The 72089-nt window shown below is 29.7% G+C and overlaps 4 protein-coding genes across 9 annotated transcripts; 2 read left to right on the top strand and 2 right to left on the bottom strand.

Annotated features, from left to right (window-relative positions):
- The first annotated feature begins 213 nt into the window (after positions 1-213).
- LOC110668334 (histone-lysine N-methyltransferase CLF) lies at positions 214-10384 on the top strand. Of its 2 annotated transcripts, XM_058154478.1 has the most exons (17): positions 214-504; positions 1126-1227; positions 1325-1650; positions 2360-2521; positions 3107-3191; positions 3419-3568; positions 3656-3703; positions 3795-3866; positions 3969-4681; positions 5770-5926; positions 6038-6261; positions 6495-6626; positions 8156-8246; positions 9330-9377; positions 9466-9594; positions 9681-9758; positions 9898-10384. In XM_058154478.1, exons 1-17 carry the CDS (start codon positions 436-438, stop codon positions 10087-10089), a joined length of 2778 nt encoding a protein of 925 aa, XP_058010461.1. In that variant the 5' UTR covers positions 214-435; the 3' UTR covers positions 10090-10384. The 2 variants fall into 2 exon arrangements, with proteins under 2 accessions (XP_058010461.1, XP_058010462.1); XM_058154479.1 differs by lacking the exon at positions 214-504 and having other exon boundaries at positions 1129-1211.
- Positions 10385-13219: 2835 nt separating this feature from the next.
- Positions 13220-17108, top strand: LOC110668354 (PI-PLC X domain-containing protein At5g67130). Of its 5 annotated transcripts, none has more exons than XR_002497516.2 (9): positions 13223-13448; positions 13529-13651; positions 13739-13876; positions 14209-14307; positions 14403-14706; positions 14796-15019; positions 15100-15186; positions 15730-16199; positions 16968-17108. XR_002497516.2 is itself a non-coding variant. In XM_058154480.1 (8 exons), the coding sequence occupies exons 1-8, from the start codon at positions 13338-13340 to the stop codon at positions 15910-15912; spliced, it is 1263 nt and encodes a 420-aa protein (XP_058010463.1). In that variant the 5' UTR covers positions 13221-13337; the 3' UTR covers positions 15913-16685. The 5 variants fall into 5 exon arrangements, 3 of the variants coding, with proteins under 3 accessions (XP_021685241.2, XP_058010463.1, XP_021685240.2); XR_002497515.2 differs by lacking the exon at positions 16968-17108 and adding an exon at positions 16316-16685; XM_058154480.1 differs by lacking the exon at positions 16968-17108 and having other exon boundaries at positions 13221-13448; positions 14403-14700; positions 15730-16685.
- A 3873-nt stretch (positions 17109-20981) lies between these two features.
- LOC110668325 (caffeoyl-CoA O-methyltransferase 1) lies at positions 20982-22952 on the bottom strand. Its single transcript, XM_021829519.2, has 6 exons — positions 22646-22952; positions 22408-22518; positions 22193-22272; positions 21922-22066; positions 21623-21754; positions 20982-21518 (listed from the first exon to the last, which is right to left on the bottom strand). The coding sequence occupies exons 1-6, from the start codon at positions 22721-22723 to the stop codon at positions 21225-21227; spliced, it is 840 nt and encodes a 279-aa protein (XP_021685211.2). The 5' UTR covers positions 22724-22952; the 3' UTR covers positions 20982-21224.
- A 7415-nt stretch (positions 22953-30367) lies between these two features.
- LOC110646305 (mitochondrial import receptor subunit TOM7-1) lies at positions 30368-30974 on the bottom strand. The gene has a single exon (XM_021799705.2). The coding sequence runs from the start codon at positions 30880-30882 to the stop codon at positions 30658-30660; it is 225 nt and encodes a 74-aa protein (XP_021655397.2). The 5' UTR covers positions 30883-30974; the 3' UTR covers positions 30368-30657.
- Positions 30975-72089: the final 41115 nt, after the last annotated feature.

A 72089-nucleotide genomic window follows, 5' to 3' on the forward strand; every position in this document is an offset into this window, starting at 1 on the left:
CAATTTTCGAAAAAGCTCCTAAAGAGAAGCACAACACATGAGAGAGATGTGACTGTTTGTCCAAACAAGGAACAATCCACAGTATACAATTCAAAATAAAAGTCGACGTTTGCTTTCCCCCCAATTTTTATTGCTTCTCCCACCAAACTCTTTTATTTTTTTTTTCCTCTAAATAAAAATAATACAACAACAACCATAAAAAAAATTATAATAAAAAAGTTGAGAAAAAAAAAAGAAAAAGAAAAGTAACCTCCCCAATTTTTGAGATAGATAGATGTGACTTTAGGGTTTCAAGCCCACCCGCCAAATCGTCCTCTCATATTCTTCACCGTACTTTTCTTATTCTCGTCACCGCATTGTCTGTTCCTGCATGATCCGGATCCCCATCCGGATCCCCATTGGATATTCGGGTTCGAATCTGCCCTGCGACAGACAATGGCGTCGAAGGCTTCGCCGTCCGCTTCCGCTAGCAGATCGGACCCTCCCAAAGACTCGCCGGAACTGGTACTCGCTACTCTTATTAGTTACTATCTCTAAATGCATGTGAATTGTTGGATGAAGCTCATTCGCTGTTTATTTTTATGTTCCTTTTTTTTATCTGTTGACCGGGGTTTTGGTTTTGCGGAGAACCTGCGTGTAATTTGATATGTGGAGATCTGGTAGCTGCATTATATAGAGTAGCTAATGTATTAAAGTTTGTTGTCCTTTTCAAGGGTTTATTTATTTTATTTTGAGAATTTTAAGTGCTGTTGATTTCCTGAACAGCACGTATTTCGACTTGAAATTTCTGTGAAAATTTTCCTAAAAAAAGTTGTTTTGTAGTAGGCAGAACAGGAATTAAGTAACTGAGAATAAAAGCCTTATAATGATACGCTAGTTGTGCTCACAGGTACCTCAAATTAAGAATCTGTCGTTTTAGGTGCTGTGTGTGATACACTTGGCTTAAAGTTTGGTTAGCCCTTTTGTTTTTTCTGTTTTACTACTGGTTTCCTTAATTTTTTCAGCTATCCGCCCCATTCCCTTTTTGAGTTTTATGGTTATTTCACTAGGGAATTTTTAAAAAATTATTTTTGGGAATGTATAAATTATGGGTTGTAATTAAGATGGACTTAATATTTTCTACAGGTGGCAAAACCACAAGAAACATCTCCAAGCATGAAGGAGGTTTTATCAGTCATTGACTCTATAAAGAAACAAGTTGCAGCTACCCGGTGTGTTTCTATAAAGGTGCATTCTTATCATATCAGAGCATTTTTAGTCAATGGGATATGCTTTTGGGTTTGGTCCTCATAATTTAAGGGTTGGATTCTGTCATATTTTTCAGAAAAGAATGGAAGAGAATAAACAAAAGTTGATTGGTGTCACAAACCATCTTTATATGTTGTCGAAGGAAAGAAGAAACAGCTGGATTAACATTAGTGATAGTAGTGTGGATTTATTGACCAAGAGGCAAAGAGATGCATTGGGTATGCACAGTGGTATTGATGCGAGTAATGGAGACAAGGATAGCCACAGCTCTCAAGAAGATGGTCATGCTTCTACAGCAGTTCTTCTAGGATCCAGTATTCCGGTCAAGAATGCTGTTCGGCCTATTAAGCTCCCGGAAGTGAAGAGATTATCCCCATATACTACATGGATTTTTTTGGATAGGTGTGTTAAAATTACCATTTATCTTATTCTCTAAGGCCACTTGAGAAGTTCTTTATACCTATCTCTGAGCATATTTTGTATAATTCTTTATCTATTACCTTCATTTGCTTGAGTGAAAGATTATAAAATTTAACTATGGTGCATTGACTTTTTGTTGCTTTGGACAATTTATTTTTTTGGTCACTTTGAAATGCATGTTCAGATGTACTTGAACTTTCGCAAGGACCTTTAGTAACAGTTGTTACAAAAACCCTGGTTTCAGCCTCTTGTTGTCAATGGATAGGTTGCATTTATACAATCCTCCATAGAGTATCCAATGTGAGAATCCTCATGTGCTAAGATATGGCCTTTTTGGTATTACTGTCGAAACTATTGTTGAGAAATCACTTTTTTAAATATACTAGTCAGAGAGTATTAAAAAATAATTTAAAATTTAATTTGATAAGTTTTAGTCATAAGAACACTAAAACAACAAAATAACTTTTACAAACTACTTTTTAACAGTGTTTAAAATGGTGCTTTTATTCAGAAAAGCAGTTTTGGCCTCTCAAACTCAGTGCCAAACAGTGACAAACGTGGATGATGGGTTTCTGCTCTTTAGATTTGGAGTTTCGTGATCTCTCAACTCAAAACACATTTTTGTGAAACAATGCTTATTTCCAATAGCATTTATTAATTAACTTATCAGTTTATGATATACCTAGTGCAGAAATCAAAGAATGACAGAGGATCAATCTGTGGTTGGACGAAGGAGAATATATTATGATCAAAATGGTGGTGAAGCACTTATTTGCAGTGACAGTGAGGAGGAAATAATTGAAGAAGAGGAGGAAAAGAGAGATTTTGCAGATTCTGAAGATTTTATTCTTCGGTTGGTATAATCATGTTTTCTACTTTGACTATGGTTATTCTTTCCTCATTTCTGTCTCTTTTTATTTTCTCTTTCCTGTTTGTATATACTTGAGTGTGATATTGCCTGTTGACCTTTTTAGCTTCTTATCAAGTGCATTTTTATTGTAACTGGAATATTCATTATTTTTTCTCTTTTCTACTTCTAGTTTCTTAAATTTAATCTAATAGAATATTATGTTACAATTCTTTTTAACTATCGAATACAAAAGTTGCATTTTTCATCATGTTTTCTTATTATTTTATTACTTTGTCAGTGCTCCATCGTAATTTCCCATGAAGCATTATTGCTGTACTTTCCTCTCTTCTTGTTACTAAGTTTCAGCTTCAGCATTTTAAATTATATGCATATTTTGTGCACAATTTCTGTTTTCATTGGAAAATTATTACTTCCTGGATTCTTTCTAATAAATTAGTTGGTTTAGTTTGTTGGTTTAAATCTCTTGAATGTAAAAAGAATTTGTTAATCTGTTGGATATTTCCTAATCATAAAGAAATGTATTTTCTAAGTAAAACCGATTATTCATGTTGGATTCTGTTTTACCAGCATGACTATCAAGGAAGTTGGTTTATCTGATCCTGTATTGGAATCACTGGGACAATGTCTTTCCAGAAGCCCTTCTGAAATTAAGGTATGCATTTGTGAGGAGAATGCGGTATTTTCAGTTTCTTCTCTTTTTTTTTTTTCAATACAAATTGTTATTTGAAGGGGTAATTTAATTACATTTATTCTATCGATCTTCTTCTTTGTATTATCTGAGAAAAACTGGTCATTGTGTAAGCTTTGGTCCAGCTGTTTTCCCATTTGCTTTGTGCTGGCTTTACACAGATATGAAACACCGTCAAACATCTTATACAGGCAAGATATGAAGTTCTTACAAAAGAAGAGACAGCTATATGGGATCCAAAGAATGGAGATGGTGATGCACAAACAGTGAATTCTTTTCTCGATAAGGATCTTGAAGCTGCTTTGGATTCTTTTGACAATCTCTTTTGTCGTCGATGTCTTGTAACATTTTCATACTCCTTGAAAATTTATGCTGTTTTATGTCATCTTCTGGTAATTGAATTAGTTCCTCCTATTTTATATTGGCAGGTCTTCGATTGCAGATTGCATGGATGCTCACAGGATCTTGTGTTTCCGGTAAGTTAATTATTTAAGGCTAATTGGCAAGTTGTTGCATGAGTTGCTGGTGGACAATTTTACATGTTTTGTCCATACAACATATTGCTAGGCTGAGAAACAACATCAATGGACCCATCCAGATGAGGAAAATGTACCTTGTGGTCCACACTGCTACAAATCGGTATGTGTTTGGTGTTCATCAATCTGATTTATTTTATTGGGAGTTTCATATTTAGTCATTGGTGAAAAAATGTGTAAGCTGCTTCCACTTTACTCATGTCAGGTTTTAAAGTCGGAAAGAATTGCTACTGTGAATTCTCCTGAGTATGGTGATCTTGGAGAAAATTCTGTCCATCCATCTGATGGGATGGGGACTCAAATTTCCTCAAGGAAGAAATCTTCTGCTCAATCTGCCAGGAGGAGGGTGAAGTCCAGCCAAAGTGAAAGTGCTTCATCAAATGCAAAAAATGTTTCAGAGAGCAGTGACTCAGAGATTGGACCTCGGCACGATGCCGCTTCACCTTCCAAGGCTAAGCTTGCTGGAAAAGGTGGGAGTTGTCATAGAAACAGCAAGCGAGTGGCTGAACGTGTTCTAAGTTGCATGCGGAAAAGGCAGAAGAAAATAGTGGCTTCTGATTCTGATTCTATGGCTAGTGGAGGCCTTTTGGCAGGAGATATGAAACTTAGATCCACCTCACGCAAAGAAAATGAAGATGCTAGTTCTTCTTCTCATAAGAATGTTAAATCTCCAACTGTTGGAAGGTCTAGGAAGAAGGAATGCTTAATTCAGGACGGTAACAACTTAGTACAGGGTGAAGGTCATGATGGTCCTCCAAGTGAGATGATTACTGATGCACCTAGCAGTGATGACACACTAAGGAAAGAAGAGTGCATAGATGAAAGTGTATGTAAAAAAGAGTTGAGTGATAACAGATCCTGGAAAGCTTTTGAAAAAAGCCTATTTGAGAAAGGTGTGGAGATTTTTGGGAGGAACAGGTTAGTAGTTGCATTTTGTGCATGTTCTTTTGCTTTAATTTTTCCTTTTTTCGTTGAATTTATTTTTGATGTCTTAGGTGCGAGATGGTATTCAATATGCATGATGTCTGATATGATCATCTGTATTTTAAGTTGCTTAATTTGATTCACCACATTAAAATTGATTTTTATTTCTTTGTATTTGGATTGCTTTAAGTGAAACTGCCTGGTTCACCTCTTAAAAGAATTTCAATTACAAATTCATTGGTTAAAAGAAAAAAAATTTTCACATATTCTTGACCAATGTGTCAAAAAATGTTTTTTCACAAATTTTGAACTTTTGAAGTTTCAAGTGCATGTGATGAATAAACAATATTTGTTTGAAAAGAAAGATTGATTCTGCCGTGGAAACATAAAGTGTTATAAGCACCAAATCCCCTCCCAAATTGTCTTTGAATAAAATGTAGGCTCCTTTTATCTTCTTAGTTTTTAGACTAGCATTCCAGATTTGCAAGTAACTCTAACTAAAATATTTCAATCTTAGAATGTGACTTGCTTCTGCAAAATGAATTTTTCCTATTCACAAAGGAATAAATAAAATGGTTTGTTATTTGGTAAGTAGCTCATAGCTTTTTTTTAATATTTATTTTTTAAATTGAATTGTTCATTATACATCAAAATTGTTATCATTTGTAAATTCAACAGAACTAAGCCAATGAAAGATTAAGAAAAAAAAACTTTTGTAAATAAGAAATGCAAACTAGATGGTTTCATAATTTATTTAATGGATTTTAAGTTTAACAAAGTGAAACTGTTCTATTATACCGTACTACATTCTTCAAGTAGGATTTGGTAATTGAGTCATAGCTTTTCTAGTGATGTATGTTGTCAGGGAAAATGCATTTGCTCAAAGAAGACATGCTCTTTGGTGAAGGAGCAAACTAAACTTTCATAACTACAAAATAAACATGCTCTTTAAATAGAAAAAAAACTAAAAATCATCTAGCTGATAGCCTGATACGTTCTGCATACGTTTTGCATATTAATCCCAAGAACTTATGTTGTCATTTCATTAATTCTCTAACGTTGGTTTTTGTGTTTCATGACAGTTGTTTAATTTCTAGGAATCTTTTAAATGGTTTAAAAACTTGTTGGGAGGTTTTTCAATATATGACTTGTTCTGAGAATCGGCTGGCCTACCAAGATGGTGATGGTGCAAATTCTCTTGGTGAAGGATATTCCAAGTTTGACTTCAATGGAGCATTGGTTAGTGTTTATGTAACTTGTTTTCATCTAGTATATGACTGTTTTTCTCTAATGAGATTTACATCTAATCTTTTTCAACTGTGGTATGATTTTTTTTTTTGGGGACATCAGGGTAATAATGAAGTAAGAAGAAGATCTAGATTTTTACGCAGAAGAGGTAGAGTTCGCCGCTTGAAGTATTCTTGGAAGTCTACTGCTTACCATTCTATTAGGAAACGGATTACTGAGAGGAAAGATCAGCCATGCCGACAGTATAATCCATGTGGTTGCCAAACTGCTTGTGGAAAGCAATGTGCATGTCTGCTAAATGGCACATGCTGTGAGAAGTACTGTGGGTGAGCTTTTGCTTAACAACTCAAAATGATGCATAGAGATTTTCTTTTCTGCAACTGGAATTTCATTCAGATTTAAAATTGTGGAGTTCAATCATAGAACTGCATTCCTTACTGACTTGAACAATTTTTGGGGTTTATAGATTAGATGCCTGAGTGGCTGTGTACACTTGCATGTATACTCACAAATGGTACTGATGATAAGATTCTATGCTAATATTTACTTGTTCATCTAGTTGTCCTAAGAGTTGCAAGAACCGATTTAGGGGCTGCCATTGTGCTAAAAGTCAATGTCGAAGTCGTCAATGTCCATGCTTTGCTGCAGACAGGGAATGTGATCCAGATGTTTGTAGGAATTGTTGGGTCAGGTGAGTTGGTAATCCTTGCTCTTTACTTTTTATCCACAACTTCTTTTCATTCTCCTTTTTCTTCACCCATTCTCCTTTTTCTTCACCTTTTCCCTTATCTTCAGTAAAAAGGAAAAAAAATCCCTAATCTTGGGAAGGTGTTTGAATATTATATTATTTATTAGTTAGTACAATGGGTAAAATAAATATCTTGGAATGCTAATATTTGTTTTTCCAGACCTTTAATTTCCAAGCTAATAATTCATTTAGCTGTATGTATCACAAGTATTGTCAAATTTGCACTTCTGCTTGTTTATTTCATGTTAGAATTACCAAAAAAAGGGGGGGGGGGGGTGGTTTATGGTGATAGTGCAGAATAAAAAGTCAGACAATCTTATGCTTTCACATGTGAAAATCAATGAGATATTAATTATGATCAAGTTCTTGCCAATGTTTGGTCTCCCTTGTGCGATTAGAACCAAATGAAGGTTTGACGAATATTGACTTCCATATCAGGGTTTAATATTGATGTGGAATTTGTGTTTCCCGAAAGTTGACTACCTTTTTTGTGGTTCCTTTGGGAGGATTTAAAGTATTGCATTTGATGTGAGCTTTGGAATATTTAGAGTTGCAAGTTATGAATGTCCAATGTTTTTAGTTTAAGTCCATTGATCAAACTTCTATTTTCCAAAATTTGCTTGTCAAAACCTTGTAGACGGCACTATAAATGTTGCTATACTGTGTCACTGTACCACCAGTAGCATCTCTCATATAAGCATCACCAATTTTGCCCCTGCTTAACATGGCAGCATCACGACCATTTCTGCTTTGGCAACTAGCTCCATGTAATCAACACAGCTTTCATACTTACACTGTTATCATGTTATCACCATTGCTGTTACCATCAATTCTAGTTCTTTGTATCACCATTATTCATGGTGCCCCTGTTGTCAACCTATCACCACCACCAAGCCGTGAGATGCCACTGCTGTCAACCTGTCACCACCACCAAGCCATGAGATGCCACTTTTGATCTCATTGTTAGTTTTCTTGTATCACCATGTTACCTACGGTCATTTATACCACCAATTCCATATCCAGCTATTTCCAGTTTGTTACCTCTATCACCCTATCTCATGCTATCTCTGATATTGCTTCCACTATTGCATTTTGTTTACATCATTGCTGCTAATACTGATATGATAATGACTGAAGCTAGGGGAACAACATTAAAATTCCTCAGTCATAACTGTTTCTGTATAAATTGCAATGTGATTGGTAAACTTTTTTTTTCTTTTGTGCAAATTTCATGGCATTTAATAAGATTAATTTTGATTCATTCTTTGCTAATTGTTGGACTCTAAATGATAGGTTTTTAGCTTATATATCGTAAATTCATGGATAAGCATTATTAAAGAAACATAAAAATCATAGTTCTAATTTCTTTTTTCTACCTTTGGATCTTCTCCTTTCACCTCTTTCCTCAACCTGCTCTTTCTTTTCCTCACAACTTTCTACCTCTTGAGCTGATTAAATTCAACTCTATGCAGTTGTGGTGATGGTACTCTCGGGGTTCCTAACCAAAGAGGTGATAATTATGAATGCAGGAATATGAAGCTTCTTCTTAAACAACAACAAAGGGTAACTACATTTTTTTTATTATTTCTAATTCCTCTCATTGTTTACTATGCAAACAAAGTTGCATGGGGCTGAATTTCCTCATCTTATAAGGTCTTTCAATTGTCTGGTTTTGAAGTAATATTTTAGTGGGGGTGAAATTCTCCCATCTGGAAATGAGCATTTTTATCTACCAAGCCATACATAGTGTGCCATGTGATTGTAAAGATTTTATTAGGCTGAATGGTAATCTTTCCATGTGGTTGTAAAGTTTTTGTAAGATTGAACACTAAATTCCATAACATGACTTAAAAACATTACACATTTCTGAGGATTTAACTCAAAATCGTTTAGAGTGGAGAAAGCGAATCCATATAGCCGGCCCCAAATTTTTGGGATAAAAGTTTAGTTGAGTTGAGTTAAGTTGAACACTAAATTCCATAAAATTGTAATATGATATTTGTGTTTTCTTGACAATGAGTGCAGAGCAATGGAGAATAGTATGTTTCCTAACATGAGCATTAGACAAGAAAAGGGGATGGGTCAACCAAAAATGACCGGAGTGGTAAAAAATGATTAAATATCACAGAAATTTATGTAAAGCAGTGTTAATGGAGGAAAATTGTCATGTAATCTATCCTAACTAGTTCTTGAGTTTCAACTAAGACTTAGTTGAGTATATCCAAGTGATAAACAGTAAATTCTGCTATTAGCATATTCTAGGAATACAAAAAGGTATTGGAATGCTTGTCGTGGGGAAAATCACTATTGAACTATTCAGCTCTTCTTGGATTTTCAGTTGTGATATTCACTGATGCTTCATCCTTGTAGAACTGATCATAGCCCCAGCATGGAGAAGTGACAAATGACAATCATGCATTATTGTTATTTTCTTTTGTTCAGTTGCTATTCATTAAAATGTCAAATGGGTGCCAGCCCATGCTCCACACAAAAATGGAAAAAGAGGGTGAGAGGGAGAAAGAGGAAGCCAAATAAAAAATATAACTTGGGGCCTTCATTGAAACAAAAAAATATTTGATGGTGATGTCTTTTTCAGCTACTGACCTTTTCCTCTATCCTAGTAATCTTGGGCTTGATTCTGTTCAGGTTTTACTTGGAAGATCTGATGTATCTGGTTGGGGAGCTTTCTTGAAGGTAACATTGAGATATGATCTTGTTTTTTGTTTGGCTTTCATGTTTCATCTTGCTGATGAATATGAATAATACTTGGTCACAACTCCAGAATAGTGTTGGCAAGCACGAGTATCTAGGTGAATACACTGGAGAGCTGATTTCACACAGGGAAGCAGATAAGCGGGGGAAGATATATGACCGTGAAAATTCGTCATTTCTCTTCAATCTGAACGATCAGGCATGACTTTTTGAATCACATAGGATTTGGCATAAAGATTCAAATCTTTTCTTTGCTCTTTATGATTCAAAGATAATATTTTGCAGTTTGTTCTTGATGCTTACCGCAAGGGTGATAAATTGAAGTTTGCCAACCACTCACCAGACCCAAATTGCTACGCAAAGGTATATGTCCAAATGTTGCACACTGGATTTTTGAAATGTTTACTTATGCATTTGGGTTTAACGTTGCGGCTAGAAATACTGGAACAATGCATTTCAGACATTTTGCCAGCACTTACCGTTTCAAACCATTGTTTGGCAGGTCATAATGGTTGCAGGGGATCACCGTGTGGGTATATTTGCCAAAGAACGAATTAGTGCAGGAGAAGAACTTTTCTACGACTATCGATATGAGCCAGACAGAGCTCCTGCCTGGGCTAGGAAGCCTGAAGCATCTGGATCGAAAAAAGAAGATGGAGCTCATACAAGTGGTCGGGCTAAGAAAGTTGCTTAATTTGAGCATTTGTTTACATCCTCAATTCAAAATTTTTGTAATTCTTTTACAGGCAGAAGATGCATCATTCTCATTGACCATAGAGGATAGGCAAACGCACAATCATTATCAAGTTGGAGAGGCCATTGTCATCTCCACGGATAACTTTTTTCTGATTTTGCACTCAATATATGTTATTCTTGATCAAATTGTATTTACTAAAGCAGGATAATCTAACATTGAACCGTGCATGTAAAAGTGCAATTGGTTAGGAAATTTCATTAATGCTCTCGAGGACAAGGGTCGTTTACTTGCATACTTGCGTGAATTTTAGTTTTTGTAATGGAGTCTTGTAGTACCGTGAGACTCATAGCATTATGGTCTTGTTTAGTTGAGGGTATCTCAACTCCGGAACATTTTAGAGTGCAGAAGTTAACTGATTAGAGGGTGATAGTTGATAGCCGGTAGAAATTCAAACAGGTGAACTAAAATATTTAGTTTATGTATAACTGATATGATATTTATCAGCTGCAGTTTGTATCAGTTTTATTTTTATTGTTAGACTTATTTTTTATTAGCTGATAGTTGAGTTGATTTTTTTTATTTTGATCATATTATTTTTTTTTCATTTAATTCTAAAATTAATATTATTGATATTTTTATTTTTTTATTTATAATTTTAACATTTTAATTAGCGCATTTGAATTTTGTTAAAATATTTTTTATTAATAACATAAAATATAAAATATTTATTTATATCTAAAAACTTAAAATTAATTATAAGGTTTTTTTTCTTTATCTACAATAATAATTATTTTATTATTTTATTTATATTTTTAAAGTATTTAATTATTTTGTAAAGAATTTAATTATTTTTTTATTTTAATAATAAAATAAATAATATAATATAATAGATTAATAATTATATATTTATTTTAATAATATAATAAATAATATATTATTTTAATAATTATATATTTAATTTAATAATAAAATAAATTATATGATATATACTTTTATTAATCATTTCACATATGAATAATAACCACTAATTATAATTTTACTAAATACTTAATATAAATCAATTAACATCTTTGACTTAGTTTTTCCACTTTTTAAGGAAGTAACATACCTATTTTATGAGTACTAGAAAGTGAATTTCTAAAAAAAATAGGACATTTGACTCAAAAAAAAAAATGTTGTACAGTCACTAGGAAGGTTCTTTTTCATTTATTATAAAAAATGGATAAATCATACCAATCATGAAAATATATTATTAATGTTTATTCTAGGTTTTATTCGCATGATTCTATAATTATACAAAAATAAATTGCAATTTTAAACTTAAGGTTTAAAATATTGAAAATTAAAAGGAGAAATTATAAAAAAAGTATTATATGGTTTCATTCATTTAGTATTTCAAAATTGTGGTGATATTCGGAAGTTTCACTCTAATAACAAATCACAAATTTTTTTGTCTTTTTTTTTTTTTTCAAGATCTATTGATATAAAATTAATATTTAATTAGAAATCATTTTTATTATAATTATGATTTTTGTTTTCATGTCTTCTTCTTCTCACAAAAATGGCATCACCTGTGCCCATGAGCCCATTGGAGAATATGGCATCTTTTGTTGTTAGAACAGCCAATTCGGTGAAAGCATCTCTTACATTGGTCTTAACCAGGGAAGGAAGTCATCGCAAGGAAAAGGGAATGACAAGTTCATGGATTTCTACATCTGTTTTTATTTCCTTTTCGCTAATCATTTCCCTCCCAGGAGTTCTGTATCTAGTGCTACAAATGATACAAGTCCTAGTTAAATCCAAGACCGAATTGTTTCAGGACTGATCAATATCCTAATTTGTAACTAAGTAGAATTAGGAAAATTCTTATGCATAGATTTGAAAGATCAACCTCAATTCTACCATTCACAATCAAAATTATCTCTGCTTCTCATGCTCTACAGTTTAAGTGTTCTATTCCTTCTCATGGAAGACCAGCTCTCTGCACCAAAAATTAGGCTGAATTTCATCCTCTATTATATTTACATGGGTCACGATTCGTTTGCTTGATTTTCCCGATCCAATCATTCCTCTGGGGAACACTCTTAGAGATCAAAGATACATCGAGATACCCACCTGTGATTATTGAGAATCGACAAGCAGACTTGCATGCGAGACCTTGACTGCCATGGGGACTCCTAAGACACAATCTGAGCTTATTATGAGATGAGTTGGTCTTGACATTATGTTTTTGCATATCTAGTTACACTACATCAATTTCAGAAAACACATACATGGTATAAGTCCACAGAAAAGAATATGATTATAGGGATGCTTATGACATGGATCCATTAATGACAATTGGTATACGCCTGCCAATTACTGCATCAAAACAATTCATTGACGGGTTCCATATTGGGGTTTAGGACCCAGAAACTGTACCGTATGCATGGAAGAGTTTGAGGAAGTCGATGAACAATAACTTTCTTTTCTTTTTATTTTTTTTAATTTAAAAAAATAAATTTATTAAAAATTATTTTTTTAATCCACACTATAGAAGATAGAAAACAAACAATCGTGATTTGCTAACGGCGTAAAACTTTAGGATGTCATTTTATTATAAAATAAAAATGAACAAAATTATAGAATATTTTTTATAATTCTTTTAAATGAAAATATAATAAAATATATAATCTCATAATCTAAAATTAAAGTTTATAAAGTGTGTGTCTATATATATATATAGGTATTGGATGAGGCATCTCAATCCTATACGTGAAGTCTGGTATATTCCTCCCTCTCTGCTTTGGCAAGCTACAACTAATGCGAGTATGCATTTCTTAGTAGCCAAAGCAAGCTGCCCTATACGTTTGCATTAAAAATTATGGTTAAAGGCTAAATATTAAAAAATAGTTAAAAATCAATAATCATACTGAAATTGTAGCATTTGATTTTAATTGCAAAGCCTGAATTGAAATAGAAACTGGATGGGCAAGCCCACCCAACCACTTGAAACCCAATGACAAAAGTGAGGCAAAGTCCTGACCCTAGGCAAAACCAAATAAAGATTCGCAATAAAACGGTGTCGTTTCATTTTAGAATAAAGTTAAGGGGACAAAAAGAAGGTGCTTCTCTTCTCCCTGGTTAATCCCCGCCCTTCAATAATTAATACCCAAAAAACACTCGTCACCTTCATTGCACAGTAAAACTTCTCTTCCGCTTTGCACACCTCTCTCTCTCTCTCGAGCCCTGCATAAGCAGTGGCCATGTTTGCGTGCTTCGCGGACCACTGTAGGTTACGCGGAGCCGCTCTCGCTGTTGGGTACCTGTGCCTCTATCTGCTACTGATCTCGTTAGCCTTCATAGCACATGCACAGGTATATTTCCTTATTCCTCTCTCTTTCTCTCTTGATTTATATATGATCTGCTATTGAACTGAATTGCCAAGGAATTCCAGGTGCTGGACTTGTGCATAGCAGCTAAAAATTGTGGGCCAGGGCTTTTCTGTGGAAACTGCCCTGCTTTGGGCAAGAATCAACCCGTCTGCACCAGAGGCCAAGCTATCATTCCCACCTCTATTGTGAGCTTCTTTGTTTTTAATTTTGTGTTTTTGTTGATGGGTACCCCTTCTTAAACTTTTTAAATGTTTTGCTGTTTCTGGTTACAGATTGATGCGTTGCCTTTTAACAAGTACACATGGTTAGTGACTCATAATGCGTTTAGCATCGTGGATGCACCGCTTTTGCCGGGTGTTCAAAGACTGACATTTTATAATCAAGAAGATACTGTGACTAATCAGTTGAGGGTATGTGGATGTGACCCTGTTCTCAGTTCTGTCTTTTCTTTTCTCCCTTGATTTTTCATTGACGCCTTGTTTGGTTCCTGAGAGTTGTAAGACGAAAATTATGAAGGAAATTGAGAGCTAATTTATGTGAGATACATTTATTTGTCTGAGTTAGGGTAAGATTAAGCGTTAAATTGCACATTTCATGTCTTTCTTGTACTCGGTTTCTTGGCATTTAGACAAACTATGTTAGTATTTATTCTCCCTCTTTTTTTTTTCTTTTTTTTTATAAAATATTTTGATAGGTGCACTCTCTTGATTTATGCGTTTGGTTTTTTATGTTTGTTTGCTAGAATGGTGTAAGGGGACTGATGCTGGATATGTATGATTTTGAGGATGATATCTGGCTCTGCCATTCTTTTCGAGGGCAATGTTTCAACTTCACAGCCTTTGTAATGTGTTTTTCCATTTTACCAATTTAGTAAACTGAGATGTATTAGCAGGTCTATGAATTAGTTTATAATGTGTTCTTATATATTGTTCTCAGGAACCAGCAATTAACACCTTGAGGGAAGTAGAAGCATTCTTGAGTGAAAATCCAACTGAGATCGTGACCATTATAATTGAGGATTATGTGCATACCCCAAAAGGGTTAACAAAGCTGTTCACTAATGCTGGTTTATATAAATATTGGTTTCCTGTCTCCAAGATGCCCAAAAAGGGTGAAGATTGGCCCACTGTGACTCAGATGGTGCAAGAGAATTGCCGGCTTCTGGTTTTCACTTCAATTGCTTCAAAGGAAGCAGAGGAAGGCATTGCTTATCAGTGGAAGTACATATTGGAAAATAAGTGTAAGCATCATATTCACAACTATTTGCTGCTTTTATAACACCGTTTATAGATTCTTTGTCCAGTAACAGTACACAGTATTGGGTTTCAGCTGGCGATCCTGGGGTGAAGCCAGGGTCATGCCCAAATAGAAAAGAGTCAAAGCCACTGAATTCCAGAAGTGCATCTCTTTTCTTAGAGAATTACTTCCCAACATATCCAGTTGAGAGCGAAGCTTGCAAAGAGCATTCGACTCCACTTGCTAAGATGGTTGGCACCTGTTATAAAGCAGCAGGGAATGTGATGCCCAATTTTTTAGCAGTCAACTTTTACATGGTATTATCTTTAAGATGGACAGAAGAAAGCAATTAAATATATCTTAATTAAGCATTCTAACTGCAATAAAAATAATGCAGAGAAGTGATGGTGGCGGAGTTTTTGATGTTTTGGACAGGATGAATGGCCAGACGTTGTGTGGTTGTAGTACTGTGACAGCCTGCCAGGTCTGTCATCTCTTCTTTTCATTATTTTAATTTAGTTGTTTTTGGAGCCTGGAAAATCAATGATGTTGAAGATATAGTAGATATAATTTCACGAAGTTTCAATTTTGCAGTCCAGTTGGTTTCATCTGAATTCTACATCTACTTCATTTGGATTGAATATTTGAATAAATGGTTAGCCTAGCAGTGAAAATTGGTTTTAGCCTAGCAGTGAATATTGGTTCAAATCATGAAACACGAAGCTCCCATTTCATTGCTTTGCAAGCGAGAGACTTGTTTTGTAAAGAAAGGATGATGGCCTAGGAGTTTTTAATAAATGCTCAAAACATATGCATAATGTTGTGTCTTATGTTGACTCTAAAACCACCCACACATATTCGAACTAGACTTAATTAGAGGCCAATCTTGTTTTAGTGAACACATTGATTTACTTTTTGTTTTGTTGATAGCTCAAATCACTTTGGTTTCATAGGATTACACTTGCGGAAAGTTTCTAACTCTTCTGACAACATTCTAGTATGCATAAATTTGCTGTTAATTATGCAGGCAGGAGCGCCTTTTGGATCTTGCAAGAATGTAGCTAGTACTAGTCCTGTGACAACTACTACAGGAAGCTTTTCAGGATCTGTTCAGTTTTCAAGATCTGCATCAACAGTCTGTTCTCCAAATTTTTTTATTTTCTACTTATTTTCTCTTCGATTGATGGCATTTATGTTACAAATGCAATGAATAATTTCTGGGGTAGATGGTTGTGAGCTACACCTTTAGTTAGACAGTTAGTTGGCTACTCTTTGGTAGAGTTCATAGTGTCAATATGTATTCTTCAGTCAGAACTGGTACAACACGTCCCTGTCTTATAGAGGAAGGTAAAGAAACACTTGCCAGAGGTATGAAGCGTGACTATGAACAAAGAACTTTTGAGATTCTCATATGGAGGCAAAAAGTAAGGACTAGCAAAGGAATCTGAGGTAGATGGTGGCCAAGGGAGACCTGGAATATCTCAAGAATGGGTTCAGGTATGCAGTGTGCTTCACTACTAGATTGCCTGCATCTTTAAGATAGGCATTTCACCTCTTTGTTCTTTGCAGCAGCATGCTTTTCTTTTTGGCTTCTGTGTTTTGCTTCTTATCAGGTTATAACATCTCCCCAGAGCTTCACAGATGTGCTTCTGAATATTTAGAAACATCCAAAAACGTATTTCTTACTTGGGAAATTCTTGCTTAGACTTAGTGCATCATGAGTCCAAGACACATCATGTATGGTGGCACTCAAATTTTTTTGTTTTGGGTTCATAATAGACCAAGTCTAAGAAAGTTTTTCCTTGGTTGCATAAGCAAGGATGCTCAGTCCAAGGAACTTTCCTAAGCAAAATCACCTGGAGGAAAGTAAATTTTTATAATTTCTGCTCGAGCTCATGATAATGTAGCAACCATCCTGGCTGTCAGAAATGACATCTGTAAACATTTTGCCAATTTATTATAGTTAAATGCATTTAAATGCTATGTACTGTTATGTTTAAAATTCTTAGATCTGCTATAGTTAGGGAAAACCCCTTTGTTATGTATTTATTTTTCTGGGCTATATTTTCTGAAGGGGCTGCTAGTTGGAATCCAAGATAACCTATAGGGTTAAATTGTGTGGCCAAAAAAATTAATTTCATTTCTTTAACGTTCAGATGTATTTTGATGATAAATTCATGTATCTTCTTCATCAAAACAATTTCCCCTTCTTGGTTTCTTTTACTTTGGACAGATTTTTTTAATCTCTATGTTCTTGTTTTTAAGGTTTTATTTAGGCCATGTGCACCTGAAGGCTGGAGCATAACAATATGATACGGCATGTATTGAAGTGCTTCTACTGTTATTTTTATGTTTCTGCTAGTACTTGTATTTCAATATTGTCATTTGGGTATGCTTTCCCACTCATATTCTGGTCTTTTTTTAATCTTGCCAATATTCTGGAACATATAGGCTATTGGAATTGAATTTACACTCTGAATAGCTAGGAGAGAAATGGAGAGAAATGAAAGTCCCAACCATACTTGGCATGTGTCTCGTATTATTATTATTATTATTGCAAGCTTACCAAATGGTCTAGTTCTTGAAACAAATTGGGGAGGAACCAAAAAGCTAAGCTCGAACAAATTCTTCCTAAATTATTTAAAATAATATTTTCATCTACTTAAATTATATGGATTTAGGCTCTTTGTAAAATAATTTATATATGAAAAATGTTTTTCATAGAAAATATTTTTTAAGAAAAAATTTTCTATGAAAAATATTATTTGTTGTTTGGTTTCGTATGTATTTATGTCATTCATGTGTAAGTGTTTTTATATTGGCAAAAAGTCTTTTTAAACTATTGATAATTAATCTCAAAATTAAATAAGTTTTTATCAATTTAATTAATCTTTTTAAGTCATTGACCATTACTCTTATAGTCAAATAAGCATTTGTCAATTTAATTTATCTTTTTAAACTCCTGACAATTACTTTTAGGTAGTGTTTGATATAAATGATTTTTATGAAATTTTTTGAAATTTATTTGTAAATTTAAAATTTTTGTATTTGATTTAAATGAAATTTATTTGGTATTTTTAATATTCAATTCCATGGAATTTATGATAATTAAATCAAGTTTTATCAAAATTAATAGAATTTATAAATAATTTTTAAATTTAAAATCATTGAAAAAAATATTTTCTTATTATATATTATTTTATTTTATTTATTTTAAATATAAAATTTATTTCATTTGAAATTAATTTTACATATAATATAAAATATACTAAACAAAGAAATTCATTTGTGAATGAATTCTATCATGAAATTTATTTACAAATGAAATAAATTTTACCATGGAATTGAACTAAATAGGGTATTAGAGTCAAATAAGTCATTGTCAATTTAATTGATACATTTAAGTTCTTATAAATAAAAAAAATTCACTTTTACAAGCTTCCATTTGACACTGTATGTGCTTCATTAAACCTAAGTCAAGCATACCTAGTATCATTAGGTTATGCAGTGTTTGAAATTCTTCTTCTGCATCCAGCACAAGACATATAAAAAAAATACTAAATTCAATATTGGGCATGCTGAATGGCAATAATAGTGCATAATTTTTAATTATGTCTTTTTATTGATGTTAAGTTGCAGAGGAAGGATGAGAGTGTAATAACTCTTAGATTTTATAACAAAAATGGATGTCAACTAAATTTTCGTCCATTACATGTAAATCACATGATAGGGATTAGGCCTTTTTGATCCAAATTTTTAACATTTTGACTTAAACTTAAATGGATCAATTAAATTGATAAGGACTTGTTTTACTATAATAGTAACTGTAAGAGGCTTAAATGAATCAAAATGGCTTAGTTGACTCTAAAGCCAGGGGTTTAAATGCATCAACTAAATTGATGAGGGTTTTTTTAACTCCGTGTGTAATTATCAGAGGTTTAAAGAGTCTTTTTGTCTTTTATATTTTAATAAGATTGTCAAAATTTAAAAAATCAATTGCTCTTCTAAGAGGAAATAATTTCCCTTAAAATTTGTTTAGTTTTCTTTTAATCAGTAAAATTTTACTGAATGCATCAAATGCTGTAAAGACCCGATGGAATATCAATTGAAGTGTAAAAGTGTTTGGGAAATATGAGAGTGGCATGGTTAACTAAATTGTTTAATAAGATTCTAAACTCAAAGAAAATGCCTGATGAATGGAGAGTGAGTATTTTAGTACCTATCTTTAAAAATAAGGGAGACATACAAAGTTGTTCAAACTATAGAAGAATTAAACTCATGAGCCATACTATAAAGCTGTGAGAGAGAGTTGTGGAACATCAACTATGTTATGACACTTCTATCTCTCCCAATCAATTTGGCTTCATGCATGGTCGTTCAACTATAGAAGCGATTTTTCTCATTAGAAGTTTGATGGAGAAATATAGAAATGTGAAGAAAGATCTACACATGGTTTTATCGATTTGGAGAAGGCTTATAATAGTGTTCTAAGAGATGTCTTATGGAGAGTGTTAGAATAAAAGAGGGTATCTATTAAGTACATACAAGTGTTGAAAGATATGTATGAAGGAACAACTACTATTGTGCGCACAGTGGGAGGGGACACAAGAGATTTTCCTATCTCAGTTGGATTACACCAAGGTTCAGCTGTAAGCCCTTACCTTTTTACATTAGTTTTAGATGAATTAACGAAACATATACAAGAGAGTATCCTTTGGTGCATGATGTTTGTGGATGATATAGTTTTGATAGATGAGATGCGAGAAGGAGTCAATAGAAAGCTAGAGTTTTGGAGAAGTACTCTAAAGTCAAAGGGCTTTAAGTTAAGTAGAACGAAGACAGAATACATACATTGCAAGTTCAGTGAAGGCCAAACTGGTGATAGAGAAGAAGTTAGTTTGGATGGAGTGGTACTGTCTCAAAGTAATCACTTTAAATATCTCAGTTCAGTCCTTCAAGTAGATGGGGGATGTGAGGAGTATGTTAGTCATAGGATTAAAGCCGGATGGTTGAAGTGGAGACATGCCACGGGAGTTTTATGTGATCGCAAGATTCCTAATAAGTTGAAAGGAAAATTTTACCGTACAGCCATATGACTGGCCATGTTATATAGTTGTGAGTGTTGGGCACTGAAAGAGTCGTATGTGTCTAAGATAAGAGTTACGGAGATGAGAATGTTAAGGTGGATAAGTAGCCATATTAGACTAGATAAAGTTCGTAATGAAAGTATTAGAGAAAAAGTAGGAGTGGTGCCAATTGAGGATAAGTTGAGAGAAGGGAGATTGAGATGGTTTGGTCATGTGAAGCGTAGACATACAGAGGCTCCAGTTAGACAAGTAGAACACATTAGGTTAGATGATAGAAAGAAAAGAAGGGGTAGACCTAAACTGACCTGGAGGAGACTAGTACAACATGACCTAGAAGCATTACACATTTCCGAGAATTTAACCAAAAATCATTTAGAGTGGAGAAAGATAATCCATATAGTCGACCCCAAATTTTTGGGATAAAAACTTAGTTGAGTTCAGTTGAGTTGAGTTACATCAAATGCTGAAAAATGTAAACCACAAAATAAACAGAGCATATTATTTTAATATTTGTTACAATAAATCAAGTTAATTGTGGTAGTTTTCTTGAATTAATTAAGCTTTTGACTTCATATAGATGATTTTTAGAAAATTGTCTAATTTTTGCATCATAAGTCTCACATGAAATATAATGGGAGATTTCATCCATCTTTGCTATTTCGCCTCCCAAATGCAAAAGGATAGATCCCCCAACATATGAGGAAACTGAATTAAAGTTTAAGAATATAATGAATCAAAAATAAAAGATCAAGGATGAAAATATATTATTATAATTAATTCCGGCCAAATTTATGTATTTGCTAAAGATGAATATAGCAAGAAGGTATCCAACCAGTGTGACCAGCAATCGATTTAAATTGAATCATTCTAGTTGGTTTCGATTCAGTTCTGAGCATGATTGTTGGCCGAATCAACCACACCCTCATTTGTGCCTCAACCAATTGAACATGCATATAACCATTTGCATCTCCTTTCTTGTGATCAATTCACAACAAAATATAGTTTTTCTTATTTTAAAGATTCTTATAAAAAAATATAATTTTTCTTGTCTAAACTTCAATTATCATAAACCTAAAATTACGGTGATATCTATCAATTAAATATATAAATTCTATATATTTATGTTTTGGGTTAGTTCGGACAAAAATTTCTCCATAAAAACATTATTTTTTTAACAAATAAAGAGGAGAGAGAAAAAGAAACATGAAACATTGTATTCATGTATTTTTTTTTAAGTTTTGATACATTATTTAGATATTAATTAACATTCGAGAACACATCACTTGGAACTGTGCGACCTTTAACTTTCTGTGCTAGGAAATAAGTATTCAACCATTGGGTCACTAACCCTAGAACCCTTATACGTGGCTGCATTTTTGTATTGCATAACTCATACAAGAGCAGCATTGTACAACTGACAACTCCATTGTAATGATCAGCTAATGCGGCGGCACAGAGTAATTCCATCACCAACAGGGAGCTGGCAAATCTCGACCCTTGGATCAGCAGCAATGGCCTTGTTGAACTCCAAAACATAATCAAGGTAGAACCTGACATATTTCCTTAGTGGTGCATCAGGAGGTGCTGCCACTGAGCCATTCCACAGGGTATTATCATAGCCGATAAGTCCTCCAACCTTCACAAGTTCAATTGTTCTCTTGTGGTAGTTGAGGTAATTGTCTTTGTCAGCATCCACAAAGATAAAATCAAACGTTCCATGGTATTTTCCCTGCAAATCGTTAATTTCGAGTCACAATTGAATCTAACATACATTGCCTGGATTTTTCTTTTTGTTTGAAGGGTATATATATACATATACATAAATTAACCTACGTCTTGGATCAATTGATCAAGAACTGGAAGAGCAGGGCCTTCTCTGAAGTCAATCTTGTGAGCAACACCAGCTTTTTCAATGACAGGTAGACCCAATTCGTAGTTTTCACGGTTGATGTCCATCGCCAATATCTGAAACGTTTAACAATAGATTATTCTTGTACCCTCCTGGAATTATCTCAGTTTTCTTTACCACACAAAATGCCACTAGTTAATGTTTTCAATTTCTAGGTCGCTAAGTTCCTGAAGACCTGAACATTATTGAGATCTTGCTAGTTTTAGTCTGTAATAGTAAATACCTTGCCATCATCAGGAAGAGCAAGAGCAGTGGCAAGAAGTGAGTAGCCAGTGTAAACACCAATTTCCATAGTGTTCTTGGCATTGATGAGCTTCAGAAGCATGCTCAAGAATTGCCCTTCATCAGCTGAAGTAGTCATGATGTTCCTGTGTAATTATTGAAAATAAGTTCAACCTTGCCAACCATGAAGCAAAGACACAGAGATATTGGGGGCAGGGGATCTGGGCATTGAAATTTGTTTCTTTTTTTTTCCCCTCCTTTTTTTTTTTTACCATGGATGATTTGCTGTCAATTCTCGGAGCTCTTTCATTGGTTCAGGCTCCCCAGGATATACACTAGTCTCCAGTATATACTGCAAACACAACAGTAAAAATATCGGGGTAAATCATCTGATCCTGCACCGTTCAAAAGTAATATTTTCCCCCTTTCATAATGTTGCTTAGTTTAATTCATCGAGTAAATGAATGAATAAATAGGCAATGCTTGCCTGGTAAAGAGCATCACTCTGTAAGAGACTCTTGTGTCCAATTTCCTGGTGTCTACCAACTTGGTTTTGCTGCTCCTTTGTTGGTTCAGGCTCCTTTGTTTCAAGAATATCCTGGAAGAAAACAAAAAGGTTTTTAGACTAAAAGCAGAATTAAAACTAACAACAAATAAACACAATTATTAGTTGTTACTTAAAGCTAAAAAAAATAGTGTGGGTACAGAAACCTAAATATGCTTGCCTTGTAAATAGCAAGACTCTGTTGAAGATTTTGGTGGCCACCTTGGTGGTTTTGCTGTTCTTCCAGACCTGGAGCCATTACTTCTAAATGCTAATCCTTAATTTGCTTCTCTCCGATAAGGGATTTGAAAGATAACTTGCGAACTTGCTCTATTTATAGATGGAGTAGTATGGTTGGTAAGAGTAGGTGCAATAAATCCATCACAAAAGCTAAAAAGGTGAAAAAAATATGGTTGAAAAATTATAAAATTTCAACCACCAAGCTGACACCAAAGATGTTGGTGGCAGCCTTCGCCCGGCCCTGGGGTGCCATCATCGCCCTGGAACCGCCAAAGGCACAGTTTGACCAATTCCATCTTTTTCTGGAAATGCACTAATCAACATCAACGCCTAACATGCTGAACTTTCTTTACTCTCTACTTGCAATCTATCCATTTTAATTCCTCTGCACACTGCTTCAAAGATAAATAGGCACACATACACAGGTTTAGAGGAGGAACACGCTAATTAAGACGCGCTAACCCTTATAAAGTCACACACCTATCCATATAGAATCCGAAGAATCAACCTATTAATAAATGGACCAGCCCCGAGTTTTGCCATGAACACACACGCAGCAACTCACTCCTCTACATTTTACCTTTTCTTTTTATCGAAAATAAATACACAGCCAGTGATCAATTGTCATCAATTATCCTTTTTGACATTGTTCCAATTTACACATGGAAATTAAGATTTGCAAACTATGCTCTTTCTATGAAAAACTTAAACTTTGTGTTTGAGTTTTATTTTCCATACCCCATCTCCAATTAATGAGACATTTGAAAATTTTGAGTCTTCACTCAAATTAACATAACTACCATTAAATTATTTATTAATTTTATCAAAACTCAAAATAAATTTGAATGATTTCAAGTTGGAATTTAAATTTATTTTTGTTTAATATTATATGATATAAAATATATTCAAATTATATAAAATTTAAATATTTAATTAGCCATTTTTAAATTGCAGATATATTTTTTTAATAAAAATAAAAAAAAATAATTATGCTAAAAAACAAAGAGAATGCATAGAACCAAGTCTCCATGGTTGAATTTTATGCAATTGATGAAGGGGCTCCAACCCACCAACTACTGAATTATTGAAGCTCAGCTTAATAGTCATATCGAACACGTATATATCCATTTTTAAAATCTCACAAAGTAACTAAAGTGAGAAATATTATTCTATTTCTGGGACGGGGAACACCACATTGACAAATTGTCGACTAGCTACAAATTAAGACAGTGATATAATAATAAACAGATACTTTCCTTAGGATTTAATGGGTAAATTTTATCTTTGCTATCCGAAGTATGTTGTAATAATACAATATTTAAATTTTAATTTATATTATAAAATTATCTGAAAGTTAATTAAGGTTTATAATCATGTTCATTTTGTTTAATTTTATCATTTTCGTATCTTATTATATTTAGAATTCATTTAGAATAAATTATTTGCAAAAAAAAATTCATAAGTATTCTCACACAATTATACATAAATTTTATTTTAAAAAAAATTTAGTTAAAAAAATTGAATTCTCTAATTTTAAATATAAAAATTAATAAAAAAAATCAACTAAATTAAATTCTTACAAAATTTTACATTCTAAATTTAGTGAAAGAATGCTTGATTTTGTATGCTGGGAAGGACATGATCAACCAGAGTATCTTCACCAAGTCTGCAATTTTTCATTTTCTTTACAAAGACAAATACCCCATCCATAAATACTTTATCTTCCGACTTATCTACCATTTCATTTTCCCTCAATTGAAATCTTTTTTCCTTTTCCTTGGGGGCTTCTAATTAAAATTTTAATTTAATTTTAAAAAACAATTTTACATCAGCAAATTGACCTAAGAATCAATTATACCATAAGAAAGAGTTTTATATCATTTAAATTAATATTAAAATAATTTTATATTATAAATTAAAATTTAGTGAGTAAAATTTATTTAGAATTTAATTTTTTAAACAGCTTTATTTTTATTATTAAACTAAGACACGTGTTGCTACAATTCTTAATAAAAAACTTCAGCAACTAGTCAAAGGATATAAAGTTATACATGTCTCGACATGCAAGCAGAGTAGAAGTGTCCTATTAAAGATGGTTTGTGTTATGCAACTAATACATTAATCAATTCAGAAAATTTAAACATAATGATTCTCAACTCCATCTCGTCAACAAAGGCTGCAATAGCAGGTGAGTTGATTGACAGCTGACAAGCAGGCCAAAATGGGTAATCTTTATTATATTATCGAATAAATTATTATTTAATTCATAAAATTTTACAAAATTTATAATTTAGCTAAGTTTGAAAACATACAATCTAATCATTCTTTATAATTTTTCATTTAATTTATTAATAATTATAATAAAAAATTAAAATATACTCAACTCTATATAATTTATAATTAATATTATTAATAAAACAATTTAAATCAAGAGACTACTATTATAAAATTTAAATTAAATGATTATTTTTGTATAATATAAAATTTTAAGGATTAAATCGTTTTAATTAAAAAAATAAAGTTAAAAGTATTTTAATTATTTTATTAAAATTAATAATTAATTATATAAAAAATTAGATAAAAAAATTAAATTATAGATTTTTTTAAATTTAAAATATTAAATTATTTAATTTTAAAAATATAAAAATTAAATTATAAATTTTATTAAACTTTAAGAATTAAATTATAGTTTATCCTGTATCATTCAAGGAGAAAAAGACAGGAATTCATGGGAAAAGGACGATATGCAGATAAATCAAAATAATATGCAAGTTTCAAGTGACCTCCAGCTTTTTCTTCTTTGTTCAACTTTAGAAAGATTCATTTCCTTTCTTCAATAGTTATACTATATGTTCATTTTTTTTTTAACTCTGTGCAACTCTTAGCTTCACACCTATAGTTCATAGGAGCTTGTATAATTTTTCTAAATTACGAAATTTTATTTGGTAAAATTAATGGCATACATATATGCATAATTTTACTTTAAATTTAGCCTATCCTTTTACTTTTTTTCCTTTTTAACTAACTCTCATAAAAATTAAAATTTGAAACTTTATATCTAGTGACGAATCTAAAATATTTTTCTATTGTTGATATATAAAAATAAATAGAAAATATTAAAATATAATATTAATATCTTATAATTAAACTCAACAAAATTTAATATCTAATAACTATCGAAAATTATATTATTATTATTATTATTATTATTATTATTATTAATGCTATTCAATACATATTATATAAATAAACAATTAAACAATCATTTATTAATTAATCATACATACAATTATATCATTTTATCTTGATTATTTTTTAATACACAAGACGCTTTTTTGTCTCAATTAATTTTAATTTTTATCAAGAAGAGAATTTGATAATTAAATTTATAAATCATCAATATAGACAAATATATATACATAAGAGTATTTAAAATTAAAAAAAAAAAGAGATCAATTCACTCCCATTTCTTGAAGACTGTTTATGGAGAATACTAAAGCCTTTTGGTTTCGAATTCATCCTACGTTTGTGTATCTAAAAATAACCTAATGAGAAAGGCATCTTCAATTTGTATTGAGATAGTCAAGAGTTAGTGTTTTCCACCTAGTTCTACAAATTGAATAGGGGAGGAATTATTATTATTATTATTTTTTTTTTCCTCAAGCCTTCATCTCCCTAAAACACCTTTTAGGGCCTGTTTGATTAATCATGAACATAATGATAGCAATAGCTAATAATCATATCTTGTTAGCTGATAGCTGATAACTGATAGCTGATGATAGCTATTTTATGTTAAGTGTTTGGTAAAATTATATTTAGCTGTTGTTGTTGATATGTGAAATGACTAATAAGGGTATATATTATATAATTTATTTTATTATTTAAATAAATATAAAATTATAAATTTATTACATTATATTATTTATTTTATTATTAAATTAAATATATAATTATGAAATTAATATATTATATTATTTAAATAAATATATAATTATTAATATTTTATATTATATCATTTATTTTATTATTGAAATAAGAAAATAATTATTTTTTAAGATAATTAAATAATTTTAAAAATATAAATAAAATAATAAAATAATAATTATTATTAATAGAAAAATTTATAATTAAATTTAAGTTTTTAGATATAAATAAATATTTTATATTTTATGTTATTAATAAAAAATATTTTATATTTTATGTTATTAATAAAAAATATTTTATATTTTATGTTATTAATAAAAAATATTTTATATTTTATGTTATTAATAAAAAATATTTTATCAAAGTTGAAATACGTTAATTAAAATGTTAAAATTACAAATGAAAAAATAAAAATACTAATAATATTAATTTTCAAGTTAAATAAAAAATAATAATATGGTCAAAATAAAAAATAAAACCAAATCAGCTATCAGCTGATGAAAACAGCTCTAAAAATAGAGCTGATACAAACTGCAGCTGATGGGTATCATATCAATTGCCCATCAGCTATCAGCTCTATTTTTTTAAGCTTGTCAAACACTATAGTTTACCTGTTTGGGTGTCTATCAGCTATCAGCTGTACCCAACAGGTAAACCAAACACCTCCTTAATTTATACTAACATAATTTTTGGAATTGAGATTGAAAACTTTCTTTTTTTTTTTAAATCTCTTTAAATGTTGTTGAAAAATATAATTTAGAAATTTCCACCAAAATTATAGTTTAAATTTATTATTTAATTGATTAAAATATGTTAAGTTTATTTTTAAAATAATTTTTGAAACAAATTCAAAGGTTCCATTCCAAGGAAAACAAACAAACTCAAAAGACGGACCAAAGAGAAAGAAGACCTTTAGAACAAGATGCTTATAGAATATAGAGAGATAATGATAGCCAATCAATAATGATGAAAAAAAGCTTATACATTCTTTAGCAATGAAAGAGAATTTTTGTTTAAACTCAATTTATTATAAATATAAAATATAAATTTATAAATTTTATTTATTTAATAAGTAAATTTATTATATATATTATTTTATATTTTAAATTTTATATTTTAAATTCATAATAAATCGAATTTAAACTTAAAAAATTCAACAAAGCAATAAGTAAACTACTAATCATTCTTTTCTACTCAGTCCATATGCAATTATGAATGGATGGTAATTTCCTCTCAAGAAGAAATTAAAAATTAAATAAAGTGAGTTATACATCTCCACCCAACAAAGGCCATGAGTGTATGATTATTCATTGATCATCAGATGACTTCTTTGCTTCCCTTTGCTAATAATAAGCTGATTTAATAAAGGGGTATGTCAAATAGGTTGTTGAAGAATGTTAAATATTAAAAAACGTCACAAATCAACCGCTGATGGCAATGCAATCTAACCTTTCCTGGTCAAATCAAGATTCGAGGTTTCTTGGTAAGCTACGTAGAGTTAAATTCTATCACATTTAGATTTTAAAATACAAAAAAGAATAGATTTCAATAGCGGCCAAATGACTCCTTTGATTTTGATGCAAATAAATGGACAAGCTAGCAAATCACATAATAATCTAATTGATTACCGCCATGGAAACGTAGAGCAAAAGAAAAGACAGGGAATTCTATTTAGGGAATGCAATTTCAAAATATAAAACCTGTCGATTCAACCTGCACCATGAACACAGCAAATGTAGAAACATGTGAAGTAAATTAGATAGAAAGGCAAATATAAAATACACACGAGCCACAACAAGAAGATTAATTGCTCCTGCAGCAAGCTGATTCTTCAAGAAAAGAGTAAATTATAAGTCTGAAATATTGCGCCTTTGAAGTATTGCAAAATTTATGGGTGAATCTCTAGTTTGATTTTAGTAACAATTTGATCCTCAAATTAAATTTCATTAACAAATTAATAGTTTTTACCATTAATTGCTTTTCAATTTAAAACAATTTAGTTCTTCAAGTTTTATTGTATGAACAAAATAGTCCTTAGTCCTTACATCTAATTTTATACTTAAATAATCATTTATTTTATACGACATTAAATATATTTTATATTTATAATTAATTAAATATAAAAGAGTAAAAATATGAAATGTAAAAATTAGATATAGAGACTATTTTGTTAATAAAACAAAATTTCAAAGACTAAATTGTTTTAAATTAAAATGTAGTCAAGGACTTATTTGTCAACAGAATTTAAATTTGAGGACCAAAGCATTACTCAAAAGCAAACCAAGGACTAACATGTATATTTTACTATACCTCAAGGATTTAATTGTAATTTAATCTTAACAAAAACTGCCAAAGCGGCAATACTCTTGTTTATACATCACTGAAATGTTCTCAAATGATAACTCAGAATGACAACATAATAGAAGCTGATCAGTCTAGGAGAAACAAAACTTCAACAGCAGTAAAGGCTTTATGGAGCATGGATATTGATGCTTTTCTTCATCCATTTACCCAGGATAACAGAAAGACGACATTAAAGAGGCACAACACAAGATCTACATTGTGATGAAAGAAAAAGAAAAATGAAATTGCAATGCTTTATTGCCTAAATCCATTGAAAATGTACAACCTAACTTTGAAAAGATTAGTAGAAAAACATTAATTTATATGTCTACACGATTCAGGTTCACGATACCATTATGTACTAAATGAAAAATATGCTGTTTCAGGAAGAAGCACATGCATCAATTTCAGGGAGCATATCATAGGATCAATTTATGAGTTAGAGATGAAAGGGGGATTGAAGCTACATTTACCTAACATATAAGTATAAAAGAAGAAGGCAAACAGGCAGGGTAAGGTGAATAAGAATTTGAAGACATACCATTGCAAGACTTCATTAAAGGCAATCAAAGTATCATTCATCAAGAAAAAAAAGTGCAAAGTATTTGTGGTAGGAAGCTGTTAAACAAAGATGTATAACAACTTTAAAAGTATAAAACCCAGGATGATTTGGGACAAGTTTAGTTGCTTTGGAACTTTTTGCAAATGCAGAACTAAACCAAGCCAAGGCCCCATTTGATTCATGGAAAATATTTCCTTGCATTTTCTAACGTTTGGGGCTATCAGGAAAATGGGTCGACAAAAAATATTTTCTTCGTTAAAGAGAAAACTATTTTCCATTTTCTAGACTTTAATAATCTTATTAAAATGAAAACACTTGTATACATATTATATAAATACATACCATTAGTTAACCTTACAACCAAACAATGAAAAACATTTTTCATAGAATATTTTCCACAAAACAAATGGAGCCTAAACGATGGAAGAGAATCCACACAACCCCATCTAAATAGGGATTGAGTTTAGTTAAGTTGCTCGCTCTACACAATCAAATTTGTAATATATAAAGATCACAATTAAGGCCAACCAAAATGAAATGACCCCCACAGCTAAAACAAATGACAGATAAACAAACCAATGCTTTTTCAGTCTACCCTCTCATTGATACGTTCTGACCATCACAGAGAAGTAATCGAGCAAATATATTGGTCTATATGATCTTTAAAAAAATAAATGGCCTTCATTTCATTCAGCTTCAAAATCCAATTAAACAAACAAAATCATGTTCCAAAATTTTCACCAAGTAATAAACAACAAAATTCTTTTATTTAAAGAAAAAATTGCATTTTCAAAGTGACAGCTAAGAACATGCTTATTAGTTGTGGCACAAATCTTAAACTGGTAACCGAAGTTTCTATAGAATTAAAACCAAAACTCTAATCAGCCGAACAGTAAATGCAACCGCAAAAACTCTGTGTTCCAATATTCAAAACCCTTATATAAAGATTGGATATTTTCACATATTACACTAATTCATCCATAAACTTGACTTCCACAAAACCCATAAAGCTTACACCCCCTAAGTCCTAAACCAAATAAAAATCCCTCAGTCAATCGATGTAGATTCGACAAATAAAAGAGGAGAAGGCAAATCACCACGATATGAGCATGCAAGCGATTAAATCAGACAGGAGTTAGGAGCTGGTAAAGCTGAGGCTTAGGCTCGGAATTCATGCCGATGATGATGACCAAAGGAATGAATCCATAATGAGTGATGACTTTAGCCTTCTTCATGGCCCAAGTGCTCCACTCCTTCAAGCACTGCGAGGTCGATTTCTCCTCCATGCCCTTTGATCCCTTGCCGCCGCTGCTTTTGCCTTTGCTCTTGAGCGAAACCCTAGACGCCATTGATTCCTCTCTCAAGAAGAGGTTACGTTTTTCCAGGGATGAGAGGTTATAAACCCAAAACCCTAATCTGTCGGTGTTACCGTTGAGCAAGGGGCAGAGTGAGAATAATTAGGAATTAATTATCAATGGGCTGGACTAAAGGTAAGGCCCACAAGCCCAGAATTCAAACTTGGCCTAACTTTCTCTTTTTTTTTTTATCAATTATAATTTTGTAATTATTTTATATATAAATACTCAAAATAAAAGGAAAATAAAATTTGTATTTTAATTAATAATTTTGTATTATGATATTAGTCAGCATGAATCCATTAATATTATGATATATATAAAAGATAATCTTATTTTTTTAATAGTTATCTTGAATTTATCGTTGAATTAAATAAATAATTAAAAAATTATAAATATGTTTCATTTGATTAGGTGTCCGTTAATGATTAAACAATTTTATTAATCAGTAATGGTAAACTTAATTTACCTAAAACTTTATATAAATTATTTTTTTAAATGTATGTTGCACGTTTATTTTACTTATTATATATAGTTATAATTTAATATTTTTATATATAATTTTTTACATAATATAATATTATTATAATATATTAATTATTATTATGATAATATAATAATTTTTATTTTTTAAAATATGTATGTTGTATGTATATTTTATTATTTTTAAATTTAAATTAATGAAAATAAAATAATATTAATAAAAATAAAAAATTATAAATTTGTAAATAAATATGATAAAACGTAAAGTTTATTATTATAATATAATTTTATAATTTTAAGTATTTTATAAATATATAAATTTAACTATTTATTATTTTATTGATTTATATATTTTTCGTGTTAAAATTTTTTAATAATAAATTATTAAATTTATCAAAACTAATTAACTTTTAGTATTTTATAATTTTTATAACGCATATATAATTAGCGTGAAAAATTTAAAATTTTTCTAACCCTGTTTAAGATTTTATACATATAACAGTGAAATAAGTTTAATTTGGTATAATTTCATATGATGTTATTTTTTTATCTCTAATTATTTTCAATTTAATTTTTTAGTTTTGTTTGATAGAATTAACTATGCATACCCATATCAATAAAATAATAATATTATTTTTATTTTGCATATAATATTTTATATAATTTCATAAGTTCTTATGTTAATTGATAAATTTATTAACACTAATAAGTTATTTATAAATAATAAATTAATAACTAAAATTTTCTTTTTATACACAATACAAGATAAAAAAAAATCAATGCTAATAGAATAAAAGATACTAACATAAGTATATTATTATTTTTAATTAGAATAATTATAGTAAAAAATATATAGACAATTAGTTAATTTATGATAAAATATTTGATTAAACTAATATATAAAGGCTAAAATGAAACTCCTCTTCCACAAATTTTTTTTTCCCTACTTATAAGCACATCTTATAGTTTCTAAAAATATATTAAATAAACATGTTAACTTAAAACTATGGCTTATATGCTGATTTGACCGATTCGCAAGTTTGGTCAAATACTCTCTTAGAAATATATTAGGAGTTAGAAAATATAAATTTGGCATAATTTAGAAACATATTAGACATTATAAATTTATAATAATATAAGAATTGAAAATAAAAAGTACAATAAAGTAAATATGTCTGACCAAAATTTAGACTACTTTTTTTACATGTTGGGCAGTTTTATTTATTTTTTTTTTATCTTTACTAAGTTTAATTCATTCTTTACATATTAAATTTATAATTCTTATTGAATTTATTTTTTAATTCATTAGTAAATTAATTTTAAAATTTTTTCTTACATATTTTTAAATTAAATTTTTATAATTATTTTTCTAAAAGAAAACAACAAACTTTAATAAAGGAAGTTATTGAATCTAAATAAGTAAAAATTCTATTAAATGATGAAATATACTTGTATTTATATAAAAATTAGATTTTTATAAATTAAAATATCAACTGTATTTATATGAAAATATAAATTTATTAAATTGAAATAATATTTTTATATTCAAATTATAGTTTCTAATTCTTTTTATATGTATTCATTATTTTTCAATATAGGATAAAATTATTATATATTTCTATATGTATACACATTAGCATTTTAAAACTTTTAATAGTGTACAATTTTAAAATAAAAAATAGTATTGTAAATTCTGATCATCCTATTAGTTATATTGATTTTATAATTATATTAAGTATAACATATTATGTTAATTATTAATTTTACAATAGTATATATTTATCTATTCAAATGTTTTTTCTCATATATATAATTTATATTAATAAAAGAATTCATATATTCGACTGGCAGAAATTAATTTTTTTTTATTCTTTTACATAAATTTAAATATAATTATATTAAAATATTTTTACATAAATAATGATAAGATAAAGATAAAAAAATCTATTAGTATTCATTAAAAAAGTGACTCATATAAAATAAAATACATTCCTACTTTTGTAAATAATATAAATAATAAAAAATATTTTTAACAAAATTAATGTCCTCTTTCATATATTTATATATATTATAGATTATAGATAATAATATATATATTTTTTTATCTCATTTAGTTTCATACCTTATTACTATCTCATGATCATAATTTAATATTGAATTTAATTTTACTCCAATAATTATATTATCATACTAGTTTTGTTAAATTTATTGTTCGGTTGAAACTTGTCAACATTGACTAACGGTAAATTATCGTATATTTCCGATGTATGTAAATCTTTACTTAACCTATGAGTTCCACTCTTTTAAATTCAAAAGTATAACTATTTTTCTGTTAAGTATCAAATATATTATTTATTAGTGTACCGATTATATTACATAACTAAAATGGCTTTGAAAACAATGCTTTCCTTTGTTAAACCTCACATATTGGTTAAATAACGCTTTATAATTGATTTTATCCATACATACTTTAAATAAATTGATACGTTAAAAATATAAAACAAATTTTAATTAATAAGTACGCAAAGTTATTTAGCATATAACTCAACCATTAAGTGTGATACATGTTAGAAATTTAAACTTTAATGCTTACCTTTTAAAAAAATTTTGTTGTAAAATAAAATAAATTATTTTTACGTGATATGAAACATACAATACCTTATAAACAAGATTGATCAAATACATCATTTCATCCTTAAAATTATACCTTTTAACTCATTAATCTCTTCAACTTTCTGAGAAACTTTTTACGCCCCTTAAAAAACATAATAACTTAACATAATTTTTCCTTTTTAATAATTTGTTCTACACATGCAAGTGTCAATATATAAAAAATTTAGAGAAATTATTATATGTTCCTCAAATATCATGTCACATAGTTGAGTTGGTGCTCCCAAGTAATAAAAATGTGACACACATTAAATAAAAAGAGAGAGAGAGAGAGAGAGAGAGAGAGAGAGAGAGAGAGAGAGAGAGAGAGAGAGAGGATTACACATGTTTAAAAAAAATTTTAACTGCAATAATATTCATAGCAACATGCAAAATATGTATAGTATTTTTATTGAGTGGAGCACTAAATCACTAAGCTAATCTGGTACATCAAATTTATCTAATAATTAGTCAATTACCCACGCATTACATGGTAATAATTTAAAATTTTAACTCTTATTGATTTTTGCCCATAAATCTCTAATAGACCTAAAATATTTCTCAAATGTTATTGAAGTATTTTTTTTATTAATTAATTCTTTTGTAAATGGTAAAAACTTGCATAATAAGAAAGAATCTAATATATTCTTATTCAGATAAAATATTTGAAAGCAATGTAATTTGCTACAAGATCACATATTACATTAATTAGCTGTTAGTCTAATATCCAAAAGCTATTAAGCATTTTTATTAGTTATTATTAAAGTTTTAGTTTATTTTCATTTTACTGTAAATAGCTAAAATGAAATTTCAAAATTTTGAAATTTTAAAATTATAAATTCTATATATTATTAAAATAAAGAAGAGATAAATTAAAATAAAATTTTAAATATTTTAAAATTTATAAATTCTATACATTAATAAAATAAAGAAGAGATAAACTAAAAATAATATTTTAAATATTTTAAAATAAAAAATTGTAAATATTTTATATTTTTTAAATAAAATTATTATTTTTTTAATTATGTCAAGTATTAATCAATCATAAATATAAGTATCAATTGTTAATTAATTATTTTGAGTTTTTTGGTTTCATAAATGTATATTATATTTCCCAAAAATCTAACAAATGATCTTTTCATGCTGACCATATAATAAATATATGAGAAATTATATAGTGCAATTTGGTTCACTGTGTCTGTTCCCCCCTCTCAACTTATTCTCTCTCCATCTCTTTGTTATCCCTTCTCCCCTCTCTATTAAATTATGTGCTTTCTCAGCTCTACACTGTATTTCTCTCTTTCCTTCTGTCCTTTTGAGTCTCTCTCCTTCTATGTTTTTTATTCCTCTCCTTTTTACTCATATCTCACTTTGTTCTTTTTCTCTTTATCTATTGAATGCGGCTATGAAAACTCAAACTCGTACGAGTATGAAGTTAACAATTATTATATTTAATATTTACATTTAGATTCGTATATTTATTATATAAATTTTAATTAATTTTACACAAATTTTAATAATATTTAATTTCATATAAGATTGAGTTTATTTCATATGCTCGTGCTCCTTCAAAATATATAAATCACAAATCAAATTACAAAATACAAGAAAATACAAAATAAAAAGTAAACAAATTATGATATTTTATTTCATTTAATATAATCACAATCACAATCGGGCAACTAGCAAGAATCTCATTTCAAGTTTAATATTTCATTTTAGTCGATGCTCAAATGAAAGGAAGAAATCATAAAAAAGAAATTAGCAAACATAAAAATTATAAACACACCGAAGATCATAAGAAAAAAAAAAGACTATTGACCAAGAAAAACAAAATCTTATAGCATTTTGATAATTTTATGCAATCATTTTAATATTAACAGAATCAGTTCAAATTTTAAAATACACAAAAATTTTATTCAAATTTTTTAAAATTTTGAAAATTTGTTGCAATTTTATTCTTTTATATATATATATATATATATATATATATATATATATATATATATATTCTTCTACTTTTATAAGAAAATTGAGTCTGAAAATTCAATTGAGGACAATTGATAAAACTTTAACAACTTTTAGAATTTTCACCGACTGAAAGATTAGATAAAATTATCAAAACGCAATAAAATTTAACTTTTTTTTTTTGTCAATAGACATAAGAAAAAAATAATAAATAATAATAAAAAAATCCCTAGCTACTGAGATTTGTGGACTCCAAAAGGTTGATGCAGAGGTGCATAGATACCATCATTGTATTGTTATGCCTTATTTGGCCTTATTTGATTTAGGATAAGTGAGTTAAGGAATTTCAAATTATTAGGAAGTACAAAAAATTAACTTGTTTGATTGGAAGTCCGTATTTACTTTTTAGTGAGTAAAAAGCCATTTTTTTTCTACTTTTTAGGAAGTAAGTTACTTACCTTAAGTTAGATAACTTCTTAAAAAGGAGAATTCTCAAGAAGTAATTCATTTAAACCAAATAAAGTCTTAGGTTTTAACTATTAGTTTTGGTTCGATATTAATGAACTCTAGATGTCCAGTGAGTATGGCTCTTTAAGAGCTTGCTTAGTTCAATATTTTCTTCATGGAGTTGCATATCAGTAAAGTAGTTAGAGAGCATTTGTTAAAATTTGAAAATTTCTAATTAAAACATGATATGTAAAGTTTTAGCATTAAGAAATTTATAAGTATAATTAAATTGATGGATATTTGTGCCTTTTTTATTATTAGCTATGATTTAATTTTTAATTTAAATTGTAAAAATATTTTTCTTTATGGCTCTCATTCTCAAATATTGATGGATACATTTAATATAAATTTAAAATTATATAAAAATAAATTTAATAACTCTTATATTACATATTTGTATTAAAATTTATGTATAATCAATTAAAATGTGCATATAATTAAAATAATGAGTATGTAAATCTCAATAATTCAATAAAATATTTAATCAAATCTCAATAATTCAATAAAATATTTAATCTAAGATTATTAGACTAATTTTTTTTTATATAAAGTTGAGTTTATGATAGATACACTTAATATTGATTTCTTTCTAATTTAATTATAAATGAAAACATAATAAAATGCATGACGATTAATTTATAACTAGTGGAATCCCAAACTATGTGCGAATAATTACAATTATTAACTTATTTGATTGATATTTTAATGTAAAATCAAATTTATCATATATTTTAATAAATTTATATTATTAAAACTTAATATAAAGTGGAATTAGATATAAAAGATACAGACACTTTCATTAAATTAAAAATATATTATTTTATTAGGTATTTTATTATATCTCTCTTTTTACTTTGAAATGTTTAAAAAATATTTACTTTTTAATTTTACATTTTTAGCATATTTTCAGTCTTATTTTGTATTTTATTTTTGTTATCCTTACTAATACACTTGCTTTAATATAAATCAAAATTGTGCCCTTATGCTTTTACATATTGTATTGCTTATTGCAATTCATTCATTGAACTAAAATTTTGATATACATTTGTAAATTTATATTGTCATACTATTATATTAATAATTTTTAATTGAAATTATCACAATAATTTCCAAAAATTTATTGAAAATCTCAAATTCTCTGAAAAATAAAAATTATCTGAAAAAATAAAAATTATTGTAAATATGCAAGAGTTTGTATTTATTTCGGCTCAATATATTTATATAGATATAGATTAATCCATTCAATAAAATTATTAATTGTTTTATTGTTGATATATTCAACCATAAATTCAATATTATATATTAATAATCTCATCTATTGAGAGAAAAATAAAGCCTGTTTTTATAGCCAACATTTTATTGTTTAGGTGTTTAATTTAAAAATTAAAATATAAAATATATTTAAATAGTTGGCAATATATAAAAATTATGTAATTATTATTTACAAAATTTTAGATATTTTCAATTGGAAATATATATAAAAATAATAATATATTTTATTTTATTATGCAAAGCAATGGTATTATTCTATATTCTGTTAAATTATGAAAGAATAATTAAGAACAATTGTATTTAAAAAAAATTAAGAACAATTGAAAGATTATTAATGTAATATAACCTAAATTTTATTTTATTTTTGTATTTTATAATTTGAATTTTCTAAAGCTAAAATACAGGTTTTTAGTTTACTTTTAGGAAACTAATTACTTTTTTGCGTGTAACAAAAGAAAGAAAGCAATTCACAAAATTATAAAAAATATAATGAAAAATAAAAATTTGCTTTCACCTCCAAACTTGAAAATCTTTCTCTTTAATTCTGTACATATCCAAATTCAAATCAAAACTTATCTTTTGATATATCTATTTCAGTGAGGCAAATTTATTAACAGATTTGAAAACTTAACTCCGAAGTTTTTAAAACAATTAATGTTGAAACATAACCATAACATCTCCACATATTGAACCCTAGAAAAGTAAATAATTCTCGAAGATGGTTTAACTACATAAGTTTCCGTAAAAAAAAAAAAAGTTCCTTTAATTTTCAACTTGAATATTGGAAGCAATTTATCAAAATACAATATCTAAACAATTTTTCTATTTTCCTTTATATTTTTTATCATTTATATAACCAAAAGATGAATCAAAGACAACCATCCGCAAATGAAAATAATTACATAATTTATTTTAAAAAAAATAAGCAATAATCTCATCCAACAATCAATAAATTATAATTAGATTATAAGAAGGGGCTTAAATTGCATTGCACATCCATTACTGGCATGAAATCATGTTCTTAAGGATAATTTATAATTTAGTATTTGAAGTATAATAAAAATTATAGTTTATTTTTGTTTTTAAACAAAAATAAATTAATTTTGAAATATATTTTATTAAATTGCTATCTTGAATTTATACAACAAACTATTTTTTTTTAAACAAAATTATATTTCTAATCTCTAGCTATAATCGAGATCATATATAGATAATATTTGACATTAATGGCAAATAATTTTATTAATTATATATTTTTAATCACAAAGGAGGAGTTGAAATTGAGTCTTTCAAATTCAACATGTGTGTAACTATTAAGGGTGTACGGTTTTGGTTTGATTATGAGTTTGTTTAGGAACCATAATCAAACTAAAATTTTAGTATAGTTTCGGTTCGGTTCTTCATTATTTCAATTTCAGTTCGGTAAGATTCTCGATTCTTTGGTTCCGGTTTGGTTATTGATTCTTGAAACAATTTTATATAATTAATTTTTGAAAAGTCATATTTGAATTAGCATTTAAATTTTGAATTGGATTATTAATACATAATATATCATATAATATATCTTTTAACTATTTCTAAATTATATAATTTTTAAATATAAAGTGCAAATATATTTTAGAATTAAATATATTATATAATATAATAGTATATCATATAATATACATTTAACCATTTATTATGTAATATTTAACTATGAAATACAAATATAATTATGAATTAAAATATATCTAGTATAATAGTATATTTATAATTAAGAATTATAAGGTAATGCATTTATAAATAAAATTATTAAAAAAATATAGAAAAATAAAATATAATATTACGTTGTATTGCGTTTATAATTATATATATGTATATAAATATATATAATTATATTGAAATTATATAAAGCATCTAAAAATTTATAGAAAAACATTTGTAAATTTTGTTCTCAGTTCGATATAGTTCTAGTTCGATTTTGGTATAATTCTAATTTGGTTCTTAATAAAAAATAAAAATTGAACCCAAATATCAAATAAGTTTAGTTTGGTAAAATTCTTATTGATTCGGTGTAGTTCTAGTTCGATTTTGGTATAATTCTAATTCGGTTCTTAATAAAAAATAAAAATTGAACCCAAATATCAAATAAGTTTAGTTTGGTAAAATTCTTATTGATTCGGTGTAGTTTTTTAGTTCGGCTCGGGACCTCTGAGAATTGTGCACAACTAATAACTACCACTAAATTATGCCCATTGCTAATATATTAAATTTAATTATTTTGATTAATTATAATAATAAATCAAAACGTTTGAAAAATAATTAATTGAAGGCGTATGATTACTTTATTTTTAATTTATTTTGTTTGTAGTTTGTTTTTCTAATCATTAAATTAGAATTTATTAATTTATTTAATAATAGACATTGATAAACTAAGTTTTACTTTATAAAAACAAAATTATTATAGAAACTCTCTTAACGGAAATAACTAATAACGGTCGTAGCTAACAACTGTAGGATATAATAAAAGATTCATTTAAATAAAATTATTATAAAAAACAATTGATATATATATATATATAGATAAAAAAATAAATTTTATCTTGATTAAACGATATAAAAATTGATTTTCTATCAATTAATCTGTGGTAGTATGGCTTGTTCCTTTGTTGAAGTTTGGTTTGTTTAATTTTTTATACAGATCACAAAGATAGCAAATTTCTGAACTTGCAGTATTGCAGAAAATTTCTTTTATCATATAAAATGAAAAATGATTAATTAGATTGTTCTCTTATATCCATATCATATCTAAATAGAGGTTGTCATTTATCTATATTTATATTTTTTTTATGAAAAATTATATTGTATTTGTGTTATAATTCTTATAAATGAGTTGTCAATTTTTCTTTTAAATTTACACAAATATTATTGTATGGAAAAAAATATGTATACCAAACAACTAAAATTTCTACAAAGTAGAAAGAAAACCTTCAATAATATTCATGGTAGAGATCACAAAAAAATAATGTACAAAGATTAATTCATAATAATAAAAATTACTAAAAATAGATTCAGATAAGACTATAAGTGCAATACAACAAATGATTAATTCACACTCAATATAGATTTATTTCTAATTTAATCATAAATGAAAACATAATATACAATGTATGGACATTAATTCATAATAAATAAAATTACTAAAATAAATACATATTAGATAGTAAGTGCATTCACACTTAACATAATTGATTTGTTTCTAATTTGATTATAAATGAAGACATAATACCATACGTAAGTAGATTAATTCAGAATAAATAAAAATTGCTTAAAATAAATTCATTTAAGACTAAAAGTGCAATGGATAATGAATTGAAATTCTATCTATTTATCCACAAATGAAACTAATTACATAATTTTTTCCCATTTTTCTTTTCATAATAATTTAATTTCTATAACTTTAATATTTATAACAATTTATTTTATTAATAGAATTATACTTTACATATTAATTTCTTTCTCATTAAATTTTTTTTCTTATTTTTAATAATTTTCTTTTTTTATAAAGTTGAAAATTAAATTACTTTTAATTTTTAAAATCTATCATTTTATTGATAAAATGGACCTTTCTGAATTCATTAATTTGACCATATTCATTGTCTTTAGGCTAGTAATTATCTTTCTATTCCATTGTACACTATTCAGGAAGCAAATTTAATGCAATGCCAATTAAGGCCAGCGAATTATGAAATAATGATGCATAATTCAAATATTCTGCAATAAGCAAAATAGGATATTTTATTCTCCTTCTCACTAGCATAAATTATATACATATATCTCAATCTTGAATCTATACAATATAATATTTCTTTTATTAGAAAATTTATATTCCTAATCTATAATCAAAATCATCTGTAGATAAAAATTAATGACATTAATGTGAAATGATTTTTTATTAGTTAGCTTTTGTTTAGGAGAATTAAAACTGAGTCTCCTGAATTAAATATAATTGTGATTACCATTGAATACGCCAATTGATGTATTAATTAGTTTATTACTATTGAAATAGATTAAATTTTTTTAAAAATTTTGTTATTAATTTATTATATTAATAAATCAAAATGTTTGAAAAAAATAATTATTTGTTGGCCTATAATTACTTTATCTTTAATTTACTTTGTTTATAATGTTTTTTATAATTAAATTAGACTTTATCAATTTATTTAAGAGTAAGTATTCATAAAGTAAGCTTTACTTCATAAAAACAAAATTATTATAGAAACTCTCTTAACGGAAATAATTAATTATTAATGATTGTAACTAATAACATTCATTATAATATTATTATAAAACTAAATGGTAGTAACGAACAACGGTCATGATAATATTATAAAACTAACAACAGTCGTAACGAACAATGATCCTTATAATTTTATAACGAATAACTGTTAGTATAATATTATAAAACTAACAAGGGTGACAACGAATAACGGTCAGTATAATATTATAAAACTAACAACTGTCATAATTAACAACGGTCATTAAAATGTAATAAAAAATGTATTTAAATGAAATTATGTTATGAAAATTGATATAGATAAGAAGATAATTTTATCTTGATTAAACTACACAAAAAATTATTGTATGGAGAAAAAAAAAATACACATACTATATAATTAAAATTTCTACAAAGTAGAAAGAAAACTTTAAATAATATTCACGATAAAAATAAAAAAAAAGTAATGTAGGTCATTAAAGTATAAAAAAAGGAATTGGATTTTTGTTGAAAAAGTTTTACCTTAATATTATTTTCGGATAAGTATTAATTAATCTATCCAATTAATTAAAAAAAATAATGAAATAGAAAAATGCAATGATGAATATTATCTAGGAGAGAATCTAATTAAATTGTAGAATATCCATCTAAACAATTAAAATATGGTAAAAAAAGGGAGAGAAAAATGCAAAAAATGCTAAGAAACAACCAAAAGAAACAGAAACAGAAAGAGGGAAAAAGAATATCCACCTAAACACGACGCACAAGCAACGCGGGCTTGTATAAACAAAAGTTAAGGAAATAATGGCGCTCTTTGGAAACCGAGTTTGTTTCCATAAAATCTCAGACCTAGATAGAGTAAAAGAGAGTTTTTGTAGAAAGAGTGAGTCATGACACGAGGCCATTGGCGTGAGGGTTTCTTGAGGAGTGAAAGTCCAATTGGTTAACAGCTAACTGTGCCACCTTATTACCATAGTTGTCTGTTATTCATCTGTATTATGATTTATATCTATTATTGGAAATTTTGCTATTTTCAAACTACTATCCATTTAAAATTAAAATCTTTCACTCACCTGTGTGTATAAATACCCTCCATCTAACCCACACATATACACATATGCATACACTTACATTGAGACAAGAACTGGTGTCTTGCTTTTAGCAATATAGCCCTTTTGTTTTCACCAATTTTCAAATCTATATCTGTTCTTGGGCATTGGGTATAATTCCTCTACCTTGTATTCATTTTGAAGCTATGGTTTACGTGTGATATAAGTAGATCATGCATAATCTTAGGCCTTTGTGCTTTCTCTTTTATTGATTATTTGTTTATGTAAATTTTATTTTTGCTTGTATTGGTTTTTGACATGATTGTTAGGAAGTTTAATTTTAAATTCACTTGTTAAAATTGCTTCGATGCTTGTTTGATGCCCCCTCTCCTGCAAAAATAATTTCGTTTGGGCTGTTTCAATTAGTCAAGAACGAAAATTTTTAAATACAAAACTTAGTTCCATGATTTTTTTTTTTTTTTTTTTACCTTTGTCTTCCATGTGTAAGTGATTTGGTTTTTCCTTTTTGGGTTATTTTTAACATGGGGTTGATTTATCAAATTCTTACTGCTTATCAATCATGTAATTGAAATTTTTTGATCAATTTCATTTAATTTGGTAATTTGTAGCCACATATTCACATCAAACCTTTTGGTTCTAGAAAAATTTTTAATTTTCTTATTGTTTATATCTAGATTTTTTATGATTTAAGGCGAGTGCTTTTGTAATTAATCACATGAAGTCTTTTAGTTAAAATATTCAAAAATTTTATAATTTAGATTTTTTTGTGTTAAATGGTTTTTGATAAAAAAGAAAAAAAAAACTTGTTGATAATTGTAGATACCTTATCAATTTTGTTTTCAAATTGAAACTTGTTGTTTGATCTTATGTGCATTGGTGATGTATGGCTAGCATAATCACATCAAGTATTTTGGTGAGACATTCTTAATTTCTTATAATTTAGATATAAATTTTTAATGGTCCAATCTTGTGTGTGTTTGTGTTATAAAGGGCAGTTCATGAATCACCTATATAGGTGCCCTATTAGTTTTGTTCCACCTTGACAATTGCTTTTCAATCTTTTAAGTGTTAATGATTCATAGCCACAAAACATACTGTTTGAATTTTTTTTTTGGTGATATAGGTTTGGATCTTGATGAGTGGCTTAAGGCTAGTCATCTGTAATTAATCATGTGAAACCTTTTAGTTGAGTCATCCTAAAATATCTCCACTATGGTGGAAAGAAGGATTTTTTTTTTTTTTGGTAGGGGGTGGGGAATGGGGTGGTGGTGGTTGATGAAGCAGCGTTATTGATGCCTTGTCAATCAAGCATATAAATTGAAAACATGTGCAAAACTTGCATGCATCATTTTATTTGTAGCTTTTAGATTGACTCAAAATATTTTTATCCAAAAAGAATTTAATATTTTATATTTCAAACTTTGGTGATTATGGCTCCAATGTTCAACTATGCTATTTGTAAACACAATGTTCAATTTAAGGTTGCATGGTAACAAATGGTGGGTTATGTTTTGTCAATGTCATCTCTCTTTTTTTGTTCTGTAAGCTGTTTATATGTTTTATTTTCTCATAATTTTGTGCGCTTTTAGCGGTTTATTTTATTTCACTACCATATGTGTCTCATTTTATATTTGCCAAGCAATTTTGCAACTTAATGTGTTCATTTCTTTTCCTTTTTATTTTATTTTATTTATTTATTTTAACTTTAGTGATTTAATGCTTTTTATTGGTGTAAGCGGAAGTTTGAAAGAAAATTTTGAGGTGATTTTAAGTAACTAGTATTTTGCACGAGTTTAATGATTTTTGATATATTATTTAATTGAATAAAAATATGAATATATAGCTTTTTTTAATATATTTATACTTAGAATAGCTTGCATATATATATGTGTGTGTGTGTGTGAAGAATAAATAATAAGATACCAATAAAATGAATATAAAAAAATTTTAATGATAAAAATTAACTTAGTGATATTTGTGAAGATTGTTCTTCATCTTCTTTTGATGTTTTGGTTAGTAAAATATCATTTAGCAAGTTTGAGAGAAAATCTTGATCGGACATTGTATCTCCTACGAAGGTGACTAATTTGATTTTTGATTTGTAATATTGATTTATAAAGTGTATAACTATGACTTTTAATTTTCCTAGTATTAATTAAATTGTAACTATTGTCATAATTTTTTTATTATCAGAAATTAAGTACATAATTTTATAATTATGGTAGAAAGGTAGGTTTGTTTTATATAATTTATAACTATGATTATTAATTTTCCTAATATTAATTAGATTATTATTATTATTATTATTATTATTATTATTATTATTATTATTATTATTATTATTATGACTCCTAGTTTTCCTATTATTAATTAAATTATAACTATTATCATAAATTTTTATTATTATTAAATGTCTTATAGGTCTATCATCAATTGATATTGTAAAATTATTAGGAAAATAAGGGCAAATGGAATAATATGAAAAAAAAATCTAATGGAGTGCCACTTGTCACTTTTTGGTAAAATTTATTTTGAGATCAATTTTATTATATTTAGATAGATTAATGCATTTTTCAATGGCTTTAATTTTTTTTTGAGTCTAAAACATGGGTTCATAAGATGCCTAAAATTTTCTCATTTCAGATATGTTACTTGGACTCGAGTACGGGTGTAAAAAATGGGTACATACTTATGAACTTTCTAAATAGAAAATATGGGGATATGATTACATGAATATGTATCAGACGCATATTTCATGTCATGTCCTGTGTTTTATCGTATCGACACGGGTATGGGTGGGCAAAATGAAGAGTCGGAGTGTTAGTATATAGAAGTTAAAGGGCAAATGGAATAATATGAAAAAAAAAAAATCTAACGGAGTGCCACTTGTCACTTTTTGGTAAAATTTATTTTGAGATCAATTTTATTATATTTAGATAGATAAATGCATTTTTCAATAGCTTTAATTTTTTTTTTTAGTCTAAAACATGGGTTCATAAGATGCCTAAAATTTTCCCATATGTAGATATGTTACTTGGACTCGAGTACAGGTGTCAAAAATGGGTACATACTTATGAACTTTCTAAATAGAAAATATGGGGATATGATTGCATGAATATGTATCGGACACATACATGTCCTGTGTTTTGTCGTATCGACACGGGTATGGATGGGCAATGAAGAGTCGGAGTATTAGTATATAGAAGTTAAAGTTTGGGAAGATAGGGTATGGATGGGCAATGAAGAGTCGGAGTATTAGTATATAGAAGTTAAAGTTTGGGAAGATAAAAGTTGATTTCCAGTAGGGCAGCTTGTGGCATGAAATTGTTCTAATCTTTTAAACCTATTGATTTGATGATCTATTGGGCTGTAGCATGCCAAGTGAAATCTAAGACCTATGTGTCAAATTTGTTGTAGTTGATGTCAACAATTAAACATTTTAAGCAGTTTGACATGCTGTAGTTATGTCAACTTATCTTTGCATTTATTTTATTGCTAAGTAAATGGCATACCATGTTGTAAATTCATTTTGTGTGTTTGTGAGTGTTCTTTTGTTAGAGCGGATGCTAATATCTTAATTCTTAAATAAAAATCATTTTACTATTTGCATGATTACTTCTAATGTAGTTGCTTTATTCTTAGGCCTAGTGAGAGGTCCTAATTTGAGTGTGGCTTCTTTTGGTGATTAGCTTCTGAAGAGAAAACCTGTTGGTCACAATGCAAGGTCAAGATAGCACATCAAATGCATTTCCAGGAGCCTTTTATTTGCGTTATGAGCCCAATGGCATTAATCTTCGATGGATTCAGAATAATGAAGTTCCAACTAATGCTTTTGTTCATCAATGTCATCCTGCTATGGTTTGGATGCATCAATCTAGTTCTAGCATGAACAACCATAACCTTGTTCAGTTGCGGGATTTATTTGCTGAAGATGGTTTACCATCCAATGGGATGTCTAATGCAATGGATCAATCTAGTGTGAGCGCCCAAACTTCAGTTCGATCTCAGGATTTGTTAGCTGAGTTGTCGTCTTCCGCTGTTGCTAGCGCTGGAATTGTTCAAAGTTTGGAAGAAAGGCATTCTGGGTCACTAATTACCCCCTTTCAACTTAGTGTTAACATGACCCTGGGAAATGGCCAGCTCACAAATAGATCAGCGCCTTTGCAACAGGCCAATTCTAGCATATTCCCTCAGAACGTAGACTTAAATCCAACATTTGACAACCCCACCATTAATGTCAATCTGAATACAGTGACGAGTTTGCTTTTTAAACCAAGTGGATCATGCATTGATCAAAATCCATTTGCTAATGATCATTCTAATTCTAGTTCTCTTGTGATTTCTTCGGGAATTGCAGAATATATAGTGAAAGAAAATGATGGTGGAGAAGGTTGCTTACTAGATGGCAGGCGTCTATACTGTAAAAGAAAAACACCTGAAGATGAGCAGTTGGGTGCTAGACTTGTGCTTGCTTTAGAGCCAGCTCCTATCATGCATCAGCCTTCAAGTGTTGCAGCAAGTGGACTTGGAGCTGGTGCAAGGCCAAGCCATATCCATCAAACCATAGGTGTGGCAGGAGAATCTCAACAGTCCCAGAGAAATATCCGTCTGAGAAGAGCACCTGAAGATGAGCAGCTGGGTTTGCTTTTTAAACCAAATGGATCATGCATTGATCAAAATCCATTTGCCAATGATCCTTCTAATTCTAGTTCTCTTATGATTTCTTCTGGAATTGCGAAATATATAGTGGAAGAAAATGATGGTGGAGAAGGTTGCTCACTAAATGTTAGACGTCTGTACTATAAAAAAAGAGCACCTAAACTTAAGCAGCTGGGTGTTGGACGTGTGCTTGCTTTAGAGGCAGCTCCTGTCATGCATCAGCCTTCAAGTGTTGCAGCAAGTGGACTTGGAGCTGGTGTAGGGCTAAGTGATATCCATCAAACCATAGGTGTGGCAGGAGAAGCTCAACACTCCCAGAGAAATATCCGTCTGAGAAGAGCATCTGAAGATGTGCAGTTGGGCTTGCTTTTTAAACCAAGTGGATCATGCATTAATCAAAATCCAATTGTCAATGACCCTACCAATTCCAATTCTCTTGTGATTTCTTCTGGAATTGCAGAATATATAGTGGAAGAAAATGATAGTGGAGAAGGTTGCTCACTAGATGGCATGCGTCTGTACTGTAAAAAAAGAGCACTTGAAGATGAGCAGTTGGGTGCTAGATGTGTGCTTGCTTTAGAGGCAGCTCCTACCACGCATCAGCCTTCAAGTGTTGTAGCAAGTGGACTTGGAGCTGGTGTAGGGCCAAGCGATATCCATCAAACCATAGGTGTGGCAGGAGAAGCTCAGCACTCCCAGAGAAATATTTGTCTGAGAAGAGCACCAGAAGACGAGCAGCTGAGTTTGCTTTTTAAACCAACTGGATCATGCACTGATCAAAATCCATTTGCTAATGACCCTTCCAATTCCAGTTCTCTTGTGATTTCTTCTGGAATTGCGGAATATATAGTGGAAGAAAATGATGGTGGAGAAGGTTTCTCACTAGATGGCAAGCATTTGTACTGTAAAAGAAGAGCACCTGAAGATAGCAGTTGGGTATTGGACTTGTGCTTGCTTTAGAGGCAGCTCTTGTAATGCATCAGCCTTCAAGTGTTGCAGCAAGTGGACTTGGAGCTGGCTCAGGGCCAAGCAACATCCATCAACCATAGGTGTAGTAGGAGAAACTCAGCACTCCCAAAGAAATATTCGTCTAAGAAGAGCAACTGAAGATGAGCAGTTGGGTTTGCTTTTTAAACTAAGTGGATCATTCATTGATCAAAATCGATTTGCCAATGATTCTTCTAATTCCAATTGTCTTGTGATTTCTTCTGGAATTGCGAAATATATAGTGGAAGAAAATGATGGTGGAGAAGGTTGCTCACTAGATGGTAGGCGTCTGTACTATAAAAAAAGAGGACCTAAAGATGAGCAGTTGGGTACTAGACTTGTGCTTGCTTTAGAGACAACTCCTATCATGCATCAGCCTTCAAGTGTTGTAGTAAGTGGACTTGGAGCTAGTGTAGGGCCAAGCGATATCCATCAAACCATAGGTGTGGCAAGAGAAGCTCAGCACTCCCAGAGAAATATCCATCTGAGAAGAGCACCTTAAGATAAGTAGCTAGGTTTGCTTTTTAAACCAAGTGGATCATGCATTGATCAAAATCCATTTGCCAAATATCCTTCTAATTCCAGTTCTCTTGTGATTTCTTTAGAATTGCAGAATATATAGTGGAGGGGTTGTAGCTTGGTTTCTACCCTTGAGTTCAGTGTTAGACAAATATAACATTTATATCTAGATATTTTATGTATTAAAAAATTTAAATCTTTTTAAAATATTTTTTTATTGCCTAAATAAAAATTTTAAAAATATGGGCAACCAATTTTTTAATTTTGTTAGGTCAATAAAACTAATCTTTTAGAAATTAAAATATAGACTCATTAATTTTTTGTTTAATTGGGCCAACAAAAAATTTTTTAAGTTATTAGAATAATGGTCCATTAAATTTTTTGCTTTATTGGGCCAATAAAAAATATAAATTATAAGGATTATAACATTTATATATATGGAGCCAATTACGGATATAGTAACTAGACCTAGGTATTTTATGTACATCACTTACAATTTAATTCTTTTGAAAGTCTTTTTTATTAGGTAGAATTTAATTTAAAAAATATTGGCTACAAATATTTCAACTAAGTTGGGCAAAAACAACAAGTTTAATAAAAGCTCATTAAATTTATTATTTTTCCTTGTTGGGTTATTTTTAACATGGGATTGATTTACCAAATTATTAGTGTCTTATCAATCATGTAATTGAAATTTTTTAATCAATCTCATTTAGTTTGGTGATTTGTAGCCACATATTCACATCAAACCTATTGGTTCTGGAAAAACTTTTAATTTTCTTATTGTTTAAATCTATATTTTTTTATGATTTCTCTAGGAGTGTAGGGCCAAGCGATATCCATCAAATCATAGGTGTGGCAAGAGAAGCTCAGCACTCCCAGAGAAATATTTGTCTGAGAAGAGCACCAGAAGACGAGCAAATGGGTTTGCTTTTTAAACCAACTGGATCATGCATTGATCAAAATCCATTGGCTAATTACCCTTCCAATTCCAGTTCTCTTGTGATTTCTTCTGGAATTGCGGAATATATAGTGGAAGAAAATGATGGTGGAGAAGGTTTCTCACTAGGTGGCAAGCATTTGTATTGTAAAAGAAGAGCACCTGAAGATGAGCAGTTGGGTATTGAACTTGTGCTTGCTTTAGAGGCAGCTCCTGTAATGCATCATCCTTCAAGTGTTGCAGCAAGTGGACTTGGAGCTGGCGTAGAGCCAAGCAACATCCATCAAACCATAGATGTGGTAGGAGAAACTCAGCACTCCCAGAGAAATATTCGTCTAAGAAGAGCAACTGAAGATGAGCAGTTGGGTTTGCTTTTTAAACCAAGTGGATCATTAATTGATCAAAATCTATTTGCCAATGATTCTTCTAATTCCAATTGTCTTATGATTTCTTCTGGAATTGTCAAATATTTAGTGGAAGAAAATGATGGAGGAGAAGGTTGCTCACTAGATGGCAGGCATCTGTACTATAAAAAAAAAGTACCTGAATATGAGCAGTTGGGAACTAGACTTGTGCTTGCTTTAGAGATAGCTCCTATCATGCATCAGCCTTCAAGTGTTGCAGTAAGTGGGCTTGAAGCTGGTGTAGGGCCAAGAGATATCCATCAAACCATAAGTGTGGCAGGAGAAGCTCAGCACTCCCAGAGAAATATCCGTCTGAGAAGAGCACCTGAAGATAAGTAGCTAGGTTTGCTTTTTAAACCAAGTAAATCATGCATTGATCAAAATCCATTTGCCAATGATACTTCTAATTCCAGTTCTCTAGTGATTTCTTCTAGAATTGTAGAATATATAGTGGAGGGGTTGTAGCTTGGTTTCTACCCTTGAGTTCGGTGTTAGACAAATATAACATTTATATCTAGATGTTTTATGTATTAAAGAATTTGAATTTTTTTAAAATATTTTTTATTGCCTAAAGAAAAATTTTAAAAATATGGGCAACCAATTTTTCAATTTTGTTAGGTCAACAAAACTAATCTTTTAAAAATGAAAATATAGACTCATTAATTTTTTGTTTAATTGGGCTAATAAAAAAATTTTAAAGTTATTAGAATATTGATCCATTAAAGTTTTTGCTTTATTGGGCCAATAAAAAATATAAATTATAAGGATTATAATATTTATATATATGGAGCCAATTATGGATATAGTAACTAGACCTAGGTATTTTATGTACATCACTTACAATTTAATTCTTTTGAAAGTCTTTTTTATTACGTAAAATTTAATTTAAAAAATATTGGCTACAAATTTTTCAACTAAATTGGGCAAAAAACAACAAGTTTAATAAGAGCTCATTAAATTTATTATTTTTTCTTGTTGGGTTATTTTTAACATGGGATTGATTTATCAAATTATTAGTGTCTTATCAATCATGTAATTGAAATTTTTTAATCAATCTCATTTAGTTTGGTGATTTGTAGCCACATATTCATATCAAACCTATTGGTTCTGGAAAAATTTTTAATTTTCTTATTGTTTAAATCTAGATTTTTTATGATTTCTCTAGGAGTGCAGGGCCAAGCGATATCCATCAAATCATAGGTGTGGCAAGAGAAGCTCAGCACTCCTAGAGAAATATTTGTCTGAGAAGAGCACTTGAAGATGAGCAGCTGGGTTTGCTTTTTAAACCACTGGATCATGCACTGATCAAAATCCATTTGCTAATAACCCTTCCAATTCCAGTTCTCTTGTGATTTCTTCTAGAATTGCGGAATATATAGTGGAAGAAAATGATGGTGGAGAAGGTTTCTCACTAGATGGCAAGCATTTGTACTGTAAAAGAAGAGCACCTAAAGATGAGCAGTTGGGTATTGGACTTGTGCTTACTTTAGAGGCAGCTCCTGTAATGCATCAGCCTTCAAGTGTTGCAGCAAGTGGACTTAGAGCTAACGCAGGGCCAAGCAACATCCATCAAACCATAGGTGTGGCAGGAGAAACTCAGTACTCCCAGAGAAATATTATGGGTGGGCAAAATGAATAGTCGGAGTATTAGTATATAGAAGTTAAAGGTTGGGAAGATAAAATTTGATTTCCAGTAGGGCAGCCTGTGGCATGAAATTGTTCTAATCTTTTAAACCTATTGATTTGATGATCTATTGGGCTGTAGCATGCCAAGTGAAATCTAAGACCTATGTGTCAAATTTGCTGTAGTTGATGTCAACAATTAAACCTTTTAAGCAGTTTGACATGCTGTAGTTATGTCAACTTATCATTGTATTTACTTTGTTGCTAAGTAAATGGCATACCATGTTGTAAATTCATTTTGTGTGTTTGTGAGTGTTCTTTTGTTAGAGCGGATGTTAATATCTTAATTCTTAAATAAAAATCATTTTACTATTTGCATGATTACTTCTAATGTAGTTGCTTTATTCTTAGGCCTAGTGAGAGGACCTAATTTGAGTATGGCTTCTTTGGGTGATTAGCTTCTGAAGAGAAAACCTGTTGGTCACAATGCAAGGTCAAGATAGCACATCAAATGCATTTCCAAGAGCCTTTTATTTGCGTTATGAGCCTAATGGCATTAATCTTCAATGGATTCAGAATAATGAAGTTCCAACTAATGCTTTTGTTCATCAATGTCATCCTGCTATGGTTTGGATGCATCAATCTAGTTCTAGCATGAACAACCATAACCCTGTTCAGTTGTGGGATTTATTAGCTGAAGATGGTTTACCATCCAATGGGATGTCTAATGCAATGGATCAATCTAGTGTGAGCGCCCAAACTTCAGTTCGATCTCAGGATTTGTTAGCTGAGTTGCCGTCTTCCGCTGTTGCTAGCGCTGGAATTGTTCAAAGTTTGGAAGAAAGGCATTCTGGGTCACTAATTAACCCCTTTCAACTTAGTGTTAACATGACCCTGGGAAATGGCCAGCTCACAAATAGGTCAGCGCCTTTGCAACAGGCCAATTCTAGCATATTCCCTCAGAACGTAGACTTAAATCCAACATTTGACAACCCCACCATTAATGTCAATCTAAATACAGTGACGAGTTTGCTTTTTAAACCAAGTGGATCATGCATTGATCAAAATCCATTTGCTAATGAACATTCTAATTCTAGTTCTCTTGTGATTTCTTTGGGAATTGCAGAATATATAGTGAAAGAAAATGATAGTGGAGAAGGTTGCTCACTAGATGGCAGGCATCTAAACTGTAAAAGAAAAACACCTGAAGATGAGCAGTTGGGAACTAGACTTGTGTTTGCTTTAGAGACAGCTCCTATCATGCAATAAGTGGACTTGGAGCTGGTGTAGGGCCTAGCGATATCCATCAAACCATAGGTGTGGCAGGAGAAGCTCAGCACTCCTAGAGAAATATCCGTCTGAGAAGAGCACCTGAAGATAAGTAGTTAGGTTTGCTTTTTAAACCAAGTGGATCATGCATTGATCAAAATCCATTTGCCAATGATCCTTTTAATTCCAGTTCTCTTGTAATTTCTTCTAGAATTGCAGAATATATAGTGGAGGGGTTGTAGCTTGGTTTCCACCCTTGAGTTCGGTGTTAGACAAATATAACATTTATATCTAGATGTTTTATATATTAAATAATTTGAATCTTTTTAAAATATTTTTTTATTGCCTAAATAAAAATTTTAAAAATATGGCAACCAATTTTTCAATTTTGTTAGGTCAATAAAACTAATCTTTTAAAAATTAAAATATACACTCATTAATTTTTTGTTTAATTGGGCCAATAAAATTTTTTTTAAGTTATTAGAATATTGGTCCATGAAAGTTTTTGCTTTATTGGGCCAATAAAAAATATAAATTATATATATGGAGCCAATTACGAATATAGTAACTAGACCTAGGTATTTTATGTACATCACTTACAATTTAATTCTTTTGAAAGTCTTTTTTATTAGGTAGAATTTAATTTAAAAAATATTGGCTACAAATATTTCAACTAAGTTGGGCAAAAACAACAAGTTTAATAAGAGCTCATTAAATTTATTATTTTTCCTTGTTGGGTTATTTTTAACATGGGATTGATTTACCAAATTATTAGTGTCTTATCAATCATGTAATTGAAATTTTTTAATCAATCTCATTTAGTTTGGTGATTTGTAGCCACATATTCACATCAAACCTATTGGTTCTGGAAAAACTTTTAATTTTCTTATTGTTTAAATCTATATTTTTTTATGATTTCTCTAGGAGTGCAGGGCCAAGCGATATCCATCAAATCATAGGTGTGGCAAGAGAAGCTCAGCACTCCCAGAGAAATATCCGCCTAAGACGAGCACCTGCAGATGAGCAGCTAGGTGCTGGACTTGTGCTTTCTTTAGAGTTAGCTCCTGTCATACATCAGCCTTTAAGTGTTGCAGCAAGTGGACTTGGAGCTAGTGCTAGGCCAAGTGATACCCATCAAACCATAGGTGAGGTAGGAGAAGCTAACTCTAAAGAAAGCACAAGATTTTTTGCCAACTAACTTGGCAACATGGACCACTAGGAATTCTCTTCCATAATTATCTGCTCAACTAGCTATTCATTTATCATTTGATTGTGTTCCAAAAACCAGCTCAGTGACTGCAATAGTTCAACCTACTCCTCCAATGCAACAGCCTATCTCTGTTTCTTATTCTTTAGAAAGTATGCAACTTTTTCCAGTGGAATGATGTCACTAGGTCAAGAACTGGTCACTTCTACTTATACTCTAAATGGAGGAGATGCATCACTTGTTGAAGGCAACTCAAGGAACACTCAAAGAAATGGCATGCTTCCTTCTGAATTTCAAAGGGGATATTTGGAACACATGTTAAGAAACCTTAACGTTGTCCCTGAGACAAACTCTCCTACAAATATTGCATTCAATTCTAGAAATAGCTCTACCACACATGATCGCCAATCATCTGCTCCTATTCAGTCTCCCCAATACAACATATCTTAGGAATATGAATAGAGAATCACAGCAACCCCAGAAGTTGTCAATTTAACCGAGCCCAGAGGCAAGGCAGTGACTACATCCTATTGCTGCAAGACAGAGGGGATTATTAGTGAGAGCTGATAATGCAAGGCCTTTTGATATACCGCTTAGGTCAGGATTGACAATACAAGCTGAGAGACAAAATAGTGCTCATCCTGAAGTGCCGGTAAGTTCTTTGACTACTGCTCAGATAATAGGCGAACTACTATATGAGGTATGCATGTAAACTCTCCTTAGTATAAAAAGATTTACAGTTTTTGGACATTGTTGAGAAATTAGTTTCAAATTAAGTTGATTGGCAAAAAAGGATTCATATAGGCAATCCCAACTAGTTTGGAATTAAGAGTTAGTTGTTGTTGTTATTTTAGTTGGTGTTGATAAAGTTTGCATTTTAAATAAACCAACCAAACTAAATATATATTTTTTTTTCTCAAAACTTCTGATAAAAAATTTATGTTAGTTTAGATGTTATCTAGATAAGATTAAATGAAAAAAATTTATTTGTTGGGAAATTCTCTCCTTGGCACCACTGTTTTTCTTTTCCTTTAATGCCTACTCACAATTGTGGAACCTGCATGAATGCAGGCCCACTTTTTTTTCTTATTATTTTATAGAGTCTAAGGATTTCGCATAGGGACAGTAAAACAACTCAAAATGATGCCTGGAGCATTAGATATAATAACTTAGTACCAAGAGTTGAATTTTACAGTAGGTTTAGCCAGGGCATTTTATCTTGACGAATAATCAGCTTTGGGACTGATATGTTTTACGCTTTCTTAACTATATATACTTTTAGTTATGAGAATTGCTCTATAGAACCTCTTTTTTTAATCACATGTAAATAAATGATTCTTATTTAGATTATGAGTCCTAAAATTGAAATTGAATGAACAAAATAATCAAGACAATATAAAGATAATATCTGATTAGAAGAATATATAAATGATCCAAACAAATTCTAGGAAAAAGATCTTTGAGATTTTTTTTTCACAATTCCTTAATTTCGTAATTTTTTTTTACCAGTACTTCAGATTGTATAAACCTTTTCTTTTGTTTCTATTTATGCGTATGTATATGTTTGCCTCATAATTAGTCCATTATTTGGGTAGCTCAAATATGCAAATTGAATTGATTATTTTTCATTATTTGGCTTCTTCATTGACAAGTGAACCATCATTTACTTGTTTTTTGTTTTGCTTATTCTTGCGCAGGGGTGGTTCTTTACATCATGAGGTAGGATCTGGATAGATTTAGGCATGTTTTTATCTCTAAAACCATTCCATCAAGGCAAAGTTGTTATCTAGTTATTTTTAGTTTCCATATTAAAGAACATAAAACCATTGTTGGCATGTCTTGCTACAATTGCATGAGAAACTATGACTTCTAATTGTTAAATAAGTTTATTTATTTTTATTTTTACTTTAATGTAAGAACAATGGTGTTCGATTTCTTTGAATTGATTAAGAGTTGATTTATTATTTTTAAATATTTGATGGTATGCCAGGATTTGCCAATGATCAACTACACAGTGTCGCATGGTCTACCTGAAGATTCTGATCTAGATGAAGAAACAGAGGATGAAATGACCGAGGTAAATTATAAAAATATGACATTTATAGCTATTATTTTTGGGTGATTGTTTTTAGATGCTAATTTGCATTAGTTTAACCTTTAAAAAATTAAAGCGATCATAGAAGAATGTGTGACAAATACTAATCAGAGTTGGTATTAGTGTTGTCAATTCTTTGTTGGACACTGCTTCCTAACCTAAATAATGATTCACTGCTTCCTAGCCTAAATAATGATTCTTTTCTTTAGGAAATAGAGGAATTAGAGGAGCTTATGATAGAGTATCTGTAACGCCCTCATTTTAGGTAGTCCATGCATCCTACTATTCCGAAGACTAATGTCTATTCGGACAGCTAGGATGTCTCGAACTACACTCAAACTAGAGTGAGGAAATATAAATTGACTAAATACAGACTAAATAAAATTAAAAAAAAAAAGTAAAAGAAGCGAAGTACGATCAGGTTAAACGAGCTAGAGTCACAGCAATGGGTGACCGTACGAGGAAGTGACTGTGAAGACAATTGCTGACCCCAAACCTGCGAGGAACCCTAGGAAATAATTTTTGAGACTTCATTAAAGGTTTATTGAGAACTAAATGACGTTAAAAATGTCAAAGAAAATTCAAAAAAATTAGTTAATCGGTACAGACCGAAAATAATCCGATGTGCATAACGAAGGGCATTTTAGTCATTTTAACCCCAGAGTTGAATTTTGACCTAAGTGTCAATAAAAATGAAAGAGATTAAAATACATAAAATAAATTAAAACATGAATTCATGCAAGGGAAAAAGAAAAGAAAAGAAAGAAAGAAATAAAATTTAAAATGCATTTATGACATAAGCATGACATAAATGTGATGTAATTAAAAACCTATAACCAATAAGAATTAGACAAGCCTATATAAATAGAGACAAATTCATTTAATTATCAAAAAGAAAATCTCATCTTCTTCATTCTTCTCCCATGGCTGATTCACTCCATTGAAAAGCTCCATTTTTTTTTCTCAAGCTTCAAGCTTGATTTCCCTTTATTTCCACCCCAAAACCCTTAAGTGTCTTCACTAAAATTTGTCTCCACACCTTGGAGAAACTAGTGGCAGCCATGAATTGAAGAAATTCTTAGAGTTTTCAAGATCAACTTGGGTCAATTCAAGGTTAGTGCCATATACAAGCTTCTTTTCTTCTTTAATCCTTGTTAGCATAGTGAATTAAGTTAAAATCTCATGAAATTGAAAGAAAATGACAAGTATTTGATAGATCAAATTTTCGGCAGCCATGAAAAGAGTGGGGATTTGATGATTTTGATAGAATTAAATTGCCTATTACAGTTATTAATGAGCATATGTGATAGACAAATTGATTGGACATGAGTTTGATATGTGTTTACATGAATTGAGAAATGTTAAGTTAGGGTTTTGACCTAACTTTGGGAATTTTGTGTTGTGACTTGAAATTGATGATTTTGAGACCATTTGTTGACTAATTGAAGTGCCATGAATGTGAATTGAAGTTTGGAATTTTGGTGGAATTGAATATTGGAAGTGTTGTTTCATGTGCAGGAATTCTGGACCTATGAGTTCAGCAAGTTTAAACAGCCATAGGTAGAGTTATGTTGCTCCAATTGGTGTGAGGCCAATTGGAGATGAAACTTAGGACAATTTGCCACATTTTTCATGAAGAGATCATTCTTAAAAACTGTCCCTAACCTGGCCTAAAATTTGCTTGAATCCGGGTAACTCCAATCTGGACCCAGAAAAATGACCAAATGAACAGTAAATGTTCAAATGGCCATAACTCACTATAGGAAGGTCAGAATGACCTGATTCTTGAACCATTGGAAAGAGTAAACATAGGAGCACATTTTTCATGAAGAACATAGAACCCAGATTTGCTTCTAACCAAGTCAAATTATTAGCAAAAATTAGATCAACAAAACTATCTAGAACCAATCTGCCTAGAATTTATTGGACATAGGCTTACCCGACTAGTTTTGGCAAAAAGGTCATAACATAGCCTACAAAATTGCAAAAGTAATGAAACTAGTTCCAAAATTTTTATAAGACATAGCTCTACAATATTAATATTTTGACTAGAATCCAGAACCCAAGGGAACTAAGTCAAATTGTTAGAACAAATTAGTACACCAAATCTTGGAATTTGCCTCAACTACCACCTGACCCCATAACAGAATTTATATCATAACTTTCATTAGGAAATCCCAAATGGGATGAGGCAAACTGTGCTAGAAACTTAAGAGATAGGGCTTCAACTTTGATTAAGAAATTTTCTCAAAATTTGAGTGTAAGAACCCTAAAATGAGAGTCAAACCCATTGACCTGAACCTGGAATCCTGTAGACATAGGACACTTGAGTCCAGGCTAGTTAATTTACTATAATTATTCTACAAGACTTGAAAATTTGTAATTCAAAATTCTGAGTAATCATAAGATATAGGGTGACAACTTCTATGAAGAATATTAGGCATAAAAGTGGCTGTAACATGTCCAAATAATTAGGAAAAAACTGACTCCAGAATCTGCCTAGTTCTGGAACTTAAGTGAGTTAAGGAACCAGTTTTGGTTATTTGACCATAACTTGAGTTTTAAAACTCCAAATGACATGAGTCAAAAAGGAAAACAAAGACAAGACATAGAGAGACGACTTCCATGAAGGAAGTGTAGTCAAACAGTGGCCACATCTTGGCCAAATTGCTAGGAGAACATAAGATACCAAATCTAGACCTAAAGAAATGTTTAAAATATTATTTGACACATGACATGTAAATTACCTATATGAATTGATAAATGTATAAGTTACATGAAAATAAAGGGGGAACCTATTTTCCCACTATAAATTGACATGAAACTACTATAAAGCACTAATAGTGCATGACATAAAATGATAAGATCATAAGTAATTAATAATACTAATTTGCTCAAAGTATACCTAGACTTATTTATATAGCATGGATCGATTGGTATACCAATTAGAGACTACAGATTGCAGTACTGCCTATAGGAATAATCATTGATAGACAATATATGTCTAATATGATTGTTCTATAGACTTTATGCCTGCCCATTGGTCATTGTGCTTAATTTTATTTTTGGCTTTATGTCTACCCACTGGCCTTGTGCCTGACATGACAGATGTATACATGATAGGCATACGGATGTCTAACTTGTATATTCTCGTGTATCCAATTTTTATAGTCTATCATAGGTTACTTGGGCACAGATATCAGTAATACACTTTACATTTAAATAATTACTTGAAGAGATCACAGATATGAGTAATAAGACTGAACATGGAATAAATAAATAGAAAAGATCCTGATTAACTTAATTGCTTCCAAAGTTCTATAAACATGTAAAAGACTATAAACTCATGAAATCTATATTTCTCTACCAAGTTATACGTGGAATAAATATTTCAATTATTTAATTATTTTTATTTCAAATTTATGCATCACTAAGCAATATGCTTAGCGCGTTGGTTCTTACCACGCGTAGGTACAGGAGACCACCAGCAGTCACAGTAGAGCTTACACAGGGCTTTGATCAGATCTGCTGTAGTGTAGATTGTCATCTCAGACTGTTATTTTGGGTAGGGCTCATGTATAGTTAAATTTTACATTTTGGGTATTGTATGTAATTAAATGATGTAAATCATTTTGTGATTGTAAATAGAATTGTAAATATTGTATTTGATTTTATATGAATGAAATGAAGTATTTTATTTATTTGAAAATTTTATGAGTAATGATATGATATAGTACATAAATAATTGACATGAGAAATGATGTGATGAAATGGAACAAAAAAAAAATTTACACGTGATATAATATAACTAAATAGACATTAAATTAATATTGTACACGACAAGACAGAATAGGGTGCTCCGACACCGAATGTAGCACACCTTTGCTCGACTACACTGTAGACGGGTGAGGGGTGTTACAGTATCGTAGTGGACTAGGTGGGGCTGTTATTGAGGCACATATAAAGTAGTAAAAGTATGAAGCAAATGCAATAGGGTCTCTCCTGGAAGATGAAAAATGCTACATCTGTCAGGTGAGATTTGTTCAATATTTCATCCTTTTGTGTGCAAGTTGAAAATAAAAATAAACTGGCATGTGTAATCTATGGTTACATAAATACTCTAGTTTTATTGTTCATTTGCAATTCCTTAGATTTTATTAAGTTTGTTTAGTAAATAACTCTCTCCCCCAAAATTATTTTGTAGGAGAATTATGCCGACGACGAAGATCTTGGGAAGCTGGACTGTGGGCATTACTTTCACTTTGACAGCATTAAGCAGTAGCTGTTCCGCAAGAATAACTGCCCCATCTGCAAAAGTAAAGCGTTGCAAGTTTGAGATTGTTAATTTCAATCTTTCTAAAGTAGAGACCACAAGATTTATTGGATAAACTAGACACCACAGGACAAGCTATGTCTATGGATTATCGTTGTTGGCATAAAAAAATAAAAACTTAAATTCTCTAAAAAAATAAAAACTCTTGTGTAAATATGCAAGAGTTTGTATTTATTTCGGCCTTAATATATTTATATAGATATAGATTTTTTTTATTTATATATATTCAACCATAAAATCAATATTATATATTAATGATCTCATCTATTAAGAGATAAATAGAGTCTATTTTGATAGTCAACATTTTATTGTTCAAGTGTTTACTTTAAAAACTAAAACATAGTTAAATATTTGGCAATACATAAAAATTATGTAATTATTATTTACAAAATTTTTAGATATTTTAAATTGGACATATATATTAAAATAATAATATATTATATTTTATTATGTAAAGCAATGATTTTATTCTGTATTTTGTTAAATTATGACAGAATAATTAAGATCAATTGTATTTAAAAAAATTAAGAACAATTGAAAGACTATTAATGTAATATAGACTAAATTTCTTTTTTTATATATTTTATAATTTGAATTTTCTAACTCTGTTTGGTTCAATTTTATAGTAAAATTCATTTTAATTTATAAATGATGGAATTCATTTACAAATAATTTTTTTTATCTGGTATATTTTATATTAAATATAGAATTCATTTCAAATGAAATGAATTTTATGTTTAGAATAAATAAAATAAAATAAAATGATATATATAATAAGAGGGTAATTTTATCACTTGAAATATATATGATTTTAAGTGTGGAATTCATTTACAAATTCTATCAATTTTGTTAGAATTTTATTTAGTTATAATAAATTCTATGAAATTGATTATCAAGAATTTCAAATAAATTTTTATTTAAACCAAACACAAGAATTTTATACTTACAAATGAATTCTATAAAATTTTATGAAATTTATTTATATCAAATACTATCAGAAAGCCAAAACACAAGCTTTAGGTTTAGTTTTAGGAAACTAACTACTTTTTCACATGTAACAAAAGAAAGAAAACAACTCACAAAATTACAAAGAACAGCACAAAAAATAAAAATTTACTTTCACCTCCAAACTCCAAAAATTTTGCCTTTAATTCTGTACACCTTCAAATTCAAATCAAAACTCGTCTTTTTTTTTTATTTTGATAAGCTGAAAAATTATATTAATAGAATAAAATGAGAAAAAAATTTAGCATAGGCAGATTCAGCTATACCCAGGTCAACAGGCTATCCCCATACACCTAGACCTAAAATCTAGCATTCTAAGTGGAAAAACCTGATATAAAAGGACAACCAAGACCAGATCACAGATATAGCAATATGAGTCCATTAACACAACTAAGAGAACTACCAAAACATTGATAATAAAAGACTACCAAGTTATTGTTTCAAAAGAAAATAAGAAAACAATTTATTCATCGGATTTAGACGTAGCCACAAACACAACCAACTAGTCATTTCACAAGAAAGCATTAAAATTTTGAGATCTAAATAGCCCTTGCTTAGCCAAACAAACAAGCAATAAAACTCATCTTTTGATATATTTATTTCACTGGAGCAAATATATGAACGGACATGAAAATTCAAGTCTGAAATTTTTAGGACAGCATTAAAACATAACTATAGTGTCCTCACATATTGGAGCCTGGATGAGCAAGCAATTCTCGAAGATGGTCTAATTAGATGAGTTCCTTTAAAAAAAAAATAATAAGTTCCTTTAATTTTCAACTTGAATATTGGATGCAGTTTATCAAAATGCTATATCTAAACAATTTTTCCATTTTCCTTTACATTTTTTTATCATTTATATAACCCAAAGATTAATCAAAGACAACCATCCACAAATAAAAATAATTACATAATTCATTTCCAAAAAAACATTAAGCAATAATCTCATGCAACAATCAATAAATTATAATTAGATTATAAGAAGGGGCTTAAATTGCATTGTACTTGCATTGCCCTAAGATAGAATCAAAGACAACTATCCACAAATGAAAATAATTGCATAATTCTTATGAATGAATTGTCAATTTTTCTAAAAAAAAATTACACCAAAATTATTATATGGCCAAAAAATGTACAAATACCAAACAATTAAAATTTCTACAAAGTAGAAAGAAAACCTTCAATAATATTCACAATAAAGATTAATTCAAAATAAAAAAAAATTACTAAAAATAAATTCATATAAGACCATAACTGCAAGACAATAAATTATTAATTAACAGTTAGTATTGGTTTGTTTCTAATTTAATTACAAATGGAAACATAATACAACATGTGGACATTAATTCATAATAAATAAAAAATAATAAAAATAGATTCATATGACTATAAGTGTAATACAACAAATGATTAATTCACATTTAATATAGATTTGTTTCTAATTTAATCATAAATGAAAACATAATATACAATGTATGGACATTAATTCATAATAAATTAAAATTAATAAAAATAGATCCATATATGACTATAAGTGCAATACAACAAATGATTAATTCAAACTTAATAAAAAAGGAATTGGATTTTTGTTGAAAAAGTTTTACCTTAATATTATTTTCAGATAAGTATAAATTAATCTATCCAATTAATTTAAAAAGATAATGAAATAGAAAAATGTAATGATGAATATTATCTAAGAGAGAATCTGATTAAATTCTAGAATATATATCTAAACAATTAAAATATGGTAAAAAAAAGGGGAGAAAAAAAGGAGAAAAAGGCAAAAAATGCTAAAAACAACCAGAAGAAACAGAAACAGAAAGTGGGAAAAAGAATATTCACCAAAACACGGCACACAAGCAACGTGGGTTTGTATAATCAAAAGCCAAGGAAATAACGGCGCTCTTTGGAAACCGAGTTTGTTTCCATAAAATCTCAAATTTAGATAGAGAAAAAGAGAGATTTTATAGAAAGAGTGAGTCATGATACGGGGCCATCAAGGTGAGGGTTTCTTGAGAAGTGAAAGTCCAATTGGCTAGCAACTAATTATGCTACCTTATTATCATAATTGTATGTTATTCATCTATATTATAATTCATATCTATTATTGGAAATTTTTTTATTTTCATACTACTATCCATTTAAAATTAAAATCTTTACTCACCTGTGCATATAAATACCCTCCATACCCACACATATACACATATGCATACACTTACATTGAGACAAGAACTAGTGTTTTACTTGTAGCAATATAGCCCTTTTGAGTTCACCAATTTTCAAATCTATATCTGATATGAACTCATTAATTTTTTGTTTAATTGGACTAAAAAATAATTTTAAATTATTAAAATATTTACCCATAGATTTTTTTGCTTTTTTTTGTCAATAGATAAAATACAAGCACACACGGGTTAGTGACAAGAATTGACCAATATTAAAACCATGATAATTTTATCAGAGTCCTTGTTTCTATATAATGACGCTTATAACTTTTAAATATATGGGGTCAACGTCAAATATAGCAAGTAGACTAATATGTTTTATGCATCTTGCTCACAAGTTAATTCTTTTTAAAATTTTTTATTACCTAGAAGTAAATTTAAAAAATATCAGCGATCAGTTTTTCAACTAAATGGGGCAATAAAAAGAATAAGATTAATTTATTAGAATATGTGTAATTGAATTTTTTTTTTTATTTAATTAGGCTAATAAAGAAAATCAACCTTTTAAAATTTTGTTAAAAAAAATTTTTTAGGCTAAATGTTAGAGGCTAAAATATTCTAAATTAAAATTTGAAATTTTAATTTAGAATGTATCTTGGTTTCTACCTTTGAGTTCGGTGTTAGACAAATAAAACATTTATATCTAGATGTTTTATGTATTAAAGAATTTGAATCTTTTTAAAATATTTTTTTATTGCCTAAATAAGAATTTTAAAAATATAGGCAACCAAATTTTTAATTTTGTTAGGTCAATAAAACTAATCTTTTAAAAATTAAAATATAGACTCATTAATTTTTTGTTTAATTGAGCCAATAAAAAATTTTTAAGTTATTAGAATATTAGTCCATTAAAGTTTTTGCTCTTTAATGGATCAATAAAAAATATAAATTATGAGGATTATAACATTTATATATATGGAGCCAATGACGGATATAATAACTAGACTTAGGTATTTTATGTACATCACTCACAATTTAATTCTTTTGAAAGTCTTTTTTATTACGTAAAATTTAATTTAAAAAATATTGGCTACCAATTTTTCAACTAAGTTGGGCAAAAAATAATAAATTTAATAAAAGCTCATTAAATTTATTATTTAATTGGGCTAATAAAAAAGTCAATGGTGGGCATTGGGTATAATTCATCTACCTTTTATTCATTTTGAAGCTATAGTTTTCTTGTGATATTAGTAGGTCATATATAATCTTAGGCCTTTGTGCTTTCTCTTTTGTTGTTATTTGTTTATGTAAATTTTATGTTTTGCTTGTATTGGTTTTTGACATGATTGTTAGGAAGTTTAATTTTAAATTCACTTGTTAAAATTGCTTCGGTGCTTGTTTGATGCCCCCTCTACTGCCAAAATGATTTCATTTGGGCTGTTTCAATTAGTCAACAACTAAAATTTTTTTAAATGTAAAATTTAGTTCTATGATGATATGTTTTTTTTTCTTTACCTTTGTTTTCCATGTGTAAGTATTTTTTTTTCCTTGTTGGGTTATTTTTAACATGTGATTGATTTACCAAATTATTAGTGTCTTATCAATCATGTAATTGAAATTTTTTAATCAATCTCATTTAGTTTGGTGATTTGTAGCCACATATTCACATCAAACCTATTGGTTCTAGAAAAACTTTTAATTTTCTTATTATTTAAATCTAGATTTTTTATGATTTCTCTAGGAGTGCAGGGCCAAGCGATATCCATCAAATCATAGGTGTGACAAGAGAAGCTCAACACTCCCAGATAAACATTCGCCTAAGACGAGCACCTGCAGATGAGCAGCTGGGTGCTTGACTTGTGCTTTCTTTAGAGTCAGCTCCTGTTATGCATCAGCCTTTAAGTGTTGCAGTAAGTGGACTTAAAGCTAGTGTAGGGCCAAGTGATACCCATCAAACCATAGGTGAGGTAAGAGAAGCTCAGCACTCCTAGAGAACTGTGAATCATCAAGATTTTTTGCCAACTAACTTGGCAACATGGACCACTAGGAATTCTCATCAACAGTTACCAGCTCAACTAGTTATTCATTTATCATTTGATTGTGTTCCAAAAACCAGCTCAGTGATTGCAATAGTTCAACCTACTCCTCCAATGCAACTTCCTATCCCTCTTTCTTACTCTTTGGAAAGTATGCAACATTTCCAGTGGAATGATTTCACCAGGTCAAGAACTAGTCCACCCTTCACTTCAACTTATACTCTAAATGGAGGAGATGCATCACTTGTTGAAGGCAACTCAAGGAACACTCAAAGAAATGGCATGCTTCCTTCTAAATTTCAAAGGGGATATTTGGAACACATGTTAAGAAACCTTAACGTTGTCCCTGAGACAAACTCTCCTACAAATATTGCATTCAATTCTAGAAATAGCTCTACTACACATGATCGCCAATCACCTGCTCCTATTCAGTCTCCCCAACACAACATATCTCAGGAATATGAATAGAGAATCACAGCAACCCCAGAAATTGTCAATTTAACCGAGCCCAGAGGTAAGGCAGTGACTACCCACGACATAAGGGTGATCCTATTGCTGCAAGACAAAGGGAATTATTAGTGAGAGCTGATAATGCAAGGCCTTTTGATATACTGCTTAGGCCAGTATTGAAAATACAGGCTGAGATACAAAATAGCGCTCATCCTGAATTGCCGGTAAGTTCTTTGACTACTGCTCAGATAATAAGCAGACTGCTATATGAGGTATGCATGTAAACTGTCTCCTTAGTATCAAAAGATTTACAATTTTTGTACATTGTTGAGAAATTAGTTTCAAATTGAGTTGATTGGCAAAAAAGGATTCATATAGGCAATCCCAACTAGTTTGGAATTAAGAGTTAGTTTTTGTTGTTATTTGAGTTAGTGTTGATAAAGTTTTCCTTTTAAATAGGCCAACCAAACTAAATATATATTTTTTTTCTCAAAACTTCTGATAAAAAATTTATGTTACTTCAGATGTTATCTAGATAAGATTACATGAAACAAATTTATTTGTTAGGAAATTCTCTCCTTGGCACCACTGTTTTCCTTTTCCTTTATTGCCTACTCACAATTGTGGAACCTGCATGAATGCAGACCCACTTTTTTTTTATTATATTTTTATAGAGTCTGAGGATTTTGTAACACCCCTCACCCGACTACAGTGTAGTCGAGCAAAGTGTGCTACATTCGGTGCCGAAGCACCCTATCTCATCTTACTTTATTTCTTTAAAAATTTTGTTCTTTTTATATTTAATATCGATTATTTTTCGACGGAGAAATTAACGGAGTTTCCCCTATTTTATTATCGTTTGACGTGTTTTACTATTCACATGCTTGAAAATTTCAATAATATTTTACAATAAAAATCTCATCAATAATTCTCATAATCATCTCATCATTTCATGCTTCATCATTTCTGATAGTGTCCATACATTTCGATTCTTATTCATTACCATGCATATTCATTCATTGCTCATTTCATATATCAAAAATTTCAAATTTCCATTAATTACATAATACAGAAATTAATTACAATTTCATAATTTATATTTCAACATGATAACTAATTATAAATACATAAAATAACTTTTATGAGACCTATTTACATGCATTGCTGAGGAGGTGACAACTTGAACACTTCTGACACTTCTGTAGATCTGGACTCCAAAAATTTCAGTCAAAGTACCTGCGCGAAGAAATAAATCCATCGCGCTAAGCATTGCTGCTTAGTGGTGCAATAATATAACAAGAAAATAATATATACAAATAAAGAAAAAAATAGAGCATAATTTAAGTATTCAGGAATCAATTTGATTTACTATGATGTTTCTAGTATTATCTATCTTATATGCTAATTTGTTCCTCTTTGGAAGTACTGAGTTTATACAGTAATAATATTCGATGTATAGATTAATTCTAGGAGTATTGTATTTTCGGTTCCTACAATTCTGAAAATTTCATTTGTACTACTTGATTCAATTATGTTTCCATTGCTAATCTTTTTTTTTTCTCATTTCATTCAATACTTTCTAATATTTTTAATTACTAATGTTCTTAAATAATTTTAATAATTTACATTGCCTAGGTAACCTATGACAGGCTGACTAAACTGGATAATGGGTCGTTGGCATTGGACACTACAGTGCCTCAGGCCGTCATACCATGGGACATAGAACGTCAACTACGTATGCAGTTAGTATGGCTAAAAGCCATGATAACACATAATCGGGCATAAAAGCCATGAATACGGGCATAAAAGCCATGAATACAGGCATAAAGCCATAAATACAGGCATAAAGCCTTTCGCAGTACTGCTAAAACCATACCCTATTGGCATGCCAAACTATCCAATCTGACACACATGTCTAAGCAATACAAGGATACATAATATCATTAAATGTTAATATATTGTGTTTTATGACTTTATTATTTCATGATAAATTTCATAATTTATACATTTATCATAATATTCATACATTTCTTACATCATTCATATTGATCACAATTCACAATAATGGTGTTCATATACCATTGTACTCAAAACATTCTTCCTTTCTCTTATAAAGAGAACTAATGTTTCATTCATATTTTCATGTGATTCATTTATTCATTACAATATTTATATGAATTCATAACTCATACAAGGTGTTATTATCTTATTTGTAATGGAAACATAAATCCTAATGTAAACCTCATCCTATTTATACTCAACAATCTATCTAGTTTAATTTCATTTCATATTCAAGTGGTATTACTTATGTTTTATTAGACCTACTAGTAAGGGGAATACAAATCTTAACCATATACTCACATAACTTAAATGTTCATTAAGTCATTTAGGTAAATTACTATTTCTATTTAAGTAATCCATGAATGTTTCATAGATTTCAAATTTTATACCTTAATTTCCTCTACCAATTTAGTTATTATACTTTGTGTCTTTGTATTACTATTCACATTACTATTCACTCAAATTGTTGACTTTTTAATACATAATAAATTTATTGAACCTAAGTTCACCAAGATACCACATTTTGCATTCTAAAGTTGTTGGTATTGGTTGTCAATGCCATTTCAAAGCTTATCTTATGTTATTCAAAATTTTCAGATTTCATACCCTAGGTTTACTGTTCCATTGGTCATTTGTACAGTAGGAATTTGATAAAATTGTCTTCATGAAAGTTGTTTCTGATTGTGTCTAGTTACATTTATTTTTTTGAATCACTCCATTTAGAGTTTTGTAGCTCAAGTTATGGCCTAAATACCATAACTGGCCAGATTGGATAGAATCCAGAATTTTGGGCAAAACTGGTTCTAGTAGATTTAGTGACCAAAATTTGGTTGGCAATTTGACTAGGTTATGGTCAGAATTTGGATTTGTGTTTTTCATGAAAATTGTAGGGCTATGTCTCAGCTTTCTTCTAGTAAAATTTTAGATCAATTGACTTTTTCTACACTGAGTTATGACCATTTGAACAAATACTGTTCATTTGGTCATTTTCCAGGGACAACATGTTGGTTACTCGGATTGGGGCAGTTTTTAGGTTATCCTAAGTTGGTTTTCTGGGCATGGTTTCTTCACCAAAAATGTGTCATTATGTCCTAAGTTTAATGTCCAATTGGTCTCACACCAATTGGAGTAACGTAACTCTACTTATGGTCACATTTAGGTACTAAACTCAAAGTCTAGAAAATCCTGCATGAACACAAAACTTCCAATACCTCCCATTCCACACTACTACCAACTTCAATCACATTCAATACACTTGAAATACTCCATAATTAATCTCAACACATCAATTTATCAACATAACATCAAATTCCCAATTTAGCAAAACCTAAATCAATTTGGTGCAACTTCAAAATCCAAAGGGATTGATAGCACTAACCTTGGTCTCTTGGCTTCAAACAACCTTCAATCACCCTTCACTTCAATCAAACTCCACTTCCCCCTTGTATTCCACTTCTGGCCAGATTTCTCACTTGGAAATTTGGTGTGTTTTCTTCACTTCAAGGCTGGATATGAAGTTCCCTCAAGGTTTCCAACAATTTTGGTGAAGAGAGGGTGGTGGTTTGAAAGCTTGGAATGGTGGATCTATGATGGAAATGAAGAAAATTGAGAGAGAATGGTGAGGAGGAATTGGGACGGCAGATTTTCCTGGAGAAGAAGATGGTTTTTTCCCATTTTAAGTTCATTTTTATCCATTTTTATTAGTTTGTCAAATGGTGATTGGGTGGAGGCATTGTTAATGACATCATGTGATGTCATAATTCCCAATTTCCTTCATTTTTCTTTACTTTTCTTTTCTACTCATTTTTAATTCAATTTTTAGCAATATTTATTCATATTTTAGATCATAATAATTATTTACTTAACTGGACAAGTCGGCCAAAAATCATCTCTAAAGACGAAATGACCAAAATGCCCTCAGTTTGGCTTAATAGACTAAAATTGTCTGTACCGATCGAAAAAATTTTCTAAGTATTTTCTTAACATTCTAATTCCATAGAAACCTCAATGACTCTTCTTTACAGTAGGCTTAGCCAAGGCATTTTATCTTGACGAAGAATCAGCTTGGGGACTGATATGTTTTACACTTTCTTAGCTATATATACTTTTATTTATGAGAATTGCTCTATAGAATCTCTTTTTTTAATCACATGTAAATAAATGATTCTTATTCAGATTATGAGTCCTAAAATTGAAAATTGAATGAACAAAATAATCAAGACAATATAAAGATAATCTTTGATTAGAAGAATGTATAAATGCTCCAAACAAATTCTAGGAAAAAGATCTTTGAGATTTTTTTTTTCACAATTCCTTAATTTCGTAATTTTTTTTTTACTAGTAATTCAGATTGTATAAACCTTTTCTTCTGTTTCTATTTATGCGTATGTATATGTTCGCCTCATAATTAGTCCATTATTTGTGTAGCTCAAATATGCAAACTGAATTGATTTTTTTTCATTATTTGGCTTCTTCATTGACAAGTGAACCATCATCTACTTGTTTTTTGTTTTCCTTATTCTTGCGCAGGGGTGGTTCTTTACAGCATGAGGTAGGATCTGGATAGATTTAGGCATGTTTTTATAAGGCAAAGCTGTTATCCAGTTATTTTTAGTTTCCATATTAAAGAACATAAAACCATTGTTGGCATTTCTTGCTACAATTGCATGGGAAACTATGACTTCTAATTGTTAAATAAGTTTATTTATTTTTATTTTTACTTTAATGTAAGAACAGTGATGTTCGACTTCTTTGAATTGATTAAGAGTCGATTTATTATTTTTAAATATTTGATGGTATGCCAGGATTTGCCAATGATTAACTACACAGTGTCGCATGGTCTACCTGAAGATTCTGATCTAGATGAAGAAATAGAGGATGAAATGACCGAGGTAAATTATAAAAATACGACATTTATAGCTATTATTTTTGGGTGCTTGTTTTTAGATGCTAACTTGCATTAGTTTAACCTTTAAAATTAAAGCGAGTAGAAGAATGTGTGACAAATACTAATCAGAGTTGGTACTTAGTGTCGTCAATTCTTTGTTGGACACTGCTTCCTAACCTAAATAATGATTATGTTCTTTAGGAAATAGAGGAATTAGAGGAGCTTATGATAGAGTATCACCGTGGACTAGCTGGGGTTGTTATTGAGGCACATATGAAGCAGTAACAATGTGAAGCAAATGTAGTAGGGTCTCCCCTAGAAGATGAAAAATCCTGCATCTGTCAGGTGAGATCTATT

Source organism: Hevea brasiliensis, chromosome 10 (assembly GCF_030052815.1).
Source record: "Hevea brasiliensis isolate MT/VB/25A 57/8 chromosome 10, ASM3005281v1, whole genome shotgun sequence".
Lineage (NCBI taxonomy): Eukaryota > Viridiplantae > Streptophyta > Magnoliopsida > Malpighiales > Euphorbiaceae > Hevea > Hevea brasiliensis.

Bases quoted from the DNA above. Each gene is read 5' to 3' on its own strand.
- LOC110668325 (XM_021829519.2), bottom strand. From the start codon at position 22,723: ATGGCTCCAGGTCTGGAAGAACAGCAAAACCACCAAGGTGGCCACCAA. The intron at 22,519-22,645 runs GCAAGCATATTT...GTTTTCTTCCAG, and splicing joins AGAGTCTTGCTATTTACAAG to GATATTCTTGAAACAAAGGA. The intron at 21,519-21,622 runs GTAGGTTAATTT...AACGATTTGCAG, and splicing joins TTGATCAATTGATCCAAGAC to GGAAAATACCATGGAACGTT.
- LOC110668334 (XM_058154478.1), top strand. From the start codon at position 436: ATGGCGTCGAAGGCTTCGCCGTCCGCTTCCGCTAGCAGATCGGACCCT. The intron at 6,627-8,155 runs GTGAGTTGGTAA...AACTCTATGCAG, and splicing joins TGTAGGAATTGTTGGGTCAG to TTGTGGTGATGGTACTCTCG. The intron at 9,378-9,465 runs GTAACATTGAGA...TCACAACTCCAG, and splicing joins GTTGGGGAGCTTTCTTGAAG to AATAGTGTTGGCAAGCACGA.
- LOC110668354 (XM_021829548.2), top strand. From the start codon at position 13,338: ATGTTTGCGTGCTTCGCGGACCACTGTAGGTTACGCGGAGCCGCTCTC. The intron at 13,652-13,738 runs GTGAGCTTCTTT...TTCTGGTTACAG, and splicing joins CTATCATTCCCACCTCTATT to ATTGATGCGTTGCCTTTTAA. The intron at 14,308-14,402 runs GTAATGTGTTTT...TATTGTTCTCAG, and splicing joins GTTTCAACTTCACAGCCTTT to GAACCAGCAATTAACACCTT.
- LOC110646305 (XM_021799705.2), bottom strand. From the start codon at position 30,882: ATGGCGTCTAGGGTTTCGCTCAAGAGCAAAGGCAAAAGCAGCGGCGGC.